Source organism: Micropterus dolomieu, linkage group LG15, assembly GCF_021292245.1.
Source record: "Micropterus dolomieu isolate WLL.071019.BEF.003 ecotype Adirondacks linkage group LG15, ASM2129224v1, whole genome shotgun sequence".
Taxonomy (NCBI): Eukaryota; Metazoa; Chordata; class Actinopteri; order Centrarchiformes; family Centrarchidae; genus Micropterus; species Micropterus dolomieu.
Window position 1 is genome coordinate 9,696,852 of NC_060164.1, and position 72,089 is coordinate 9,768,940.

The following is a 72,089-nucleotide window of genomic DNA, read 5'->3' on the forward strand; positions in this document are numbered from 1 at the left end:
ATGGAATACAAGATGGGGGGCTGCATCGGAATCCCACACCGCCAGGTAAACAGAGGAGAGGGAGTATGCTGAACAGAGGCTGTCTGCAGCGTTGCATCAATGCCTGTGTGACTGAGAAGAGAGAGCGGACAAGAGGAGCTGGAATAGATTTTACTGGTCAAGAGTCTTTTACTCCAGGACAAAGGCAGAGAGAGAGAAGGTGCACTCTTAGTGTTGAAGGAGGGGCGACGTCAGCAAAGAAAAGGAGCTGTGGAGATGGAGATCACGGGGTGAGGGAAGTGAGGAGTGTAAAAGTGAGAGGGTGATTGTAGTGCAGGAAGATGAAGGCGGGTTGGCAAATCCTAAAGGGAGTGGATAGTGTGCATGTATTAGATTAATTTAGATGAAAGACAATGGCAGTTGAGATGGGAGATAACTGGCAAGGCAACATGGGAGGGAACAATAATGTTTACGAATTGTGATGCTGTGTCGTCTGTCAGCTGATCAAATCAGTGTTATTTATAGAGATGATAATAAGCCTGCTGTGCCCAGCTCAGCTGAAGATGGCCTGTGATGATTAGATTAAAAATGTCCCAAAGTACATTTCATACTCTTTGTAGTCCAAATCTGTAAATTTGGCTCATGTTTGCATGTCATTGGTGGCTTTGTGTACAGCAGGTTTGTGGTTGTGCAAGTGTCTTTAACTCAAGGGAAGGCATTGAAAGAGCGTCACCACACTGAAGTTAAGAGGATGATGTAAAGGAAAGCTACAGGTGGGATGAATGTTATAACAGCATCTGCAGCCTTTCATGAGTCAGGGAGCGAGGAGCTCTGACACCTCGTCCTCCTGTTTATTTACAATGTTGCCATAGAAGTAAGGTCCCCTCCAGCTGACTGCCAGGCCCCCTGAGCCTGTCAGAGCAGGTGCCCCCCCCCACCCCCCACCCCCCCGCTCCCCGCCCCCCGCTCCCACTATCATCACCCTAAGCAAACATGGCTTCCACAGCTCCAGTTCGGCCTCCTCCCCTCTGCCCCCTCCCCTTGGTCATGTCCCCACTTCTGTCCCTGTCCTGTGTCCACCCTCCGTCCTCTCCTCCCACTCGGCAAAAATAGCAACAGAGGGACCGGGGCTCCGCAGAAGAGAGGACAGAAACAAAAATTGGCCTAGAGTCCGACAGTAAACACAGGCTGAAGGGATTTGTCAAAAGCTTGAGGCAGTCACTGTGTGTGGAAAAGTCTCTTGTTTGCAGGGGTGAGTAGTTTATGAGTTGCAGCACTGGTACAGATTTTGAATGATTTGTTTGGTATATAGTAGTGCTTCAGATGGAGGAGGGTCAACATCTGAAAATGGAGGGACAAAGGGTAATGGGGGCATTGTTAACGAATTGTTGAAAGGAAATTTGTGTGACTGTATTTTACTTTTATTAACATCTTGTTTGATGTAGTATGATGTTTTCAATATATTTACTAGAGTTGCCTTGGTCAGGTAGATGAACATGGATTAAACCACAACCTCTACTGTGCTGTGTTCACCCGCTCTCCTTGATCTTTTACCTTGTTGAATTATATAATGTATATTACCTGAGAAATACAATATTCTGTTAAGTTTGGAGGTTGTGTTCCTGCTGGGTTTTTGTGCCAGGGGTCAGATGCAGGACAGGAAACAGTAACCTCATACTGTTGGTATCTAAGCAAAGACATACGGTGCTCGTCCAAACTCACAAGATTAAAAGATGGATCATGTTGAGTGATTGACGGGCCAAGATGAGGTGAGAGGAAAACTGGCAACAGTCTAATCATAAGATTCGCCCCAGTGCTTTCTGTGCTGCCAAAAACCCCTGAAACACTGCCCCCAGTTAAAGTGCACACGCGTCCACAGTGTGGGGGCTGAAATTACACCCCATTCACACAAATAGCAAGCAGGCAGACGTGGGAGAAGAGTTGCCACATCACAAAATAAGTGCGAATTAAGATTTAAGGGCAACTACAGATGTTAATTTTCATGTGGGATAATCGAAGGAACAGAAAATAAGCACAGATGGAATTAATGATTGCACATAACTAGAGTATAGGACCTCTGCATTTGTTTGGAAATTAAGTGTGGGTGACAAATTGTGCACAAAACTGGAATAAAGTCTAACAGCAGTGGACAGGACAGATCTCTATTTATAAAGCCTTACATATTCAGGTCAGTGCTTTCTTACTACACACAGAGCTACCGTACAGTCCCTGCAGTCATATGAGGAATGCACAAACAACATTTCTGTGTGTTTACCACTCAGCAGCAACTCATACAACATAGACATGTTCTTATGAGAAAAAGAAGGATGATCAGAGAATGTTTGATCAAGTTATGAAAGGGATATAACCTGTGTTTCTGTATGTCTTTCTAAAATATTCTGTTTATATGGTGGTGACAAACTGGATTAGAGATGCTCCTGGATCATTTTAATAGCCTCGTGTTTGTTAACAGCCTGAACACTGCAGCCAGCCAAGAGACACCACAATCTGTGATTTACCACATTTACTTTACGAGATTACCCATCCTCAGTCATTGTGTCAGTAAGCACGTAGTGACAGACAGCATGTGAAGATGTTTTTATTCTAGGAGGCTATGCCATTTGTTTGAGGTCATTTTGACCAGAGGGGGGGTCTGGTGGTATAGTAATTTGCTGCAGCAGGAATTGAATTTGTACCCTTAAAGCAATCCCTACAATCAACTTTTATAATTACAAGATGGCTATTCTAGAGGATGATGTTCCTACTTTTAAGCCCACATCAGCAGAGGTTAAACCTGCACTTTGGTCTGGGAGGGAGGTCTTGCATCACAGGTTCCTAATCTCTAAAACAACGCGCACACACACTTACCATTCTCCCTCCCTGCTTGTTCAATCTCATACCAGAGACCTCTAATCCTGTGGAGCATGAGTCTGTGACCACTGAGGGACCACAGGTCCCCTGTCTGCTCGATATCTCTCTGGGAATAGCTGATGGTCCTTCTGTGCTGGTGTCTTTCAGTCAGCTGATGTGAGAGGCTGTTGGTTTGGGCAGTTGTGGGCCCACAGCTGGCTGAACCATGGGGAACGAGAGCAGCACAACTGTACAACCGGCGTTGGTAAGGGCAAGCTTGCTGGTATCGGATGGCTGGGACTGCTACTTGCTCCCCCCGTGCTGCTGCACATAGCTTAAACTCTTTCGTGCACGGAGGACTAACAAAACTAACACTTACTCACATGATTACTAACTGGTGGCTTCAGTAAAACACATGGGATGTGCATGGAGCTGGAGAGTTTGTGGACACCCCCATGCTTAATTTAGGCTTGACTAATAGGTGTTCAGATGACACGCTGTATTTTATTTTTTGGTTAACCGGTGTAAAGCAAAGATAAAGATAAATATTAGATGTGTATGCCATGAATCTTAAAATGGGCCACGATCTGTGTTTACCGCTACACACCCAGCTTGCTTTCTTGCATCTTATTTCCATCATTCCCGTGATGGTTGGAGGGCCATTACTGTATGTATGCCTCCAATGTGCATGTAGAGCAGTTCATTTTTTTTAGGAATCCATTTTTTGTTGTAATTGTGTACTTTGTAACAGAAATTTACACAAAGCAAAAAAAAAAAAAGACAGCTATAGAAAAACAGTTATTTCCACATGTGACTGGAAGACTTCAGCAGTGGAATTCTGGATTATCCTAATAGGATTAAGGTAAACGTTTGTCTCATGAGTTATAGACTCTACAAACCATGTACACTGGACCACAGAAAACAAGGGTGATTTGTTTTCTTTGTGCGCATACCACTACTGCGAGGTTTGCCCCTTAAAAATGTCTTGTTGAACTGTTCATTCCCTATTACAGCCAGAAGAGGGCACTCCAGAAAATGTTGTTCTGTTTCCACCTCAGGAAAATATAAAGGACACCACACAGGTACAAAATTTGGGTGTGTGTGTGTGTGAGAGAGCGAGAGTGTGTATGAAAATCTTAGAGAATATAAACTGGTGGGTGAGATTATCTATGCATTTTTTTTAAAGTAAACACTAAAAATAGTCTCCCAGATTTTTTTGAATACTGCTCAATAGTGTCCCTAAAAGACCCTCCTTGCTTGTTGCTGATATTTTGAAACTCGAAATCAAAAAGTATCTTTAATCTTAACTTAAAAAGGGGCAACCTATAGTGCTGGTGGGGAGTTTATTTATTGTTAATACAACTCAAGTAATCAGCTGTGCCTGTCTATTAGAAATTCATCATGAAACGCAAAGCAATCTTACTTAAGTTCTTACTTTTAAAGTGACACATAGATTTTAAGCCTCTTACCTTCCACATTTATGTCACATCAGGAGACACATTTGTTTGGCTATAGGCTAAAGGTGTGCTGCGATGAGCCAGTTAGATGTGGTTCATTTGTATTCCTTTTAAAATCATTGTGAAATGCACATGACATTGGAAAATACTTCTTGTTATTCCTTGTGACTGTAACTTGTGTATTTGTACCATGTCTGAGACTGTATAAATAAGGAAGATCTCACTTACATTGCGATTGGCTCAATATCCAGTAAAAATCTGCCACAGGAGAAAATACTAACCAGCTGAAGACATTCAGTGTATGGACAGATGTTATGTTTTTGTGTTTCTTAGACCAAGAGAGACAGTCAAAAGGAACACAGGGTGTTGGGAGGAGGTGGTTAATTAAGTGTCAAGGAAAAGGTGCTGTCATGTCCATGTGCACTGATGATGACAGTGATGATGGCACACCTCAGCAACACTGAGAGGTCAAAGCTGCATAAAGCAGGCGCTTTTATAATGTGCCCATGTGTTATGTAACCAAAGCTCCTTGGGGTGTAACCTGAGCCTCCCTCAGGTGGTCACTGTAGGCCCGACCCTTTTTCTAATTCCCAGCATTCACCTGCAGAGGCACTATCAGTCTGTCAGCGCAATCAGCCAGAACACACAGCAGCAAGACAAGCAGGGAGGAGGAGGCCCGGGCAGAGTAGGACAGGGAAGGACGGGAGAAAGAAAAGAGGGAAGGGAGACAGAGGAGGAGGAGGGAATAGAAAGAGTTTACAGTAGAGGGGGAGGAGAAATTGCTGCACTTCCCTTTGGCCAGCCCAGTCAAGTCTCAGCAGCAAGCACTGTGTTTGTCAGTGCGTGGTAGTGTAGTGTTTCCAGACAACACACACACACACACACACACACACACACACACACACACACACTGCAAGAGCAGGGGGAGACTCATGGAAATTTAACACGGGCGACAGCAGCAACAGAAAAGAGGACAGGACTGTGGATAAGAGAGGAGGAGGAGGAGGAGGAGGAGGAAGTTAGCTGAGTCAGTGCAAAAGAGGAGAGGGAGCGTCAGCAGCATGTGTTGCAGCATGTTTGTGTCGTCCTCTGCCCGCTCCAAAACACAGAGCCCTGCAGAGGCTGTCTGTACAGTGAGCAAGGTAGAGGGGCAGCAGAGGAGCTGCACTGCACTATAGAGTCACCTTCAGCCCAGTGGAGGAGCATCGGTAAGTGCAACACAATAGAGATCGTGGGGTGAAACTTTTAGGCTGTGTATAATGACAGGAGAGAGGTGTACTATTTTACAAAGGATAGTAGCCAAGATAGAAAGAGCGGACATGTTACACATGACTGTTGTAAACAATAAAGTTGTGTTAGCACATGGGCACTGTCCCATTTAATTTAACAGAAAGACAAGTTGCAGTCTCCAGGCAACCTCAGCTTGTTTTCTGTTTTGTTCTCGTGGGTTAATTAATAACAGACAGTGCTTTCTGTGTGGGGCTCAAACTAGCTGAAGCATGGGCTGTACTTTTTCCACCTCACTGAGCTTCCACATCTTCGCACAATGACACCAATGGCCAATAATATGGTGAATGAGTCGTGGCTGTAAAATTGTAAAATTGGACATGCTGTGCCACCTGGGGCTATTCCCTGTTATTCTGTTTTAGCTTTTCTGAGTTGATATCAATGGATTGGGGGGGGGTAGTCCGTGTCCACTTAGCTAGTCTTGACACTTGACATGACAAGGTGTAAGAGTTCATGCAGGAAACAGGAAACTCCATGACACGTAAACATACAGCCATCTCATGATGAAACTGTGTTCATGTCTGCATGCCTGCCTGTTAAGGTGTGGAAGAATCGTTTTTTTTTTTTTTTTTATCTTATGAGCTAACATTAATACAGGAAATAACAACAGTAGGGGGATCACAGGCACTCAGAGTGACAGCCTTTAATGTTTTATGTTTTGCAGGACTAGCCTAAATTAGTACATTTAAAAATAACTTAATATGGCTTGATCTTTGAATACACTGATGTGAAGAGAGAAGCTACATTACTGGCCAACATTCTTGACAGTTTTAAAGACCCAGTTCAGTCAAGACTTTTTTTTTTAATTCTTGTCTATATGTGAGCAACAAAGCAGAGAGATCCTCCATCTGTGCTGAATGTGTCACACAAAGGAGGGTCTTTGTAGTGGTGACACAGGTGAGGCTAATGCCTCACAGCCTCCCCACTACACACACATAGCTTTCTTTACTTGTTAATCTGTCTCCAGTATCAGCATCCGGTAAGTACACCACAGAGGTGAAACTAGAGCTAGAGGTGGCATTTTGTAGTCCATTTTTAAGGAGGACATTTGTTTTGTAATGCAATGTAATGCAAATCTGACTTGACAATCTCTCGCTTGATTAATGTTATTATAACTGAAATGAGTAAAATATATAAAAACAGTAATGCAAGTGTATAACAGTCTCCAAAAACAGAATGAAATTAATTGTCATTTCCTCTTGTTTCCTCTTGTTCCTCATGTTAGTCAGTGCATCTACTACTGCTTCATAAAGAATGAATGATTCAAGTCAATTCTGAATCTCAGCAATGAGTTTCCACAGTCGCTTCTGTGCTCACACCATTATATCAAATCACCTCCTAATTCGCTAAAAATAGGAACTCTCTCTCTCTCTCTCATGCACATGCTGCACATATTCCACACATACTGAACATTAAAAGGCCGCGTTATATCATCACATGTTTACATGTGTCTTTGCATGTTTGTTTGCCTGCACCTGCACATCTCAGTTCACATCTGGGTGGGTGAAATAAGGGAAACTTTCCCTTCTGTAAACTGAGGCAGTCTATGTGGGAGAAATTCCATCACGCACTAGCTCACATTTGAGCGTTGTGTGTTGTGATGGCAGTGTTGCTGCAACATGATGCCGCAGCCGGCAAGTGTTGTGGTGTGTGGCTGTGGTTGGACAGACAGAAAGGAAAAACAGCCAAGGCCAAGTGCTCCATGTATTGTAAGCCAGATAAAGTCACATTTTAAATTAAATCTTTTCCTGTTGTTTCAGAAAATGACTGAGATCAAGTGACTTCCTAATTATTAAGTCAAGATAAAGGAAAGAATTTAAGACTTAAAGTGTCATCTAAATGATCTACTGTAGTCAATGATCAAACTACATGTTTGAATATGCATGTCACAGTCCAGCATGACTGGTTTGTCTGTAATGATAAGTCTTGCACGCTGGGTAAACAATTTTTTTTATATGAAAATAACTATTGCAGACTTCCTTGTGAGAGGTTTGTAAGTGGGAAAACACCAGACTGTAATGACCATACACTAAATTGAAGTTTCTTTCTTTCAGGACAGTAGGTATGTGATGCTCAAAAGCACAGTGTAAATAGAGCTGCAGAGGCCTGCGCACTGAACCTGACTTAAATTTGAGGCTATAACGCTTGAAATAATCCTTTGATCTCAGTAATAGTAAAATAAAATAAAGATAAGGTGTTTGAGAGAAAGACAATACTCTTGTCATTGTGACCTATGCATTATATAAACAACACTTTTAGGTTTAACACATGTAACACATGTAACACATGGGTGGACGGTTTTTTTTGGGTGAATTTGTTTGTGATGCTTGGCTTTGAGCGTTGAATCTGTAGGTGATCCCATGTTCGCTTGCAACGTGCTCACACTTGTTTAAGTACACACTCTGTACAGTGCAGCAGAGGCTCCAGCATGCTCATTACGCTTTTATTTCATGGTCCCACAGGCGGAAGCTCATGCTGAGAGTTTGACCCAGAGGGACGACAGAACACTGCTGACTGAAGCCTCCTCCAGCCAGCAGAACCTGCTGTCTCAACCAGGGCTCCCAGACGTCGCAGTCATCACTGGAGTGGAAGAGAGCAGAGGTGCAGTTGGAGACCAGGACGACAAGGAGGAGCTTGAGTTTCCTCATGACCTGCTGCCCAGTTTAGACTTCAGCAGTGAGCTCAACATCTGGGAGTCCTCACTGGGGTAAGTTGAGGGGTTACATGCAAACATGTATGCATATATACACAATTACACAGGTAATTACCAACAAAGCAGTTTTTGTAATGTTAAGATAAAACTTGATTGTAAGTGGATATCACAAAAAGAAGAAAGACAAGTTCTTGTTTGGCTTTTACAGTTCTGAGGAAATGTGAATCATGTTAATAACAGCAGTCACAATACAGTTAACAGTTGCATTCCTTGTCTACATGAAAACATAAACAAGGGGAGGAGTAAAAGCAATAGGTATTCGCCATACATTCTCTATGTTAGATATGCATAACTTGGCTGTACAAAATACCAAATACACTGTGTAGTTATAACTATTATTGTGAGCATTGAACACGTTTCTTCTTTAGTTAGAACTGTTTGGTGATGTCACATGAGAAATCCCTATTTTTGTCCTTGCTTTTCTCACTGGTTTAAAGTGGCAACATCGGATACATTTGAGCAACATTTGAATCAAAATGTGATGACAGTTGTGAGGTTGTTTGCTTATGTTGCCAGCGTCATCAATCAAACCACACCCAGACAGTTCTGATGGAGCAGATAAGCAGATTTTTTTTTTAAATGCTAAACTCCAAAGAAATGATAATGGAGGTGTTTTCCCACAGAACCTTTTTTTGTCTTTTCAGTAAAACATTTAATGCTATAGAGAAATACTTTTATGACTTGAAACCAAGTAGGGGTTTTGAGTTGCAAAATGTCCCAATCATACAGACCCATTCCCTTAAGTCCCATATGTCTGCAGTTTTTTCAATCTGAAAACCATTCATCCATCTGTATTCTACACATGTTCATGGAGATGTCACCAATACATTGCAACAAGCATTCAAATGTCTTAACTTTGCTTTGATCAAAATGTTTATATTTCCAAGGTAATTTTCTAAGGTGAAACATTATAGTATAGTTTACACAGGTAAAGATGCCGGTTCATGATAAATGAAGTATGATATTATTATTGCATTATTGTATAATAATATATTGGATATTCACATTACTTGATTTATGTGAGAAAAGGAACAGATTTGTACCAGTTGTTCAGTCAAGGTCAAAGTTAATCTGGAACTTACTTGTTACATGTGGGCATGTCTGTGTACCTGTGTCTGTGTATGTGTGTGGTGTGGGTTTGTGTTAGCAGAACTCAGAATAGCTCAGGTGAGAGGAAATGTGAGCAGGTGAACCCCCTGCTGGCGGGCCTGCGGCATCACATGGAAGTCAGTCGACCACTGGTGGTTCTAGATACAAGGTAACACATAGAGTCAGCATGATGGGGGATAGCAGGGCATCTGCCGTGGGAGTGTGGTCAGCAGAGGATGATAAAAAGCATGGAGTGTAACAAAAAGATGACAGGATGATCGACTGCTTCTAACTGAGTGTGATGGGCATCACTGTTGGCATGTTGTCTGACTTGACTTGAGGTGTGGTTGTTTGATTTGTGTGCTAAATTATCTGCAGACTGACATTATGTTCTTTCAAGTGTTGCCTGGCATTCAGCTTTTTGGCTAACTGCTCAGGTTAATTGCACTAATTAATGTATTCTGACTACCGGACTCATTGCAGCAGTATAATTATTATAGCTTTGTGTGAATGTGTAAAACTATGCATTTAAAAAGAGAACACAGGAACTAATTGCTTCTAAAAGTATCTACTTGTTAGTTTTGTGTGATGATGCTTTACTTTACTTTGGAGGGCACAAACAGAGTACCTAATGGTCAGATAATCATGCAGAAATGAGTGACTACTTAACTACTCAGTAGGATGTGTCACTTTACTTTGGGGAACACAAAAATAGTAAGTAATAATTAAGTAATTACTAATGAATGAGTTATTGTGCCACACTTCTGGTTCAGCGTTAATCATTTAATCATTACCTAATGATTCATTAATATAGTATCTCCCACATAGATTAAAAATCTCAAACTGGTGAAAGGGCAGGTAAAAATAGATAAAGTTCCTGGTTTTTAAGCCAAACACTGCAGAGTAACATGACGTATACTTGTAAAAATGCGATGTGAGAAGCACCTTATTGCCTAGCTGTAAAAAGTTTAGTCTATATTGCTGTCCCGCCTTTTAGTAGGGAATGCCAAGTGAGATAGATACAGGCTTGAGCAGCAGGTTAGTGAGGTGAGTGAGTAACATGTTGTCAGGGCAGAGGTTGTGTTTACAAGGTGATTATGGAGCCTTTATGCAGCAATCATGTGAGACTGTATTAACCAATCATATCCAGTGACACATAGTGACGTGATTTCTCACTTTATTTATTTCTATATGGACATGAAATAATGACTTCTGTCGTAGTTGTTGCTGCATGTATTAGAGTATGACTCTAACTAAATAATGATGGTGGACTTATACACTCAGTGGGGCTTAAAGATTAAGATGCTCCCACAGCATTTTCCTGTACTACCGGCTAAAGGCTTAGCAGTGAGTCAGCATTTACAACTGAATGGCACAAAGCCTAAATATTAAAATGCATTAATTCCAAGCACTCTAACATTGTGATGCTAGCTGTGTACTTCAGGGAGTGTTTTGCAGGGCAACGCCACTGCTTTGATTCCATTTTATTATATTATGAGGCAGCATTTGTTTTGGTGCGTATGAGTATGAGCATGTTGGTTATCTTGTGTCATGATTTATTACCATCCCTTTTTTCCTAAGGGAGTAATAATAAGGCAGTAATTATTGACATGTCATGGGTTGTGTAACATTTACACTTATGTTTAATAATCACTATCCTTTAAATAAAAATAATATTTTAGAATGAACCAATAGAGTATTCATTAGTCAGGATAATGGAATAAAAAGTATTGCTCTAGATACATAAACACAGTACACAACATCCTGGCTGGAATAAAGGCCTTTCATGGTGATTACTATTGAACAGTATATGGATGCCTCTACAATTCTTAGTAGCTGCTACAACTATTATTGTTACATTCATGCTGCAAGTACTAGGTTCATACTTAGTGAAATATAAGGCCAATACATCATTAACCAATCAAATTATGTGAAACTACTTGTTATTGTTTGGTGGTTTTTAGTACAATTTGACAGACATTCACATCAAAATAGGAAATAGGAAAATTAGATTTGACGCTTGTTGCTGGGCACAGAGAAAGTATATAGGTGTAGCTTAGCGTAATGTGGTGTGTATGACCTGACAGACCTGCATGTTAATTAAAAACCATATGTTTATAAACAGCTGAGAGTACATTTCAGCCTAGGCATTCTGAGTACAGTTTTGTGTTGTGTGTGCATATCGCAGAGTGCAGTGTCTGAGCATGGGCTTCTGCCAATAGCAGTGCTCTGTGGCATCGTGGAATGACCAGCTGTCTGCCTGCCAGTCCAGACTCTTAACTCTGTCACCCTACCCTCGTCTCAGGCCTCATGAAAGCGACCCAGTTCTCACAGATGCCCAGCCTTCACCTCATCCCGCTGCCACACCTTACCCGGATGTCCCACCCCTAACCCCTCCCCCATCCTTGCTCCTAGACCAGGAATTCCAAGAGGCCTTGCAGGAATGTGAAGAACAAATGGCCTCCCTGGGCATGCTTACTTCCACAGAGATCCCCAGCACCACGCCTAAGACGGTTAATGATGTAGGGAAGAAAACTGGACAAGTGATGGTTAAAAAGTCAGATGAGTCATCCTCTCTGCCTCCAATCGTAGTCCACCCAGGACATAGCAACGTGGGCCATGGCAACAAGAGTACACACGGAAATAGTGAGGCAGCACACAGTCATAAGGATACAGATGTGTTTAGTTTCAGGAATTACATACTGGGCACTGAGAATAGTGCTGGGGCAGCAGAGAGTGAAATAAAAGCAACACAGAGCCTGGATAAATGTCCAGACATTAAGCCAGAAAAAGAAACAGAGATACATGAACAGATGGAAACACTCCCACATGCACAATTAGAAACAGCAACAGATTTATTTAAAGAAACCACAAAAGATGTTGCATTCACTGAGCAGAGAGATGATTTAAGAGACGAACGTGTTGATTCTACTGCAGCCACTGAAGAAAATGGCACTCTGGATTGTAATACAGTGATTAGAAAGGAAGGCAAAGAGGCAATAACAAAGATTGTAGACATAAATGAAGAAAATTATAGGGATGAGTCCAGTATTAATGTTTGTATAGTTGGAAAGAAAGATGATTCAGTTAATGAAACATTGGAGGGCAGTTCTCTTCATTTAAAGAATAAAGATGCATTATCAGAGATGCAGTCAGAGACACACCCAGGAGCAAACAATCACACTGAGGGGGATCAGGAGTCAAAAACAGACAAATGGATGAATTCACCAAGCAACAAACAGGCAGAGAAAGACAAAAATGCAAAGAAGAAAGAAAAAAAGAAACAAAGGAAAAAGAAAAAGATGGAGAAGAACGAACAGAAAGCAAAGACAATAGTACAACCTGAAAATGATTTACAGGCTGTGTCACTTCACACAGAAAATCACACAAACTCAACGGCAAATGTACAATCAGTGTCACAGGCAGACACTCAGACTGTGATTTATGGGGAACAGCCTGATAATGGGTTTGACTACCGGCAACAGCTGAGTCCTGGGGGAAAGCCCAGCCCCAGCCCTGGACTATCATCCTCTCATAGCATGCAGGATCATCTTACTGACTCAGCCTCTTCACCTGTGTCCAGCCAGGCTCTTTCACAGTGGCCTCATCAGTCAGATTACCACAACCTTTCAGATGCCCCATGTGGCATGAATCACAGCTCAGATGAAAGCCCACAGCGGGCGCAACATGCAACCGGAGGTGCCATCAACAACCAAAATACAACCGTGACATATGTCCAAACTACAGTTATCAATCCAGCTGCTTCTGCTGATAAGAGGTCAGATGCACAAACACAGGAGGCTATAGTTACCACAGAAGAAGCAGCGATAGTCACACAGGAGAATCGGAGCCCACTCTCCAACAGCCGAACTTGTGGGGGAGAGAGTGGCGAGGAGAGTGCCCTTGAAGAGGCTTTAGTGGTGGTTGCTGCGTTGCCACTGACAACACCCACATTGCCAGAAGTGATAGAAAGCAAGGGAGATGGAGAAAGCGTGAGGCGTGATTCACTGGAGAGAGTGGCTGCTTTAGCAATCGCAGAGAGTGAGAAAGCAGTAGGAGAGAAAGATTTGGGAGGAATAGTAAAGTGCATCAGCTCCGCAGACGGAGAGAAAGAAGGACTCCTGGGCAGCCTTCCTCAGCTCGCATTAATTTGTTCACAGGGAAAATGCTCACTTGCATTCTCAGCCAAAGAGGGACAGGCTGCATCTGAGGAAAGCTACACCAGCAAAATGCCACACAACTTGGCTGAGACTGAAATGAAGGGACCGAGAGAGACAACCATTCGCAGTGCAGACACAGAGATCTCATCATTCGCTGAAGAGGGAGACAGAGAAAAGGAGCCACGCCGGTTAGAAGCCTATGTCAATACTTCTCCCCTTGGGCTACTAACCGGTCCTGATTGTCAGGATCACAGTGCTGCGGGATTGGTGGGAGCAGAAAAGGGAGGAGGAGGAGGAGGAGGAGAGGATGTGGGAGAGAAAGGAGGGCTAGCTAGAGAGCACAGTTCATTCAGCCAGCCAGAAGGCTCTGCTAGTGGGGTGTCATCAGCTGGGACTGAGACGTGTCCGCCCACCGATGTTGCCGAGTCACAGCTGAAGTCACAGTGCTGGAGGGAGCCGATTGCTACCATCATTGAGAGCATCAGCTCTGGAAAGGACCATCTCTCTCAACTCTGCCAGGAGCAGCTTGGTGCAGCAATTTCCCTTCTCCCCACTCACCCTGAACAGAGCTCCAGCAATACAAACGGAGGGGTAAGCGCTGATCTCAAACAGAATTTGATTTCAGAGGAAGCACTGTCTTTGGGACACATTTGTGAGGAGCCGTCCGTCACGGAGACAGAGAGAAACTACAGCCAAGTCTTCCTGTCTTTAATCTCACCTCAGCCCTTGACCACTGCTGCACAACAAATCCCAGTCGAGCAACAAGAGAGCAACAATCAACAGGTCCAACCTGAAAGTAGCACAAGAGAAGCCAGAGCAGGCGACGGTGCAGCTGAGTTCCAAGCACAGACCAAGAGAAATAGTGGTAGTCCTGCTATTTCTGGAGTGGGTGTTTACATGTGTGACAGCATTGGACGCAACAGAGTTCACTTTGCGGACACAGTGAAACAAGAGGACAATTCCTCTGTGGCTCTCAGGAACATGTCGGCTATGGACTGCGCCTCTTTGCCCCCGCTGACTGTACACGAGAGTCTGCACCATCCTGTTGTGGAGGCCAGCTACACCTTCCCAGAGTCCCTCAGCTCGAAGACACCAAAAATCCCTACGAATGCAGCTCCTACCAAGGATGAACAAGCAATAGGGAGCTCAGCTGTCTTAACAAAGCCACCGAAGGTTGTCCAGTTAGATAAAGGAGATATGGGGATAAAAGATACCAAGGAGATCATTAACATAGATCAATTAGATAATAACAACTTGGACACAAACACTGTGGACTTACAGTCTGTGACTGAGGCCTGCTTAAATCAGCTTCCATGTCCTACCAAGAAGAATCAGGCCAACGATCTAATAGTCGAGCAGGTGTCAGAAAAGGAGACAAAGCAATTACAGACAGAAACAGAGAAGGGTGCTGCAACTCTATGTTTGTCGAAGGAGAAAGATATATCTAAGTTACATGCTGAGTCTCAGGGCTCACTCAAGGCTGGTCATCACCAGGCGTCACCTTTAATAAGTGATGCTACTGTAATTCTTGAAGAAACAAAAGGCAACCAATATCCTCTGTCCTCATGTTCTGTACCTCTAGCTGATGATGTTACTTGCACGCCTTTAAGTGAGGTGTCCACTGAGTTACCTGTTGGGCAGCTCTCTTCTGACCTTGACCCAAGCTTAAAACCTGAAACTGTGAACTTGACCTTCAAAGAATATCTTCAGAAAAAGCCCAGTGACAGCAATTCTCATTCTTCTATCCAATTAGATCAAACACCTTCCATGAAGGATAGTGAGGGGCCTAAGTCCACATTTCATTCTGCTGATCTGACAAAGGATGAATCAGTGACTTCAGATGTGACAGCCTCTGACCAGTCAGTTCCTGTTATCGAGCGATGTGCCAGTAATCCTACTTTTTTACTGCGGCCTCCTGGACCAATGTTGAGTCACTTGGAGTTCATTACCGACTGTGAAATCTCTCTCCCTGAGCAGACGGATAACTGCCGTGCTGATGGTGACAGCACCTACGTCTTTGGAGAAGTGGATGGCAACAAGAGCAGAGAAATGACACAGATGTCTTTAGCACAGAGTCTGACGCATGGTGATGTCAGTGTTAAAGCAGATGAGACTTGTCTGAAACTGGAGGATAGAAATGATGCTATGGAGTCTTTCGTTGAACTTGGGAATTTTGCGATGAATCATGTCAGTATTCCATTTTCACAAGAGCTAAATATTTCTCCTCCAACTCAGCCTCCTGTTGCAGTGGGTGTACTGGCAAATGGTGGTTTCGGTAATGTAATTTCTTTATCTCACACTGAGCCAGACTCTAGCGGCATTAAACCTGTTATTTGTGAAGCGTCCATTAAGGAAGACCTCATTAATGTCAGCTGCCCACTCAGCTCTGACCTGCCTACCAAGGACACTTATGATGAAATTAAACAAGACAATATGAAAGAGAAACACAAAATGGGAGAACAACAGACATCCATGTTGTTTGAAGAGGAAAAGAAACAAGGTGAAGAGGCAACAATGGATAATCAAAAGGAAACAGCAGATAGCAGGAAGCTGCATACAGGAAAGAAAGGCACAACACCACAACAGAGTGAGCCAGATAAAGAGGCTGTGAAGGAAATTGGAGACCTGCAGCCACCACATACACATAAAAAACAAAAGACTGAATCACCAATTAGGGATATAAAGGAAGGAGAAAGGAAGAGTGGCATTGCATCTAAAAGCCAGACAGAGACTTCTTGTTCATTTCCCGACAAACCTGCAGTGTCATCTGAGGACAAGCTAAGTGCTGAGGTAGAGTCTTGTAGTGAACCTCAGACTGTTTATGACCAGAGCTTGTGCCAAACTCCTGCAGCAACACTGAAACACAGCTCTGACATGAACACGGCACCAGATTTGATTGGCCAATCACTGTCTGCACCAGATCCAAACTGTTTTGCACAGCAACAGGAGCAACAGCAGCAGAGTCTGCGACCCAGACATCCGACACAGGACCTGTCAGGTGGCTGTGTAGAGGGGGGAGAAAAGACTAACAGTCAGGTCAGGCAGACCCAAGCACTGGTTCCAGGGGTAGCAGAGGAAGGAGACAGCCCTGTTGGGAGTTTGTGTCATTCAGGGAGCAGGGATGAGTTGACAGGTGATGGCAGCAGTGGCAATGAACAAGTGACAGGTCTAGAGAGGGGCGAGGGAGAGGGAGTGCAAGCTGGACCAGGGGTTGACACGGTTTATGTGCCATCTCACCTTGCCAGTGATTTAAATGAGAGTGGAAGGGCTGCTGAGAGAAATGCCTCAGCTGACATAGCGATAGTAACAGCTTGCTCACATGTAGGTGAGACAGGACAGGGGATGGATGAGAATAAAAGCCTCAGGTTAGGGGTAGCTGGGTCAGATACAGATTTAATGCCGGATGCTGAGTTTGTGAGCGATCTGGGTGGCAAAGGTCAGCAAAAAAGCAATCTATCAGCTGCCTGTCAGGACCAACATGGGAACTCAAAGAACACTGCTGTGTCTGTTGAGTCTCCATCACGAGAACATGGGACTTCACCTCTCCGAATCTCTGTTTCATCAAAGGTCAGCACAGATAGTCACGACATTCATACAGAAGTTATTCCAAGTGCGGGCCAGGCTGAAGCAATTCATACAGAAATATTCAGTTCTCTGCCAGATCCTGTTGGGCAACCAGAAACTGTGGGAAAGGATTTCAGTGCTGCCACTGCTGTGAAAAGCGACAGTAGTGAAATTGAGGAGGGTGAAATTCAGGATACAGTGTGCAGGCCTCTTGAGCTACAAAGCTCCAATATAACCTCAGCCGCACAAAGCAGCCCAGTAGCACAAACAGCCATAAAAGGCCCTGATGTAGACGAGATCACAAAAGAAGATAAAGCAGCTTTGGATAAAGAGAAAGCTAGCAACCAGGGGAAGGGACAATGTGGGGTGTCTCACAGCAGCACCGAGACTACTGCTTGTCACTCTGAGGGGAGCATTGTTCTTTCTAAGGAAACAGAAAATTACAATGATATAACAGATAAAATAACTCCTGATGTTATCACAGTCCCATCTGCTGTTTCATCAAAGTGCTCGGAAGGTTTTGCACTGACCCCACTTGCAGTCCCTGCCCAGTCAGAGGAGCCACACGACCACTTGTCAAAGCCCCAAGATGATACCCAGGTAAACCCCTTTATTGCCGCTTCCCAGTGTGAAGGAAGACCACATGAAAAAGCCCCTTCCTGCATCTCTCCTGTTGAACAAGTGTCTGTGAATACAGAGGCCACTGATGTGTCAGAGAGTCCTGCTCCTGGTCTAGCAGCCCCAGAACCAGACACAAACTGGATCAAAGCTCTAAAAGAAGCTGCATCCCATTCTCAGAGTAAACAAGAGACCACAGGGGAGACCTCAAGGTAAACACAAGAGCATGTGTTTGTTTGAAATTGTAAACTTTGTGTTTACATGTGTCTACAAGGTTAGCCGAGGTCATCGTGGGCTCCCACTTAATGTGTTACACAAAATAGCATGTTCTCACATAGCCATAGAGACACAGAGAGAAAGACACATGTGTAGTCTGCTTTGGGTTTGCGTGTCACCAGCCACACCAATCAGAACCACTACTAAAGAATTATATATTGACTAGAATATTATCATTTATATTAATATCTCCATGGGTTGTAAATCAGTGTTCTCAATAGTTTAGTATTCATAGATTTCTGCTTTTTTCCAACTTATCGTTCCAGTAACACCCTGTTTAGTGTTTGGAGTGATATTGCAGAGAGCAGTGTGACAATGAATATGAATGAGGAGGTAAACACAGAACAGCACTTTGTATTGACTCGAGCTCGGGTCAGATGACTGTGCCTGTTGAAGTCTAATGGAAGTAATGCAGCTCTTTATAGTCAAAGGATGACATCAGCTGTGACATCGTCCCTGCTCTCCAGGGCAAGAATGAGCCTTTTCTCACACAAAACACACTGCTCAACATAATGCAACAACAACACATATACCTACTGTCAAACGCACACACTCTTGTAGGGACACATGCCCTCATACCCACACAAACACACCCATTTGTCATTTGTCAGTCATTCTTTGGGCATGTGCTGTAAACTAAACAACAAATATCCCAACCCCCTCTTCTCTTGCATTGTTTTTCCAGACCCCTCCCATCTCTGGAGTCTCCTCAACTAGAGTTTCTTACTCCAACTGAGGAGATAACTGCTCTTCTGAGACAAGAGGAGATCCCACAACTGGAGCAAGCAGCAGAGGAGACAACTGAAATCCCACCTCTAGATCTTTTGACTAAGCCTGAACCTTTAAAGAAGACATCAGAGCTCCCAGAACCAACACATCAGACAGAAGAGCTTCCAGAGCCAACACATCAGACAGCAGAGCTTTCCAGATCAACACAGAGCACAAATGTAGAGCTCCCAGAAGAAACAAAGAAATTAGAGCTCTCAGAACCAACCAAGAAAGAAGAAGGGCCTCCAGAAGAGTTTCCAGAACCAATAAGGGGGCCATTAACCTCTCCAGAAATAGTAGAGGAGCCAGCTGCGCTCCTAGAACCAATAAAAAGCACAGTAGAGGTCCAGGAACCAACAAAGAATGAATTAGAGTTCCCAGTACTAACGAAAAATGAAGAACCAGAACAACCAAAGACGACAACAGAGCCCCCAGAACCAGAGAAGGAGCTGATCAGTGAGCAGCCAGAGGAGCTAGTGGAGAAACCTGTGGCTATCCCACCGTGTGAGCCATTTAAAGTGCCTGCTGAGGAACCTGCAGTGACAGAAACAGTCCAGGATCCTGCTGAGGAGCTACAGGACAGTGGGTGAGTGTCTTTGTAAAATCACAAGGTTAATGTATAATCAATCACAGTGAGAGTTTTGACAGTGAGATTTGTTACATCTTAAAATCTGTTTTTTTTAAATGTTGTTTTCACGACTGTGACTGTGTGTTGAAACAATGACAACAGCGAAGAATCACATTTCCCACTGCTCTTGCTGTTTAATGCACATGCCAGATCCTGTGTCTGTGTTGTATGGTCTAGGATATGAACTGATGGCTACAGTTTCCAGTGAAATTCTACTTTACCAGTTCAAGTAAACTGTGAAGTAGTGTTTCCATATAAGGCTGCTGCCATGGTACTGTTCTCTCTCTCAGAGCTCAGTCAGAGTCTGGACTTTAAAAAAAATATGTCCTTGTAATCCTCAATCCACTAAAATCTAAGGATTATAGCGTTTTACCATTAAGAACAGCAGGTTTTTGGGAACACTGGTAATTTTGTGGTTGACTGTTTTTTCAACAGGAAACCAGACATCAGAATGATTTGTATATGACCTTTTTAGTCCTGATAGTTTTCCTAAAACCTATCATAACATTTCCATTATAGTGATGTGTCAGAGACATTTTATTGCAGCTATCTTGTTTGTAAAAGGGGGAATCTCAGGGGGACATGTGCTTTACAGCTCAGCAGCTCTGCCTGTCACACATTCAAAATGGATTTCCATGCACTTTCAGAGTCCCCTTGGTGGCTTTGTTTGGCCTTCAGACACCTCGAGGGCTGGTAGGTTGTTGCTGTCTGCAGCGGTTTAACAGTGATTGGACGAATAAGAAGGAGTCTCACAGATTTGACCTAGTTGATGTAATAGCAGTGAACCCTTTATGTTTTTAAGACTCCTGACCAAGTTAGATACACATAGTAAACCAGCGTCTCGCTCAGTTCGACCTATATGTGGACAGTCAGTATTTACTGAAGTATTTTAATAGCTGTAGCTAGCCTAACTTTCCATTTATGTCATTCTTTTACTGCAGAACCTTATATGTCACTAGAGTGTGCATTGAACAATCTAAGTATGTGTTGTAAAAGTAATGCTTTTCCAGTATTTACTATGTGATTAATGTCTTGGGATATTTTAATTTTAAAATAAAATCATTGCTGATGATTTCTTTTCTTTTCTCTGAACATTAGCTTTTCTCAGCTTCCTCAGTTATCTCTCAATTTTGTCACTCTCTTTTGACTCTTCTCCTTCCATTTGCTGCATGCCCAGAAGCTATCCCACATGCCAGAGTAGCACTTGCTGCCTGTCAGTCACAACACTTGTCCCATCACTGCTGTTGGGAGACATAAAGGTTTGTTCTGAGTAGGAGAGTGGAGTGACACTGCTATTTCCACTATAGGTTTTCATCAGTAGATACAATTACACTTGCATGTGTGCCAGAAACAGAAATGTTACTGCATGGTCAATGATGTGTGTGTGTGTGTGTACATGTGGTTGTTTCCCCGCCCCAGAGGCTGTCCTAGCTGTCAGTCCTGCTCAGTCTGTGCGGCTTTGTGAACTGAAGCCTGTAGTGGGAGGAATTTGGGCAGGCACTCAGCCCCACTGAAGTCATTTGCACAGACCAGACAGAGTGGAACAAAAGCCAGAGTTCAGAGAAACACTTGAGCATGTGCTTCGACGTGAGTGTGTATGACAGAGTCAGTCAGAGTCCCAGACACAGGAGAGGAGGACTGGGATGTGCAGTTATTGGCTGTGGTGTTTTGGAGTGCAGCGAGCGCTAGGTAGAAGTCATTTCCATCCCTTACTGTCGTTAGCTCTGAAGTTGTGGGATGGATTCCTCCGTGGCTGAAATCTGGGTGAGTTGACAAGAAGTAGCTGCCCTATTTTTCTGTGTGTGCGTCGACAGTAGGTGTTTGTGTTTAAGTCCCTCCAGGTGGATGCAGCAGATGGTCAGTAGGTAACTAGTGCTAATTACACTCTGCCTCTGCTGAGCTCACCAGATGGGCAGAGGGGAGGGACAAATAGAAAGACGAGGGGACAGAAGGCGGAAAAAAAGGAACAAAGTTGTGAAATGTACTTCAAAAAATATTGTTGTTACGGTATATTGTGCTCCCGTCCCCTACTTGATGTGGAGACTGCCTCATTAACGGTTTGCGAGAAATGTCAGTAGTAGTGAAACTAACTATTGCTACTAACTAACTGTGAGGTTTCTAAAAATCTTGTTGGCATTGTTAGCCTTTTAAAATGACCACAAATGATTAAAATTGGCCACGGACTGACTTGCTGTATGACATACGGCATAAAAAGATCTTTTTTTGAAAAGGTTATACAATTATTATGAATAAAAACATCTTTTGTAAATCGTTTTTCTCTCATGAAACTCCATGGGAATGACTGTTTAGCTTTGTTACGTAGGATGTTTCAAAGCCATGGATGTGCAAGAGCCCACATTGTACTGTAAATGGACTAGTTACCATGGTGATTGTGGTGTTCATATGACTTTGCTGGAACAAGTGAAGTGGATAATATCATGTCTGTCATTTATTCTACCACACTAAACTGCCTTTAAATGATAACTTAATCTCAGTAGTGGCAGAAGAGAATTAGTGGGTTATTTATGAAGTATGAGTTTACAAAATATACGTTTTGTTCTTTGATTTAAAATACGCGTGTGTGCGTGTGTGTGTATCTCAGTACAGTGCTTGCTGCAGGAATTGACCTCCTATCATTAGAGTATTAAAAAGACCCACTTTTTTAGTACCTTCAGCTGGTTTTGTATATGACTCTGTTTATCATTACACCCTGCCTGGACTGCCTGTCTTATGCATCCAGCTGTTTCCCCGTAGATTACACTAAATGTGTATGGCTTGAACAGTACAGGCAAAGTCCCTTTTGTTTTTTTAATACTCAGTCATGAAAGTGAAGGTTAGAGAATCAGGTTTGTTTTCTGGACTGTGATAGAAAATGACTACTACGTACCCCTGGGCTGGTCTTGTAAAATCTGGACTGGCGTTTTCAAAAAAGGTGTCCTTGAGTAACACCCTGCACACTGCTGAATTACCAACAATAATAACACAAAAAAACTTACTGGAAAGCCTCCGGGTGTTAATGCCAACAGTAAAACTACAATGGCATGAAGTGTTGCTGCTTTAACGTGTTGCATCTGGATATGGTAATGCAGCCTCTGCTAGCTCACACACATCATATCTTGAAAAAGGGTCCAAGTTGGAAAAGCTCCAGCTGTTAACCTGAGTGGGACAGCTGACATTATCTCCACACACACTGAACCAGTAAATAGTTCACACTTCCCCAGTGTCCAGGGTAATCTTATTTTCTCCATATTGTCTCTTCTCTATTAGCCTGATTTATCTGCTCCACAGCAGTTTGTGTCCATCTTTGGAGGCAGCAGTGAGTCTTGACAATTTGCTCGGACCATGTTGTGACTTGGTTGTTTCTATTTCCAGGCTGTATGTGCCAAGTTGGCCACAGATGCTGACATATGTATAGGTTTGGCCTGCTGGTGTAAGTCTACGACTGAGGATTTGTAATGAGAGGAATGGGACCAAATAAAAATTCATATCTGGAATTGTCTGTTTCTGCTTCATGCAACCACCCTGAATTAATTAGAAAACCATGTACTTTTATTATGGAATGATAGGAACCAGACCTGCATTAGATGTAAACTGTAACTTGCTTCACCCTTAAGAAAAGCACACGCCCTCATTAAATGTTATTAAGTTCTGACTTTACTGGAGAGGGAGATGGAGAATAACAGAGCTCAGTTTCAGTCTGAAATTAACTGGAAGAAACGTTTGGAAAGTGCAGCTCAGCTGACAGATGCTTGAGTACTGTAAATATGTTTTAGTTGATGGAGGCACTGTGAAGCTCTATTCTGCAGAAGAAGCTTCTGGGGTATTTTTAGAGCCCAACAGGAGGCATGCCCCTGGTGGGGAACAGCTGCATGACCGCCCTTTGCATAGCCTCAGATTAGAGAGCCTACCACCGCTGATAAGACGGGCCTGGATCAGGGCCAAATCCACTCCACCAGGTGGCCGATGATGACAGAGCCAGACACCCTCCAACAGGCTACTTCACTGCAGAGGGCATGTAGAGCAAGCAAGAGAAACATGGACTATCATGTAAGGGGACTGATGAGACGAGTAACATTTTCAGTTCCATGTAATTTAAATGACAAAGCACTCTTAGGATGGTTGGAGTGAGTTTTTTCTTTTTCAAGTCACTGTTAGGTTTAGGTGACAGTACAGAGCACAGTGCTCCATCTTTCTCTTCTTTGAGGTAAGTTCCCATCATGGTTCACTTGTATAGAGGAAGGTGGAGTGTGTCCTCTTTCTGAACTGCCGTATTTGGGCCTTCTTGTTTCGGCCTGTCTGTTGATGTTTTGCCTTCCTCCCCTGCAGGCCCTCCGGTGCTGAGCAGGCAGAAAGAGGTGCCCCTGCCTCTCCCCCACCTCCTACCTCCAACTACCACTTCCTGCCTCCCCTCCCTCCTCACCTCCACGACACCACAGAGTTCCCCACTCCTCCTCCCACACCCCCGGAGAGGCACACACCTGTAGCTCTACCAACCCCACCTGCATCACCCCATCTTCCTCCTCCTCCAGCCCCTGCCTCCCCTTCTGTGCCTTCTATTTACCAGTGGGAGGATCACTGTCCTGCTTCTGCACCCTGCCACCCCCCTTTAAGGTATGAACTCTGCTTGTCACTGTTCCTGAACCTGTTCATTAGGTCATATCACTGTGAAATTCATTATGAAGTGCTCATTTGTTGTTTTAAAAGAATGTGATGTGAATGTGTGTCAGTTGTGCCTCCGCTGTGCTTCGTTTTTAAGACCTTACAGTAGATTTGTCCAGTGCTGACACTAGTCCCTTTAGTCATGCACTTATCCTTTCAGCCAATTCAGTTCAGTTGAGGTCAAATCGCAGCATTAAATTGACATCTGGTACACTGAATTACCTTGTAGATGTCGATTCTCAGAGCTCCTGAACTGAGAGAGAAACTCATGATAATGTAGTCATCTGTGCTGTTTCCTTGTTCTATTTTAAAGGAATAGGTTGACGTTTTGGGAAACATACTTATTCTCTTTCTTGAGGAGTGTAAGCTGGTAAGATAGATACCATTCTCACGTTTACACAGTAAATATGTAGCCAGGCAGGGACTATTTCTTGGCAGGTTGCACTTCCTGGAGTCTTCATTTGTTGCCTGACAACTGTTCCTGGCCAAGAAATAACATGACACATTAATCCCCTGTAAAATGGCAAACATGTTAATGAGTGAGTTTTAAAGCTGTTGGTAGCTAGCTGTTTCCCCCATTTCCAGTCTTTGTGCTAAGCTCAGCTAACCACCTGCTGGCTCTTGCTACATATTTACCATGCAGACATGAGAGTGGTGTCGTAGAAATGATATTCCTGGTGAGGGGTTGAGCAAAGAATTGAGTTACAACCAACTGTTTACTTTGAATAATTTATTTAACAAAAGAGAAAAAACAGAGAAGTACTTAAACACAGTCTAGGTCTCTATGTTTTGGGGAACAGAGATCCTCTCTTGGCCTTGAATGAACTCCAGGAGAGGAGAGGAACAACAAGAGAGGAAAACACCAAAACTATCTCACAGCTCTAAACCTTAGTAAATGTGGATGGACTAACATAAGGAGTATAGGAGAGGAAAGGTTAAGGATAAAAAACACAACACATAATCTATAAGCCAAAACGAGAATAGTAATAATAATAATATAATATTAGATCATACATAAAAGATTAAATGTAAGAGGACACAATTTTCTGCCATAACAAGTTGTATCGATGATTTCAACTCTTGCCAAGAAGGTAAATAAGCATATTTCCTTAAATGTTTAATTATTATTATAAGGAACTGTGAAATATAATTCTGACAGCCCTCGCCATATATACATACATCACATACACCACATTTTCATTATTGCCAAGGGAAATCCAGAATAACTGTCTCATCTGCGATTTCAGCTTCCCCCGTTTTGCCACCTCATAAAATTACACATTAGCATTGCTATGTACGTCTACCACATGAACTCATAGGAAACAGGATTTGCAAATGAATGAACTCAGTGGTCATGGAAACTCAAATGTATACTGTATAATTGTGGCTTGTTAATGTAATGGTGGCTATAGGAAAAGCATCGTCATTATATGTGGATCTTTTCAACAGTACAGGATAAAGTAGAGCAGTTACACACCAGGATTTTTTACATAGCACAACCTGCCACATCATAACCACTTGATGTATTGTGGCTGATTTCTTGCTATTTGAGCTGCTTGTGTAGCACCCTACTCACGGCATTAAGCTGCTAGAACACAATGGTTTTCATTCATAACACTGATGCTGATTACATTTAAGTGCTCCTCATTATTTATCTATTATTACAGTTTCTTCACTGATAATGCTTGAAATTCCTCTGCAGTCCTTCTTGGCTTTGCAATATATATCATAGACTTTACTTTATGGCAGGGAATGACTCAGCCACTTTCAGAGTGGTGCACTTTTATTTACAACCAGCAGAGGGTGTTTCCCTTTACAGAGCCCTCTGTTCATGGTGTCTTGCCAGCCGGTGTCTGCACTCTGTTGTCAGAAAGCTGCAGGTATATGAAACTAACACAGGGACGACACTCCAGCTCTCATGTATCCCACTATGTATTGGTTGTTGAATTTAAAAAAATATTATTCTCTTTTCTGTGTAGATTTATACATGTTTAATTATGATACTATTTGGCTTTCTAAACACCTCCCTTGCTCAGAGAAGACCAGAATTTTGACAAGGCTAGGCTGGTGTTGTTATATTATTTATGATATCTGACAGTACTATTAGGTAGCAGTGGAGAGGAGTGGAGAACCAGCAGCTGAATATTTTGATTGGATGCCACAAATTGTTCTGTTTGCTTGCAGACACATAGAGGTGACCATGTCAACATATGTAATAAACTATACCTTTAATCTAGTACATTTGAGTATGAAGGTCATATGCAATGCAAAAGACACCAAAACATACAATCTTCACTGGTAAAAAAGTGATGATGTATCAATCCCTACGGGGATAAAGCAAACCCTTGGAGCGGCTACGTTTATTATCTTGCTCAAAGGGACTTCAGCTGGGCAAATGCTTGCCAGGCCAAGGCCTTGAACCTGCTTCCGCCAACTAAAAATTAGCCGTCACCATTTGATTAATGTTAGTCATCCAAAAACAAACATAATGTGATATGCATCTTCCTGAATGATTCATTGAGAGTTGCATGAGTAATAATTAAATCCTCAGTGAAAAGAAAGTATTCAAAATAACAAATCTATCAGTGGCTCTCACACATTTTATACATATGCGTTCTGCCGTGAAGGCAGTCCCTGACAGCTAAAATGTGAGGAGTGCCTTGTTTTATTTTATTTTTTTTCTGGATTGCCCTGAAAACCACCAAACCAATAAAGTCCTCACCTGTCTACTTAATTTGATTATTTTAATGCTCTTTCTACTATTTGAGACTGTAGAGAAAGCCTGATATAAAGCACTGCATTTTACCAGCCAACAAACCTCATTTACCTTTTGTATCTTTGTTTGTATTCTCCTCTATTATCTTATGCGACCACAACATATGTCTGCAATTCAGATAATGAGTCGAAGGGTATCTAAGCTTCTGTTTCACTGGGTCTTTCTTTTTGATGTTTCCCATTAAAGTGCCCTGATCCCTCCACTGATTGCTTTTGTCATTTATTTTAATGATACACAGAGGGGGAATGCCTCTAAATCTCAAAATATTCTGTAAGAAGATATTCTGTAAATGCACACATATAAAGCTTGAGAGTGCATGTTTTGTAGACACAACCTTAGGAAATTAATCCCACGAGTGATTGTTTATGGGAGCAATGCAGCCTTTTCTTGGCACATGAGAGAGAAAGCTCCTGGCTCTTACCCTGCCTGATCAGCTCCTGTTTAGCAGAAGGATCAGAGTAGCAGATCAGCGTCCTGTCACAAAACCAGGATTCCCCAGAACACATCTGCATGTCACTTATAGAGCTGCTTTTGGAGTTAATGACTCACTTGAAAACTGTGTTGTCAGTGATGTTTGACTTAACGTATGGCAGCAGCTATTTCATGTTTTACTGCAAAGTCTATCTTCTATTTATAACAATTTTTTACTTACAGAAATAGAACCACATTTACAGTTTAGCTTCAGGACTGTTATTGTATGTTATTTGCTGTTGCTCATCAGAAACTCTATATATGCTGTATTTTTTATGAATCATTCAGTTTTTATTCTGATCAACTATACAGTGGAGTTTTTCTGTGCCAAAGGGGAATATTGTTTGTTTTTCTTGTTTAATTTGAGCCTGTGGCAATTGTTATTGTTAATTGTTTACCTGTGAGTAAGGTACACACTTTTACTGGCTTGACAATCACAACACAAATGCTTCTAAAGATTCTTATTATGCTTTTGGTGACAAGTTGCCAACATCTCCCATTTGAAAGCTAACATCTTAAGTCACACTTATCATATTTAATTCTAGTGGTTCTAACACAACCAAAACCTATTTCACAGGTACGTAGGTTTCTACTGCTATGCTCTGAAGTAAAAAGATCTCCCTTTAAGCTTTAACCCACGTCTATGAAACCACAAACTGCTCTGTAAGTAAGTTGTAATAGTGACCCTGATTCCTCTTATTCGCCATTATGAATCTTTCAGTAAAAACTGCCACAGCTATATCTTCCAGTGCCTGAGTTTGTTGAATTTTTTATTTGTTCATTTTCTTCAGTCTACAGTTGCAACTGCAGGCCAGACTCTTAAAGTAGCAACACAGAGAGGATGTTTATGTCAGTCATTCAATAGAATAGGAACTTGTACATCACACATAAATGCTTTGCTGCCCTAGATACATTTGGTATGAGGGTCTGGATGGCTGTAGCAATCAATATTTTTGCTTTAGTAGGGGTCTATGTTGGGAGTTGTGAGTGGGCAGTATTTTTACTTGTCCCCTCGGGCTGTGAAACATCGACCGACAGGCCCATCCGAGACTAGATTTGCATCAATATTCTTTGTGAACATCAGTTAATGGACTTCATGTTTACATACAAACACTCCCCTTTTCAAATGTGCCGTTAGGTTGAACATGAACACCGGGTTTTGTGTTCTACATTGTGCAGGGAAACTGAAGATTGCCCATTTCATTCTGGCCTTTTAGTCCACAAAGACAGAGGTACGACACCTGAAACCTGCATATAACAAGTTTTGTGAGACTACAAGTGCTGCAGGGATGGAGTTGGTATTGTAGTGAAACCTCTTTTCCTCACTTTCCCATGAGTGTACAATAGATTTATTCTTCTCATATTTCCAACGCCTCTCCTTCCCGTTGCTCCTTGACAATCAATGTGAGATTTGCAGAACCTGTTCCTGCTCTTATTTCCATCCCACAGGACACATTCTCTGTGTCTGTCACACACTGAGGTCTAAAAGAAAAGACACGACTAGACAGAATATCATTATTGCTCTTCCGGTCTTTGATGCAGTTTAAGGTTTGATGAGAGTGCCAGTAAATTAGATCACCAACCCAGCCTGCTGCCCGGGGATTCAACACAGACACCATATTCATCAAGAAGTATAGATGCTCATATGTCAGGAAGCATATGTTCTTATCCCTTTAGCGAAGAGTGACACCTCTGGATTAAGCTTGTATAACTGAAATATATATAACATTTTGAGTATGATAATGGGTTGTCGGTATTCCTTGTCGGTATTAATATAATATTTTAAAGTTAGATTGTTGTCCTTTCTGTGTCTCACGGTGCCTGTTTTGTTAATGTGTGGTGGTACAGAGTTACTGGTGGAGTGGCTTGAATGAAGGAGAAAATAAGTTGAAAAATACACACACACACTAGTTTCTCAGAGTCTATTGTTTACCTCAGGCATCACTCTGGTTGGCCACGCTGAGTGCTGGAAGCTTCCATTGTGTGAAAAGGAGGCATAAAAATGACGATTCACGATGCAACACCCTGGGTGAGAGAGGGGGATTCTGGCAGGAGAAAGCCAAAGTGGAGCTGTACGGCAACTATAGGGGGGAGGACGAAGGGGACTAACAGGGTGAAAGAGAAAGCGCTTGTTAGTCAATGTGGCTTTGGGGGTCTGCTATTGTTTGGCTCCGCTGCATAGTCGCGGTAGCGGATGAGAAAAAGCTGCTTGTCTTTTTTAAAGGCACAGGAGGCTGGAGTCAGGGGAGAGAGTGGAGGAGCGAAGGGGGAGGAGGCAGCGAGAACAGCAACACAGCTCAGCAATATCGGCAACCAAACAGAGAGGAGACACTCATGCAAGACGACAGGAAAGCAGGATTATTATTCCACCTTATTTGTTTTGGATTATTCTCTTCTTGACATTTTGCTCTTGGAGATATTATTCCTCCTGGTGTTGCATCATTTTACCACCAGATGAGAAGCAGGAATATTCACAGCCTGTAGAGGAGCAGGGGCTCAGGGATGCTGTGCATAAAGTAAGGAGCCCTGAATCATCCGCTGCTTTGCTCCTGATGCAAGCAGGACTCGCTCATCCTCTGCACTGCAGCACGGTAAAGCTCAGCCGGTGCTCACCTCCTGCCAGCCTCCACTGCAAGGATCAGAGCAAAAGGAGAAGACATTTTCGAGGGGGAAGCAGGTGGATGTGGATGGTGGCTGGAGAGCAGGAGCAGGCAGGGGGGGCAGGGGGGGCAGAGCTAGCTGAGGATGGGAGCCAACGAGTCCATGGAGCAAGGACATACCCCCTGTCCCTCTCAAGAACACATGTGAGTTTGAGTTAACCTGCATCCCTGCTCAGTGTTTGGAAATGTTGAGCTGTGTGATCAAGCCACTAAAAAAGCAGAAGAAAAGCATTTATTTATTCATGGCTTTAAATTGGCCTCTCATGCAACATAAATGTTCATTGAGGGTCAATTTATTATGCAGAATCACCTGTGAGTGATGTTATGTGTATGCTCGCCATTTTAATTGTTATTCATTGCCTGATGAAGCCCGGCAAACATCTCTGTGACATTATGTTCTGTTACCTCCCTCAGTTTTTGATGCATTTTTGCTTTTCCTTATTCTCTTTCCATGCAAACTGCCATTAATCCATGTCAGACTGTAAACTCCAATGCGACCAACTGAGCACGTCGTCTTTGTTGTTGTTTGCTTTTGTGGTGGGATGATGATGAGGATGAGAGAATCGACGCATGTGTGCGTCAGTGTGCCAGTACAGTACAGTATGTATGGGTGAAACATAATAGTGCTTCAGGGGAGCCTGTGGGAACCAGAATTAGGCAATGAGTGCAGTAGGTGCCGCTGGGAGGCTGGTGGGGTGATGTTTTGTTCTGCGTGAAGGAGGACGCGACTACCGCGCTGGGAGTAGGAGCTGGTGACGGTGGTGAATTAGAACACACTGTGTGGATAAGAGAAAGAGAGGTTTCGAGATGGAGAGGGATGGCGCAAGAGTGCTCCACTTTGCTGTGTTTTATTTATATCTCAGACACACTACTGCACAGGGGATCAAGGATCCGGGGAGAAACAGAGGAAATGGATAAGTGAAATGGAGTGAATGCATGTGTGTATGTGCTGTCTGTAATGTAGAAAGAACTGATTTATAGCATAATACAGTCATTTTTCATCTCAAAGCTCTACTAAATTCAGACCTCGGGGGACAGAATACTTTTAGAAAAATAACAGCAGCAAAGTTCTTGCTGTTGCTGGACAGTTGACTGTTTTCTTAGAGGTGTGCAGAATGCCATTCCAACCGTAACTAATAAGGCTTTTACTGAGTTCACTCTATGAGATGTGTAACACTGTCAAAAGCACTCACAGTGTATACAGCATTCACACATCAAAGCACTTGAGGGTGCTGCTCTGGAAGCGTTTAATTATTTTTATGCTCAAGGAAATCTTTCTTTTCATTCTCATTTTATTATGAAATCCAAATTTGAGAGGAGTCCAGGTTGTGTTGTTGTCTGTGTTCATGGGGGGTGGGGGTGGGGTACTCTGTCCTTCTTTCCTGTGTCTTTCCTGCAGTAATCTGAATGAACCCAGCATTTGATCTCATCATCAAAATGGAGAGATGTTTTAACCCCCTCCTCGACGGTGCTCTGACTCAAAGACCTGGTCTATTGTTGTTGAATGTGCCATCTGCTTACAGTCAAAGTCTCAGATTAGGCTAGATGAGGTATTACACATAGAGATTATCTTAGTCTGACACTCTTTTTTTCTCAGTGGCTTCTTTGTTTTGAGACTGAGTGGATTTCTTGGAGGGGAGGTTTGTGCTAATTGAAGCTGACATCAGTCTGGATGCAGATGAGAGACTGAAACTGCAAGACATCTGCTCATTTAGAAAAACACTTTTCAGGTTTTGTTTATAGCCTAAGACCTGCAGAAGGTGCAGAGTGATTCTCCATAAGATTAATTTCCTGAAGTTGAAGAATCATTTGCAGAAGACAGAGCCACTGTGTGCTGTTTTCCCATTACAAAACCGCTATAAGTTACTCCCAGCTCACCACATCTCATCTGTGTGGAAACTGGAGATCCTCTTGTAAAATGAAAATAGGTTGTTGTGGTGTTTCACTAGTTGTAGAGTGCCTATGATGTAATGCTTCATATCTCATTCATCAGGGGGATAAAAGCAGTGGAGCTCCCTCTATTGGTCTTATTTCTACCTTATAGGAGAGATCATAGACTGTAATGACAGACAAATAGTATAACTCCATATTTTCTTTTCTTTATCAAATTAATTCTATTCGGTGGGGCTTTATTAGCATGGGAAACAAACATTTTTATTGCCAAAGCAAGTGTGAAATAAAAATACAAGTACACAAACAGACATCTTTCTTCTTTTGACAATACAATACAGAACAAAACATACATTTACCATTATTGTCATAAAGTATTACTTACACTATTTACTTCTCAATGCCATGTCCTAAATGCTTATGTCTGTTCAGGCACATTTTTAAATAAAATTTAACTGATCCACTTTATTAATTATTTTGTCTCTGACATTTGGTAATGCAAAGCATGTGACAGATTTACAGTTCATTAAACTGCCGCCTAGCCCACATTATGTTGACAATTCCAAACTGAAGATGCTGCTCTTTCCCTTTTTGTCCAACAGACAGGTTTTAGATCCTTTAATTTTAAAAACGTTAACAGCAGATCACAAATCAACATGATACTGAAAGCTCCAAAACAGGGAAGGGTTTGCTAAATGAGCAAAAGAAAACAAACGGAAGTGCGAGGTGATGGAAAGTGAGAGAATTAATGATAAATGAGGCGTGAAATAGTAAGAGCTAGACGACAGACTTGTAGAGACAGAGAGAGTTTAGAGGTATTTGACAGCCGAGAGACAATATATGGAGTATGCAGCAGCAAATCCATTGAGGCTAGTCACACAGCTGCTTGGAGACCACCAGCATGCCTTCATCCCCCCTTTCATCTTCTTTTCCCGTCAGTTTTCCTCTAGTTGCCTCTTTATTACTCTTTAATGGTGACATCAAATTTAGCATTTTGCAAAGACCAGATTAGTGCTTGTCTTAATTAGCAATGGCAGCATCTAAACATTTCTTGATTTTTGGAAGAATGTGTATATCCAGACAGGTGGTGTTGGATTTACGTGCCGGTTTCCTCCTCTTCCCCAGGGCTGGCGATGGCTCTCCCTCCAGCATTGTGAAAAGCTGTTTAGAGCAGACTGAGTTGGACTTGGCTGGAAGCAGAGACACGTCTGGCTGTGTGAAATGCAGCGTCTCCCTGCCTCACGCTGCAGAGTTTCTGTCTCCAGGCAGTCATCTCAGTCTGTGAGAGGCTGCTATTAACTGCTGCTCTCTTTGTTTCTATTCGCCCCCATACATTGACTGCTCACCCACACGCTGCTTTTCCTCTACAGTATGTTTTGTCTGCAACTAGGTAATAAAAGAGCTGCTGAAGATACAATTGCATGAACACAGAAGAAATGACCAGATTTCTTTTTATTCACCATATTATTTTTTTAATTGCAACACACTTTCATCAGATTATTTGAAATGATGATCAATAATCATTCTGGGAGGAATAGAAGTGTAGGCTAAGCAAAAAATGATGCTATTTTTCTTTTTTTTCATTTAAACCAATTCATGTGAAGAGAATGGTGCTGATGCAGCAGCTGCTTGCCTCATAAATTTGCAATGTGCCTTTTTTTGTCTTCTATTTCATATAAAACACTTCACTGAACCTTGTTGGTTAGGCAGGTCTCAGTTGTGTATGTATGTGTGTGTGTGTGTGTGTGTGTGTGTAGGACTGTGTGCATCCACACTGTTTTTTTTTCTTTCACCGTAGTGGAACATATGATGGGAACAACCTCCAGTTGCCATAGCAACACAGTGTTTGTAGTGGCATGAAAGATTTTCTCTGCAAGGACATAAATGGAGCACTGAAATGAGCCCTAATTACCTTATTGTCTCACTGTTTTCAGTTTTATTTCCGTCCATTCTCAAAAAAGGAGCTTTTATGTAGCCTACTCATTTTAATGCTACAAATCAAAACCAAATTAATTAGTTTAATTGTTTGAGTAGTTTTATTTTCCATATATTTAACTTGGTGTGCTATGTGCTTATTTGATCTTTGCACATTACACTCTGTAAGTGGGCCCTGTCCTTGGAGCTCACTGCCACCCAACCATCTGACACTGTGATCCCAGTGACTGATCCAGATGGATCTCCAGGCAGACAAGTCTTATCCTGCTGGGACACACTGGGTCCTCATAGAGAATACAGCCCTGGCTCCCTTCTTGTGCCATGTGCAGTCTTGTTTTGCATCACACAACCCTGACAGTAATGGAGGTGTTTTTAAGGCTTTTATACTAAACTTAATAAATAAAAATGTAATAAACAGGTAACACTTACCATTTTATACCCTGTTGGAGCTTTCACATGCTATGTAATGTGTTTGTGTAGCCAGAGAAATTGCTTGGATTTGTCAGTGGAGCACATTGCTGTGTAAGTAGAATATGTTTCTCCTGCCATAACGCTGGCTTAGAAGAACCTACATCCATGCTGTGATGTGACCCCAGGGAGAGTGGACATATTGACTGTGACAGCAAAATACATTTATTATCAGCCTCCTAAACACTAATGTCTCAGCTCTGAATTTTTGTTGCATTCGCCATATTGTCCGTATTGATGCCTAGATGGTGTTTCAGGCCCCCCATGTCTTTCAGACTACAGGCTTTTATTTGATCCATGTTTGCGTGCATCTGTGACAAGGTCCACCAGAGGATGCTGAATGGCTTCAGCGATGCCTTGGGGTGAATCCCTATAGATTAGCCAAATCAATATAGTGTATAGACTTGGAGGTGTCACATAATTGTGGGGCCCCTCTTGTCCCATCTTTTCTTTGTATTGGTGTGTGAGCGTGTGTGTGTGTGTGTGTGTGTGTGTGTGTGATGTATGGGGTTCCACAATAGTGGCACAGTATCTCTAGGCATAACATTTTCCATTATCGTTTTATATTGTTCATTATACTGTGCTGGAGAAACCATCTTTTGTACCCGCACACAATAATATCTTTTCAGGTATCAGTAGTTATATTTCTTTAGTTTCAGTGTATCTGTGAAAAGGGCGTTTTTAGGGTAAAATCTGGGTATGTCTTTAGCATTGATCAGTTCAGACAGAAAGGGACACTAACCCTAACCCTAAATGGACAGGACATATATATATATGATGCAGTGGTGGTATAAGTAATGAGCATGCTATATCACAACAGGTTCAGCTGGTGGCCAATAGACTGCCTTTTCTTCTGTGTGGTTACAGCGAAGTGGTTCTGGAGCAAGATAGAGAGTGATGGAGGGAGGGTGGAAAGTAGAGAGAGGAGGGCTTGGAGAGAGGGAGAGAGAGTGCCAGAATATACAGAATGCAGTCGGTGGGCTTCTGCAGCCAGTCTCATTTAGATTGGGAGGCATCACTTCCTACTGGGGAGGAGTGGAGACAGACTGATATGGCTACAGATGACAAAGAGGGGCAATGTGAAAGGACCGAGCTTGTAGATTGGAAACAAAGAGCTAGATTTTAGACTTAAAAGAAAAATAGAGAAGGCAGAGGAAAGGTTGGATCTGACGTTCATCATCTGAGGAAGAGGCGTTGGGCGTCTACGTGTGTGTCAGGCAGTAGCATTGTGGTGGGGAGAGGTGTAGCCTGCCGGCAGCCATGGCAGTGAGTGCGTGGCAGGCTCTGTCACCACTGCAGTGGGCTCGCTGGGGATGGGACACACTGCTGGGAGGGGCAGGAGACGGGGACAGCTCGGGCTCGGATCCGGCTCTGGGGCTCCTCCGGCGTATCTCCTGGGGCTCACATCATGACAACATGATCAGTGCGGCCAGGGAGCCGGTCAGACAGAGGTGAGACAGGACGAGATGCTGAGGCCATATACCGCCAAGTAGTACGTTGATCAGCATCAGTATGGAGCTTGGTAGTCAGGTTGTCTGGTGTGTACGTGTGTGTATGGTGCTGAGGAAAACCAATCAATATAGCTTTTGCTTAGGATGATAACATTGTGAATTGTATTTACAGCCTATTGTCATGTAGAAACTGGTATTTTCTCTGTTTTTCACTCAGTAAATCCCTCAGTCCCTCCCTTTCTATTTCATAATGGTGATATATTTGGTATCTTAAGGTGGTCTTGTGTGTATGGGTGTTGCATGTGTGCAGGGAGGTGGGGTAATTCTGTCTCAGATGTGTCATTATCTGTCACCTCACGGCAGATTCAGTGTTTTCATTTGTAGCCGTAAAAGTCTACAAGAAATGAAAACAGAAACAAATATTAGCCCGGGGCTACAGAAAATAGCACCTGCTGGTCATACTACCTGAAACACAGAGTAAAATACTGCCCTTAGTGAATCTGTGTGAAAACATATTTGCATTATTGCCTTTGAGAATGATTTTTGAACTGTTTACTGCTATAAGAACGAGTCCTTTCTGATGTGATGCGTCTGATGGAGAGAAGTTTAGGCTCACCCTCACATGACATCAATGTCAATGATCCCAATACAGTTGCCAGAGTCATTACAGTTCAAGTGATATCAGTCTGATTCACAGCAGCCTTGACTTAATGTGTTCTTATGTTTTTGTTATAGGAGCTCAGACTCTGATGGAGCATTTGAGACCCCTGAATCCACAACTCCAGTGAAGGCAGTTTCCCCTACAGAGTCCCAAACCCAGCAACTAGCATCCGATGACACAGGTACAGAAAGCAAATTATGCCATGATGTGGGCTTACACAGTGCAATAATCTGTTACACTAGTATGGTAAAAGAAAGTTGCATTGCACCATCTAGTGGAAAAGAGCAGTATTACTTATCTGGCTTTCTTTGCTGAGACAAGCGTCTCTGCCCAAAACTTAGGCTTTTGGGATATCTAGGAAAGGCTGACCAATCAGTTTAGTCTGTCTCACTCATGCGGTTATTTTTTATAGGTTTCTGTCCAATTGAAATACTCATAGAATTATTTATAGCAAATTCATCTCTATAATTGAATGAGTCAGAAGCCAGCTGCAGCTTTAATTTTCACGCAGGCTTCCTTCACTACCTGCATTTCATCCACAAACCAGTTAAAATGTAAAATAATCCCATATTCATTTGATTTCAATTTAGCCTTTTTAGTAGCTGAATAAACATCTTTATGTTATATCTCTGAATCTTTTGCAGTAGCAGACACCTCAGTCAGTGATCCTGATTTGACAGCTGGTGCACTCTGCCATTCCCCGTCCATTGTTTTTGATGAGAACAGGCCCATTGCAGCCAGTGGCACCTACAACATTGAGGTTTTAGCAACAGATTCAAGTCACACTCTGACCCGTTCGCTGAGCCTCCAGGGTGGAGAGCTAAACAGTGCAGGTACATTGGAAGGATCAACAGTGGGAGATTTCCGTCCACATTCTGAATCCTTCAGCGTTGGCACTGAGAGTGCTCCAGGGACACTCCACAGGCCCAAGAAAGTCCGTCCTGGGTCCGTGAAGAAGAAGCCTCTACTCAGACAGAACTCCAACCCAGAGAGTCCAAGGCCAGCCTCATCCAGCAGCACCCCAGAGATCAAGAAGCGGGCAAAGCCTCAAGCTGCCAGCCCTCTCCAGGCTCAGGAGGAAGCAGGAGGAGGATCTGCAACTCCGAGCCCTGGAGGAACCCTTCGAAGGACCAGGAAGACCCGTGTGGAGACTCCTCCTCCTCTACCAGAGGAGACCAACCATACCAGCCAAGAGGAAAGCCTTGTCATCTCGGCCTTACCCTTGTGCCAAGAGGAGATCCCTCTCCCTGGTAGTCCAACAGGCAAAGACGAATCCCCCATCCCCCCAAGTACCTCCTACAAATGGGATCCGGATAATTTTGAGAACATTGACCCTTTCAAGACTGGAGGTAGTAAAATTGCCAATTCCCCTGATCTGGGCCGTAAAGGTCCTGTGTGTGCCCCCATTGCCACCCCTCCAGAGAGTCCCTCTGTCTGTGCTGTGGCGCCATGTCCTCCACCTCCTCTTGAAGAGCCAATCACCAACCCTGAAGAGCAACCCATCATACCCAAACGTCAGTCAGTAAGGCTGGAGTTTGACTACTCTGAGGAGAACAGTGAGGCGTCACATCAGGCCTCTCCCCCACCTAAGAAAGTGGGCAAGAAGCCCGGTGGCAAGATGCCTCTTAGGAAACCAAAGCTGGGGCTCAAGAAGGCCCCTCCAGTACAGACGGAGCAGCTGGACAACAATCCTCCAGCAATCCACAATGGTAACGAGGAGGAAATCCCTGTTCAGAAAGCATCTTACAACTTTGAACCTGACAAGTGGGAGGATCCAAATTTCAATCCATTTACTTCTAAGAAAGGTATTGCCAACTCCCCCAAACTATCCAGGCCATCTTATAGCTTTGACTCCAGTAACTTCGATGACTCAGTAGACCCTTTCAAACCCTCCAATAAGATGGCCAACTCCCCTCCTAAGGCCTCTGCCTCCTTTGAAGTGTCATCCAGTGACTTTGACAATGAAAATGACAATGATAACATTGGGGAACTGGAGGACCAAAACCAGAACAAACCTGCCAAGAAGAAGAAAACTCCTATCAAATCGTAAGTCACTTAAAGAACTATTCATGTGTAGGAATTTCTGCGTCTTTATTGTTGAGGTTTTCTCGGTTCGTCTGTGTTTGTACGTGGTCCTCTTGTCTATTATGCCTGTGTCCTCTGTCTGTCTCTCTGTCACCTGTGTCTGTGTATTCCCATATGTCACAGGAAGTCCAGGGGTGTGTCTTCTCTATGTTGTCTGTTGTAAGTACGGGGTCAACACAACCATCCACTCCTTTTGACCCTTAATTCCATGTGGGCCCTTTTAAAGCAGCATGCTGCCCCTCTTCCTATTAACAGACATATCACAATCCCTTGAACTCACTAGCAAACAATTCCATTTAAACTTTTATAATACTGCCCATTTTAACTGGAGGACACCTGTTTTCAGTTTTGTTTTAAATTCTTTATTATGTAGTTACAAATTCCTCTATGAAATTACCAACTGAACAACATAGTAGAAATGGCTTTCCTGGTATTATCTCGATAATTGCTGTAATGTTTGTCAAATGTACAAAGAACAGCAGAGTAAACAGCTTGAAACCTTCCTCCAATACAGGTCAGTACAATAGGTGCTGTTGAATGACTAAGACAAACGTAACGCATGGTGATGTGTTACTGAGTTTGTTGTATTGCTACCTTTTAAACAGATTCTAATAGTTTTTTGTCAGCACTTTTTCCTAAACAAAAGTGTAAATATTGGAAAATTGTGTTAGATGGTAAAATATTCCATTACCATATGTGTGCTTACTGACATGCCAATGTGTAACAAAGGAGGTGCTTGTGCTCCCTCTTGTGTTCATTGTTGGTAATTGTTGCTAAAACTACAGTATATAATAAAGATTATAATTTTAGAAATGTATATAGGTTTCTGTGGTTGTTGTTAAGAATTGCAATCATGAAGCACTGTGCGTAAAATATTTATTTGTGACAGGGGGCAGACATGTTACAGGCTCAGATCTATCAGATATGTCTTTAATATTAAATTTAGAGGATACAATAGGATGATGCATCCTGATTGTTTTTGTAAGTTGCTATCCAAAGACTTCCAGTCCTTAACAAACCCTGTGGGAGTCCATGTTTAAATGATCTGTAAATAGAAAACTGAGGTAAGAACATTCCACCAACAGTAAATCTAGAGTAATAAAAAATGTTTGCATCAATGTCATAACTAACCTGCTAAATTACCAAATAAATTCCTGTTTAGGATCTGTGTTATATGTCCATCTTGGTGAAAAGTAAACTATTCATAACGTAACATTAATTTACCGCTACTCTTCACTGCTCAGTTACTAACTACACATTCAACCGTCTTCACATACATTTTACTGTTCAGTTCATTTCAGCCACACACAGACTACAGTAAGTAGTTCTGTTGCACATATGGCAATGTTGATGCAAATGATCATTTTATGCAAAAGCAGATGTACTCAATCTGTTTGACATTTTAACACTTGTGATATACAGATATTTAAGATATGTAGCAAGTACTCTTGTTGTTAGACGGAGAATGTTGGATTTAGTGACTGAGTGATTGAGTGACTCTGGATCTTGATGGTTGATGATAATGATTTTTCTTTTTCTCAGTAACACTTTCAGAGTGAAGAGGTCGCCAAAAAAATCCCCATTGTCTGAATCATCCCAGGTGCGTACCTAATGCTCCAAATCTCTTTCACTTTTGATTGCCAGTATTTCCCTCTTCCCTCTGACTCTGTCACTGCCACCTCCTTTGTTGCAGGATCCTATGTCAGCAGATGAACCTCCTTCCCTCCACCCACAGGACGACCACGCCACAGATGAGGAGAAGCTAGCCTCCTCCACCAGTCATAAATGGGCAGCCCTGCACGACATGGATGCAGATTTAAAGTCTGACCAACAAGACTTCCCAGAGCCATGCGACCTTACGTCATTTGTTAATGAGAACAGTCTTCCTCATCAGGCTCCAGGTGAGGCATGTCTGATTCCCTTGGATCCGCCTTTGTATCTCCAGCCACATGTGTCCAAATAAATGCTAACAGAGATCAAAGCATACCACAGACAGACGGTGCTCAAAGGACATAACAGAGCGTATGTTTGGATCATGTACAACCACTTTACTCTTCATTCATTCAGCAACATTATTGATTTTTGTTGTGGCAGTGAAATAAGCCTGCTGGCCCAGTTCTCTTCTGCTCTCTGACCTCCAGAAGAGCCACCTCTTCCCAGAGGCTGTGTGGCTCAAACCATCTGGGTCAGACATGAAATAACGAACAGACAGCTCTGCCTCGGCTTCTCATCCCATCAGTCCAGGGCTTATCGCTGGCTGAAATGTCTCCTCATTTCTTGTTCTGTATTTAAAACTAATCTTTGTTTTGTCTTTCTGTGTCAGTGCAAGACTATGAAATTGAGTACATGGAGAAGATTGGCTCCTCTTCGCCAGTGAGTAATTCACATAATTCAACAAATGTTTGCTGTCTTTATAGTGGTATGCTTTATATGTGACAAGTTATATCGGCCATCCAAGACAAAGTAAATCAAATATCTTGTGTTTGTTGCAGCCACTGTCTGTGAAGAAGCCATCTTTGTACCTGAAGTTGGACTCAGTATCTGACAACTTAACCAGGAACACGTGTGCACATGGATTTGAGCCCAGCTCCCCCTGCACAGGGTACAACACACTCTACTATGCTTTTTTTTGTTATATGTGTAGTTACTTTGCAGTATTTCATATATGGTGTGTTTACTGTATAGATGTTTTACAGTTGCTGTTTTCAGTGCTTTACTGGTATTTCTAGTTTTCTTATTGAAAACCATAATGATTTGGATTGCAAAATGCATGCAGATCAGCTGCTCCAGCAATGTTTTTTATTAGCACTCTTTCATTCATCAAATACAGTACATTACATGCCATGTCCCTCTATCTCTCCTCACGTTCTCTCATTCTGTGTAGGAGTTTTGAGGAGATGGAGGCCCAGATATCATCGGGTATGAAGACACCAGTGCTGAGCTCCCGGCCCGGTCCTGAGGGCTCTGCTGGGGAAAAGGGAAGGAAGAGAGAAAGCGAGGCACTCAGCCGAACACAGAGCACAGAGAGGGATGAGCAGGTGAGCCAGATTCCAACTCAGGTTACAGTTACCAAATATGTTATAAAAAAATGGTAATTTCTGTGTCTTGTCACCGTCATGTTAGGATAATATGTCTGTTTAGATTTTGGAACATTTTGCACCATTTCATTGTATAGTCACAAGGGGGACAGTGCCACACTGCACATGCTTTATTGTAGGCCCTCCAACATGTGCACCATCAGTCATTGTTTCTCATTAAATCCTTGTCACTGATCTCATATAGCCAGTCAGCCACACTAGGTTCCCACCTTGAACTCAGTGACTCAGCTCCCAATGCTGCCACTCAAACACTCAGCGCTTGCTTTGCAATGCTGACCCCTGCCCTCCTCCCTGCCCTCTTCCTACTCCTCCCGGTGCCCCTGTAGCCCCCTAGCCAGGGCCCAGTGGAGGTCCCTGCTCCAGCTCTGGCCATGCCCCTGTTAGACAGGCTGTCTGAGTGCGACGACTCCCTGCAGTATCTGGAGCCTGACCTTGCTGAGACCAACCCCACTGCATTCGCCCAAAAACTACAGGTGTGTTGACAGACCACACATGACCCCTCTTGATAAACCTTATAGGCCTTGCCTCTGGTGGCCCATTTGTACCCCTGATATGTGATTGTGTGTGTTTTTGTATGAATGTTAATTCCCATTGTGTCACCATACCACACCATTTTTCCTCCTCTTACCTACATTTTAGCTTGTTGTGTGAAATAGATTGATCGTGTGTGAAATGTTGACAGCCGCAAGTGTGTGCGCTCAACTTAAGTTTCTAAATGTTTTCCCTTTGCTCTCTCATCCTTGGGCCGCAATCCCCCCTCCCTTACTCCTGAAATCAACCCCCTACTTCCCCTATAATGTGTGCGGCCCAGGAGGAGCTGGTGCTTGCTGCCCTGAGGATAGAGGCTCTGCAGGTAGCCAAAAACATCTCTCAGTGCCTCCCCCTCTCCACTGTAACCCCCCAGGTACTGCGTTGAGTCCTGCACCTGCTGTACGCAAGTTTGTGTGTAGGAGGAAAGATGCATCTTGAATGAGTGATTATGGAAAAGCAGGTGCGCATGACTGTAGTGTGCGTGCATGAGTGTGTCTCAGCCTGCCTATCCCTTCCCTTAAACACACCATTCTGAGTGTGACTGTGAACTCATGGCCTTATCAACATGGTGGCTGCACCACTACATCCGCAGTCCTGCCTCCTCTTCAGTCCCCACATATGAAATCTCTAACATGGCTTAATGCGTCCAGCTCCCACCCCGACTAGCAATGAGCTTCCAGGTTGACTCCTCAGGAGTGCTGTGCCTTCTTAGTCCCTTGCCTTTATTATGCATGTTGGGCAACATGCATGTTGCCTGTTCATAGGAGGCTTACATGAGCATAAATGTGACTGGGATTGTCTCACACTTACTCTAGACGTAATATCAGCAGCTGAGGAGTCATATGGATATAACTCCTCCAGATGCTTTGCTATCATCACACCAAATCCCAGTCACATTCTTGTTTTATAATTTGGTCCTTTTCCCAGACTAACAGCACTAACAATCAGATACATTAGGTAGGTGTCTGTATTCAGTTTAGTTGGAAGTTTATGTAGAACTTGGGATTTTTGCTAGTTGGAGGGCTTGTGCTGAAACAGCACATGCCCAGATATAACAAAAGTTCAATATTTTGCTTTGCTTGACAATCAGTGGTGAATCTTACATATTTTATGGTCAGTGGAAAAACTATCATTGGAGTTGGAGCAGGGCAGGCGCTTCCCCGTTCTCCTTCCTTCCATGTCTCATGCTGTTGTCCCACACATTTTACAGTCTCGACTCAAGAAACCCAGCACGCGGAGGTGGAATATCAACGGTTCACCCTTACTCAAAGTAAGAGTAAAATTGTACCCCTGTGCCCCCGTCTGAATCCAACTACAGTCCAGTACAAGCATTTTATTATAAACACGTGTTTCATTGTTTTTGGCTCATTGCACCAGCACACTGGAACTATGAGGTTAAAGTGCTTTCAGCGTTAAAGGTAATTGAAGGCGTTCACATCTACATTGGTCTAGAGTGTAGGAATCACAGCCCTTTAAAGCATAGTACTCCCAATTTTTGAACAGTGCAAATGATAGAGCTACAGTTCCTGCACTTTTTATCCTATTTAAATGTAAATGCCTTCAAATCAAAGCTAAATTTCTTGCACTTTATCCTCGTAGTGGTGGAGCACAGAGCCAGAATAATTGTCCAAATACCTACAGACTGCACTGTATACTCAAACTCCTGTAGCCACAGAAGTCCAGAAGTCTAAGACCTTTTTGTAAGGTCTCCCTACATTTGCTGCCTACCATAGCTGTGCTTTGTCCCTGTGAGCAAATGTGTCTGAGATATGTTTTCTGCAGTTATATTTAGTATCTCTCTTGTAGTCTTTATACCTCTACTACTGGGTTAGTTTTGTGTTTGATGTAGTGCTTGTCTTGTGGCTTCAACTTGTTTATTCAATTTGCCTCTTTTTTTTTTCATTAAGAAGATTTTCTTCAAGTCTATGTGATGTTTACCCGCAAGTAATGCTAAAATGTTTGCAGTTTACTTGACATGTGATCCAGGGTGCTCTGGTGAGGCTGCTTTTTGTACAAGGGCGAATTACAAACCAGACAGAGCAGGCAACTGCCCCAGGGCCCAATATCCTCAGGGGCTACAAAGGCCCCAGGTTCTTTGTGTGGCAATTACATTCATGATAATTTAATTTATACACATTTGTTTATCACACACACACACACACACTCACTTCCCACCCCTACACACATATACATATACACACACAGCATCTTTGTACAACAATGTTTTTTATATTAAGTAAGTATAAAGCATATATAAGTATAAAGCAGCAGGAAGTGTATACCCATTAAGGACTTGTTGAAACCTTACTGAATTGGGAGGGTAAGCCCAATCAGTACCTGACTAACATCAGAGGAGATTCCTGGTTACCTAAACTTGACCAGTCTTTACCCTCAGTGGAATAATGGAATTACTGCTCCAGCCAGAGAGAACACTTCACTCTCTTTTACACATATTGGTGGATCTCAGTCTCCTTGTACCCTGTGAGCCCCCACCATTTAATCAAATCCTGTAATCCGGCACTTCCAAGGATGACTAAATCCCTTTCAGAGCAGAGTTATAGAAATGGTACAAAAATGAGGATTGCCATTGCATTTTGCTGAGGTTTTGTGTGAGGAGTTGATGTTGGTAGAGTATTTTCGTAGGTTGCAATGGTCACTGGAACACATGCTTACTTTGGTTTACTTTGGCTTGTAGTATCTTTCATAACCTCAACACTTCAAACACAAACTCCTTCTTATGATAAATCCCGTGAATTCTCTGGTTCACCTTACATCATACCGTAACAGGTTACAAACACTATGATTCTAGCCACAACAGATAAGACCCGTTTTTTATGTTGTAATATGCTTTAACATAAGACTAACATCTATTTCCAATGCTGCCCAATACCCTATCCTCCCTCTCCTGTATACGATGCAGTCCTTGCTGTATCAACTGCTGCCCTCCTTCCCCTCTGCCTTGCCTGGACCCAATCACATTCAAGCTACTGCGATGAGCAGGTGATCATGACCGCTCAGCTGGGGGCAGCATCAGCCAAATGGCTTGGCTAATACTGTGGCAATGAAGACTGTTTCATCCAATCATATGGCGGCTGACCAAGTCTTCAGGAACATCACTAGCCTTCCTCATTTACATATTGATTTTTCTGTTTGGTACAGTTTGATATAGTTTGATGCTGCCTTGCGGTTTGGTTCAGGAATCCTGTTTAGAATGTGTGTGTGGGCTCAAGGGTGAGGGTGTCCTATCTGTTCGTCAGCTGAGTCTGGTTTGTAACTGGTTATGTTTCCTTTCCTATCCTTCTCCTTGGGTGCCTGGAAGCAGCACAGAGACGTGTCATCTCCAGTAGAGAGTGCCGTGTCCAAGAACTCTCTGTACACCAGGACCACAAGCTACATCGAAGGGGAGAGTCCCCACCTGCCCAGAGATCTGGACCACTCGCTGGGAATTGCAAGAGAGGAGGTGCCCCAAAAATGTTTCTTTTTATTCTACAAGTCACAAATACTATATATCCTTCAATTCAACATCTCACACTTTACTTTTTGTCACCATCCTCAGATTGTGACAAAGGAGAAAGAAGTGCTGGAGTGGCAGAGGAAGTATGAAAACAGCCGACAGGAAGTGGTGGAGATGAGGTAAGAAGTTGCACCTTGGGTTGTCCCCCACCCATGCATTATAGCATAGATTTAACATGTCCTTGTGTTTCTGTTAAATGGTACTACTGTGTCTCAGTGCTTAGTGTCTGGTTTTCTCATTTTTACCATTTAACCTGTTAATTGGTTTATCTTGCTTAAACTGTCAACCAAAGCTCGCAGAGTGTAGAGCCCGTTAAAGAAGTCCATATAAATCGTCAGCACAAGTGTTAGTGGTGGATAATAGAAGAATAGATGTGGTTTTAGAGTTAAAAAGTCAGATATCTGTGGGAAAATGTGTTAGGGGCTTTAGGTTTTCTGACAACAGCTCAAATTAAATACACTCAGGTTTATGTCTACAGAAAATCAATCTATGGCTGCTAACTGGGGTTCAGATAGTGATTTGCGGTACTAAAACCTTGTCCTCTGTCAGCAGGTGGTGGTTGTGGGTCCAGCTGGCCACAGCTCAGTTAGCATGGATAAGATAGAGCTTACTTCATTTGACTGATTGTATTCAGGATAAGGTGGGGCTAAAAGGCCAAGGATAAGGCATGGCTAATCAATCCTCTTACCTCTGGCAACCTGATTTTTCCCAAACCAAGGGCTTCCTAATGGGCCAGCTGGCCTTTGGCTTGGAGTGTGGGGGAACTTCTAGCAGCAAAACCAGATGGAAACTGGAAGCACAGTGCAGATAAATAAAAAGTGTAATTGTAAAGTTAGCAGAAGTGCCAGATCCCAGCTATTTGACTAATATCCCACCAATTCCACCTACATGTTTTTATTAAAATTTCTTGTGAACAAACAGACAATCGCATTAACAAAACCTCTATATTCATAGGTGGAGACAAATGTGTGAATTGAATAAAATAACATTGTTTCAGGGGCATGTATACTTTTAAATCATTTGTCATACTCACGTAACCTCATCCATATACTGATGATATACCATTTCTCCTCCATAGGAGAATTGTTGCTGAATATGAGAAGACGATTGCACAGATGATAGGTGAGTTCAATTTTAAATACAGGTTTTCAGTTGCTTACAAAACCTAAGCATTGGTCACAGGTTACTGGACACGTGAATGTTATTTTAAACCAATTACTTTTGTTCCCCAACCTCTCCCACTACTTTTTGCTGCACTTGAGTTAAGTATTTTGCTATCCTCTGACACAAGCTAGCTTTGCTATGTGCTTGCTTTCATGTTTGATTGATATGAACTGTATTCTGATTTCACTAGAGGGGGTGTGCTCACCTTTTGCCCAATCATGTCCAGCTTCTCTGGTATTAAATTCCACTGCAGGTTCACTCTCTGCATTATTCCTGCTCTCACCTACATCTTCTTCGCCACATGAAGATTTGATTTTCGCTGCTGTGTAATTTCATTCCTTACTCTCATTAAAGCACTGTCACAAGAAAAGGATCAATCTGTATCTAACACACGGCTCTCTCACATGCCTTGGCCTCCCAGCTTGACTTAACACAGTCCCTTCTTTTCTGTTCTGCTCTCATCGTTGCCCCTTACTATTTGATAACCCTGACAGGCATGCCAGGTGAGTAACGCAGAATTGTCCTTCACTTGTTTATGTCAGCTCACATCTCATCATCCGTCTGTCAGAGAGGGGAGCAGATGTGCTCACCTTCCTCATCGCATCTAGTGAAATCTGTTTGTCCATTTTGTTGCATTTCATCTTGTATGTTGAGACACTGAATGTTTTTGTAAATGGGTAACAAGGACCTTTAGATACACAGTGGAAACTTTTACATGTACATCTGCACTTTGCTTCTGTAGATGGTTGCAAGTCACCCATGCAGAATTAGTGAGATGAGCAAGATGGTCATCTAAACTTGTGACAGGAATGGAAAGGAGATCATGGAGGGGGCTGAAATATTGTGGGAGCTTTGTCATTTAATATGGAAGGGTCTAGAAGCCACTCAAAGCAAAGCAGCTACCAGCTCTGTCTCTATGGTTAACAGGTCTCTCTGATTTCCCCATTATTCAGTGTTTTGTTTGCATGCTACACTGGTATATCAGATATTCATGTAGTTTAGTATACAATTCTGTTAAATCATACTAATCCACAAATCCATTTTGATATATTGTAAAAGTGATTGTTTGTATGTATGTACTGTATGTGTTTTGGTCTTTAAACAGTATATGTGTGCACTACAGCAGACTTACGATCTGATCTACAGTATATTTGTGTGTGTCCATCAGAAGATGACCAGAAAGAGAAGTCTCTCTCCCACCACACCATCCAGCAGCTGATCATGGAGAAGGACCAGGCCTTGGCCGACCTCAACTCTGTGGAAAAGTCTCTGGCCGACCTCTTCCGACGTTATGAGAAGATGAAAGATGTACTTGAGGGCTTCCGCAAGGTGACTAACAAACAAACTATTCACGTCTAATGAGTGTTTTCAGCGAGACTGGCCTTGTAAGTCATGTAAAATGTCACTTGACAGCCCTTATGGCGAGTAATTAAAAATGTTTCTCACTCCGTTCAGAATGAGGAGGTTCTGAAGAAATGTGCTCAGGAGTATCTGTCCAGGGTCCGTAAGGAGGAACAGCGCTATCAAGCCCTGAAGATTCATGCTGAGGAGAAACTAGACAGGTGAGTCTATACATACTCATTATCTCATGTTTATTCCACCATGACTGCGTTATTTTCCCCGACGGGAAAACACCACAATGAACCAACTGAAATATGTTCGGATACAGGCCAATGTAATAAACTGTTCCTGTAGCTCATTTATGCTCCATCTATTTGAGATTTCGAAAGATTAATTCTGTGTTGGCTGTGCAACAGTAGGTTGTGCTTTAATCAGTCTTTCCATGCTTATGGGGTCCATGGAGAGGTGAATTGATTCTCATTGTATGACTTGGATGTTTCCAGGGCAAATTCAGACATAGCTCAGGTGCGGGCCAAGGCCAAGCAGGAGCAGGCCGCCTACCAGGCCAGTCTGCGGAAGGAGCAGATGAAGGTTGACTCTCTTGAGCGCACTTTGGAACAAAAGGTCAGTCAGAATTCCTCACTTCTAGAGTCCCGGGGGTAAAAGCATGTGAAATCATTAAAAAAATATATCCATGTGAACAAGTGTATAAATTAACTAATTTAAACAATTGCTTTACAGAACAAAGAGATCGAGGAGTTGACAAAGATCTGTGATGAGCTGATTGCCAAGATGGGGAAGAGTTAGCGACCACACCACGCCCAGGCCAAATCCCACAGAGTAGACAAGTGGTTCTAGAAAAACGACTTGGAAAATGAAGCCGATCAGTAATATTTACCACTCTTCCAAGGACTGAAGGCCAAAGTGGTCTTGGGGTTAAATTTATTTACTTTGTGTATACATGATCCACAGGAATGGCTTCCTCTTAATCACTCTGTACATTTTTTGATGTGTCAGTGTATCGTACTGTATCATGGGTCTGGTTTAAAGTTTTAGACTATGTATCATATCACTAACAAGTGTGCCTGCGTGTGCGAGTGTGTGTATGATAATGAGAAAAGTGAGAGCATTGTTTGGGGGTTAAATTATCTATTATTATGTTGCCATGACAGCCACTGAGGGAGAAGACTGTTTTACCCACTCCTATTGATAGACTTTGAAAAAGTGTAACAGACTTTGATTCATTCATAAAATGTTGATACAGTACTAAGAGAACACAAACTGTCACAATAGCTTACTGCATGTGAGAGAAAGAAGAGCCTGTAATGTTAATGTTTGTATATACTGTAGGAAATGATGAAAACACTCATCTGCATTTTTGATAGTTATTCTGTCATCCGCTTCCCTCATGTAACCTTGTAGATATTTGTCATACTTGTCATAGCTTTCTCGATGAAATCGCAGGACTATATTTTGGATTTTATTTTGATATAAAGCAAACTAATTGTGACTGTATTCAGTTGTGACCAGGAGTAATTTCATTTTGGATGGATATGTCCTCGTCCTGCTATGGTTGTTGTGTCACACTGAGGAATAACTTCTCTGCACAGCTACTGTATAGCATCTGCTTACAAAGTGCAATAAAAGATGGCAATACAGCATAATGAGTTTACTCTGGTTATTTCCCCACATTACATATTTTTTCATACTGAAAGTCAGAAGGACTGCCATGTGAGATCGCAGTGAAATGCCTCAAGGCATTTGTTTGGAATTTTTTAGTGGAGTTTTGTTGACCTGGCATCACTGATGATATATCAGAATTGAGATGTGATTATTATTATTTGACATTGTGCTGTTTTCAATCGGTATCTGAGGAAACAAGATACACAAGCACAGCCGAAAAAAATAAATTGGGATTTGGTAAAGTATACATATTTATCCATATATCCGTTAATTGATGTGAGGCTAGGCCTAAACATGAACAATTTCAGGATCTAAAGTGGGTTTCCCCTTTATATAATAAATGTATGTATGGATTGATAATAAATAGTGACATCCAGTTTGAAATTCATTTGAAAGAACATATTTAAAGCACATGACAAGTGGTGTCACAGGAAGGTTGTTGGGGTATATCAGACAGCTCAGAAACTTTAGATGATTGCAGTGTTAACTAACCTTTAGTTAGTACAGCATTATTTGGATTTTGGCAGCAACTACAATATATTTAGAATGGCGGTGTCAAAGAGACAGATGCCAGCCAGCTTAATATACACTCACACAATCCCAGGACAACAAGCAGTTCAGAGATCAGTTTCATAGTGATTATCCTGGTGCAGCAGGGTGATGTAAGGGCTGGACCAGGTGTGGACGGACAGCAGATAGGGAAGAGCCACACTCAGGATGGGTGTGGCTAGAGCACAGCGATATGGCAAGAGGTACAGGATAAATCCTAATACGTGTCTTGACCCTCAACACAGAGCTGTGGGCCCTAGTAGAGGGGCTGGCAATCTCCTGGTCAGTGCAGGAGAGCATATTAGTGCATCTGATAGTTCAGATTAAGATCAGGGGGCTTTAGGAGCAAACAACCTGCTTTTCATTGTGTGATCAGGACGACCGAGGACCACCAGCGCCATGAGAGCTGTCCAGAACTGTCCGCTGCTACTGCTTTCTCTGGTCCTGCTAGCAACCAACAGTAAGGACCAGGTTTTTAGTTTTTATAACCTTCCTTTTTCCATCTTCACCTTATCCTTCCCCCTTTAGATCTCTGCTCTACCCTCTGTCCACCTGCCATTTGGAATTGATTGGTGTCTTCATTTGGGTACTCTTCTCCCTTGCCTCTCTTTAATTTACAAGAATCTTTTGCATTTGTTATTTTAGTCCAGAGAGGCAGGAACAGGAGCTTTGCTGTCAGACATTAGGACGGGAAATGCTGGACATAACAACAGTACAGTTATCTTTATTTTTTCAGAAATTGACTGGCATGTTTTATGTCTCTAATAAAAACTATTTTACAGTAACAACTTATAACACTTTATTTAATGTCAGGTTTGCTAATTGCTGTTCATTTCTCTGGTAATTATGCAGAGTTTTGCCTCCCTTCAGTCTGTCACCCTCTTCTATGACTAGCATGCAATCCCAGCAGCTAATCTCTTAATAGGCCTGGAGGCTAATACCTGTGGCTAGCATGTGTGTAGAGTGGCTGGGCTGTGGGGATAGATTGGGGTCAACCACAAACAGCAGGGTGCATTTGACAACATACAGCAGGGCACACAGGAAGCAAAGAAACGACACCAACTACTCAAATGTATACGAGAGTGCTGGTTTGCTTTTGTTGTTTTTGTTAAAGTAAAGTTTTAGCAGTAAAAGGGCTGACATTTTAGTAATTTTTACTTTGTTTCATTAAATTGATTTGCTGGTTTGATTAGAAAATTCCTCCTCTGTGGTGTATACCTGTATGGAAACAACACTTTGATGGCCAAGACAAGAGATGTGCTGCTACAAAGAATGTTTGAAGCTTTTGGTGATTCCTGTAAGTCCAGCTCTGTTTGATCCTCTTATGAAGCAGCATTAAAGGCTGTTTCTGAAGGGCCATTTTAGAATTTATGAGACAGGATGGAGGTTTTCAAAAGGAAGCGTTAAAGTGATATTTCAAAGGTCAGCTAGTTCTGAAATAACCGCTCCTTCCTCTGGAGAGCTTTAGAAAGACATTTAAGGGTTTTATGTGCTGAAGTGGACTCCTGAAGCTTCGGCTGAAGGTTAGAAAGATGTGTTTTTAAAGCTGAATGCACTTTTTCTTAATTCTTTACTTGATTTTGGGAAGATGTGTGTGAATGAAGTGAGTAATTAGTGCTCTGTCCTCTCTTTACTGTCACTGTGCCTGTGGAACAACTTCACATATCAGAGTCACCCAGATGTGAATTTACCACGCCTGTGTGTACCAGAGTCGAGCCCTGTAGGCACTGCTTGAGCTTAACTAACAATGGACCAGATTTTTTGATGAATGGGACTGCAGTCTTTGCCATGCCAGAGCAGCTGCAGCTGGCTGTCTTAAGAATCACTTGTACCAATGTCTAAATATGGGTTTTCAAACATGACAGAAACATTACCAGCATTAAATGGCCTATTCGTGCCTTGAAAGAACTCGGTACATCTGTCATGGGAGCTGTGTCTCAATTAGGATACTTCCGATGGTATGCTGCCATGTAGTTCACTGTGTACACTATGTACTTACTTGCAAAGTGCATGAATTTCCACAGGGTAGTGTTGTTTCAAATCAAACATGGACATTGTACACCTACTGGAAATGACAATCATTTGTGGCAACTGCCAGTTGCCAAATATCTGCCAGCTTGTTTGCTCACTTGACTGCATTTCAGTTTTTATTGAAAATGAATAAAAATGAATGTACTTTTAATTTTACAACAAGGGTCCCTTTCCTTCTGCTACGTAGCCAAGATGGCGACTGCAGAATGTAAGAAGCGATGTGTCCACCTTTTGCACACTCAACTTTTTTACTGTTATGAGTACATCAGCTGGGATAGTGCAGTGTATTTGCCATGCTTTTCAGTGTGAACGCACTTATGCACTCAAAATAGCAAGTGTAAGTATGAAAGGGCGCAAATTGAGACACTGCAAGGGTGTTTTTTACCATCTCTGAGATTTTTGGCCTGGTTTGACAATGTTTCTATATAACCTCTGTGCTATTAACTTCCTGTTATATAAAAAATTGTATGAGCACATTTTCTAATCTGGGAATTATATGGTTTTATGTGACTTTTATTCATTCCTAATTAAGTTAGTCATATATTCCTGATATTTGAACTAACTGACTTATTATAATTATGCTATTTTTTACTAAAATGTTTACAAAACATGTATGCTAACACCTACACGATGCTAACACCTACACTCGACCAAGATAAAACTTTATTTCCTAGATTACTAATCTCTTTGACTTGTTTTGACTGTAACACTTTAGTCAGTATGTTAGCCTGTGCTGTAGCAGTATTTCTTTTCTGTGTCCTTCAGGTGAGGCTCTGCGATGTTATACCTGTATGGGCTCCAACAATGATGACTGCAACCGGCAAGGCTCCAAATCTTGTCCCAGCTACTCAGATGCGTGCGCTGTGGTGGTGGGCCATGACAGTGAGTCCAACAGTGACAGTGTAGTAGCCTTTCTTATACTAGTTCACTTTCTACCTTTTTTTTCTACCAAAAACACAGACACATACAACTCTATTTGTATCTGTATGTGAGGATATGTGTGTGTTTGTGTGTGTTTAATGGAGGACGGGCTGCTGTCTGGAGACACATCCCAGTCAGCAGGGGGTCTGAGGCTTTTAAGAGAATGAAGAGCTTTGCTACTCCCACTCCATCAATATCCTTAATTAGGACACCATGTGTTCATGGCACAGAGAACTCCTCTTCGCAAGATTAAGTTAACTCACTTTACTAATTTAAACCTGCACGTAGCAAGAGTTTTAAATAAAATATACCTTATTAATTATCAAAAAGTGGGGCAACAGCAGATAATTAAAGTGTATAGTGTATTCTGGACATCCACAGACAAAGTGATAAATCAAAAATTAAGAATGAAAAACTGCTAAAGCTTTATGGCCTGGTCAGTTTTATTATTGGAACAAGTTTAATCAAATTTATTTTGGTCCGTGTAAGACAGCTGCTGAACCAGTGTGACTGATTTCTATTTTTGTCTGTTTATCAGGTGGGGTGATGAAGTCATGCTCCTACAAGTCTTTCTGCAGTCAGGCTAACAGCCAGGGCTACAGAGCACCAGGTGTCAGAGTTCACTGCTGCTACGGGGACGACTGCAATGTGACAAGCTTCTCCTCCAGGCTGCCGGGACTCAGCTATCTGCTGCTTTTTCTGCCTTTGTTGTTCCACTGCTTTTTCAAGTAGCCATATGGCTCAACTTCATTATGCCAACAAGTATCCATCTGCAACACAAATGCCACCTATGGTTGTTTTATTTACTCCAGAATTGCCAAATAACCCTGACTCATTTCACATTACATGCTGTCCTACTTATTGCCCATCCACTGTGCTTTGATTGACCTTATTTATCCAAACGGAAGCTTAGACATCGAGGACTTACTGTATGTAAAAGATCTTGAGGTTCTAGGTGTGACTGCGTAGATTATAAGCAATACATTGGATTAAATCTATTAAGAAGTACTCAATTATGCATCTTTCAATGGATTTCACTAAGCCAAATAACTAGAGGATTCTATGGGAAGTGCTGAAATAACAGTAAGAGATCATTTATTATTTGTTTACTACATCAAAGGGGAAGAGATGCTGTTTGAGCTCAACGGTTTCCTCACCCTGGTTTGATGATCAGCACACAATTTGAGAAACCACTCGATAATAGGAACATCTATTGTTGGAAAGGTGATAGGTTTTAACTAATCACCTTTCAAGATACATTTTAACTACATCTATCTTCTTTTTTACCCACATACCTACTGTATATGCCCTAGCATTTCAGCTTAGCTCATGTTGCAGCAGATTCCTGTTGCTAAATATGGCACCAAGAGTTCAATCAGCTGCTGTGTCTTAGCCTTCAACCTGTCAATCACACATCCAACGAGCTGTGTGAGATATTTTGGAAGGTGGTGAGAAACCACTGGAAATGCACATGAGCCTTTGCGTTGATGAGGTTAATCCACTGTATTTGAAGTCTTAGCATGCCTCACTGGAGGACAGCCTATAAGTAGAAGCCACTGTATATATTGTATCAAAACAATTTAATTAAGAGGCAAAAAATGTTTATTGTGTACTTTTCTTTCGCACAGATTTTCTTGGAACTCATTTTAGGAAATTTTACAGAAAAATGTGTAACTGAGGAGTTACGGTATGTTATTTTAGGTCCTGGCAAACTGCACACTCAAATCCTTTGTGGATACACCATCACTATTTTCTGTTCATTTCTCATAGTGTATGAAAATAAATGTTTTATATAATTTAATTTAAAGAAACTAGGGATGGCCATCCTTGCTCCACTGTATATACTATGTTGGAAGGATATATATTCCACTATTAAATGGCAGAACAGAGCTAATACTGGATGTACAGACCAAATGTCTTTTTGTATGTATTTACCGCCTCTGTATGTATGTAATTATTTCTGCCCTTAAAAGAAAATGTCCTTAAAACAAGCTGAAAACTGTCAATGGTGTGAGATTATTTCACTTGGTCTTTCCAAGGCTCTTGGGATGTTGTTTCCATCGGTCTGTCCACCACATTTGTCCAGACTCTTTACAACTACTGGATGGATAACTGTGAAATTTGGTGCGCACTTTTTTGTCCCCCTCAAGATGAATTGTAGTTACTTCATAGGTTATCCTTTGACTTTTTCGTGTAGTGCCATCACAAACTTTCTATTTGTCTATTTGTTTCTCTTTGGTTTATGACCAAATAAATACCTGCAAAACTAATGACATTCCCATCAGCCGCAGCTGTAATTTATGTTTTGTGCTAATTAGCAAATGATAAATGGTGAAAATGATAAATATTATACCTGCTCAACACCAGCGTGTTATCATCTTTGTGAGCATGTTTGCATGCCAGTTGCTGTACCTAGTAGACTGACATGTGTTGGACTGATGACATTCACTAAGCTTACTGAACAGCTTACTTAGACACATTAGTGAACTGGTTATGGAGATACATGAACTGCCAATGTAATAAACATGAATATGAGACTCACAACATATTAAACCTTTTAAATAACATAGAATATGTTTAAATACAGTTAGTTGTTTATGAATTATGAACAGAAAGTGTGGTCTTAGCAATATGACAGCTTATATGAATAAGATAATGGATATGAATTCACCTCCCAATGCATTCATGTGTGAGTGTGCTGTACACACCTGCAGTAGCATCTCCTTCCTAGCATGTCTGCTCTTGTAGTTCACACAGCCTCCACTATGAGGCAGTCTAGCCACACTTCTGACATCAACAGAAAATCAACATGACTTTTGCAATTCATATTGACCAACCACGCCTCCAGGGTACTGCTGAGATTGGCTTGAGTCAATAGTGATGATAATTGTACTGTTTTATTGCTGTCTGCTGGGATTTGCACTTTATTTAAAAATGTGAAAACTCTCCCCCTCTGCTTCTTGCTTTGACTGTCTCTCTCTCTTTCTGTTCTCTGTATGGTGATGTCCTGCTGCTCTCTCCTTTGACAGGCAGGTGTGAGAGTGTGAACAGACTGCCCTGGAGGGGGATAGACACTGACCCCAAACCGTGAGTCTCCAGGCCTGGTCACCCGGAGCCGGAGCTGCTCTGGGTGCTCACATCCACGGACAGCCCAGAGAGTGGCCCCATGTCAGCCCTCATCAGCTTTACTTGAAAGGCTTCTTTCACCTTAATTAGGGTGGGAGGGGAAGGCTTGCATAAACTTGAAGGGCTGATGGAGGGTCGATGGGTCAAGGTGCTGCTGAGTTGTAGGTGGGGGTGTCTGAAGTTTGTCTTTTGGGGCACATAGTTCAATTTGAACTGTTCAACAGTGTTACAGTCATGTGGGACTGTTTGTGCACTATGCAATTACTCTGCGCATGACTGTTGTCACATGCACTTTTCACCAACAGACATATACTAGGACAGAGTGTATAATTTGATGAAGGATTTGAAAGTGCAATCATGGCCAAAGCCCCCGCTGAATTGGAGCATCTCTGGACAATAACACCAGTCACTGTATTCCCTATGTGTGCGCCATTTGAGCTAAAACCGAAGGTCATCACCATGGCAACTTTGCTGTTTAAATTGGAGTATATTTAATCCCAATCCTCTGCCACCTGAAGACATTATCACTGCAAATCCCACCGTCAGTCATCAAAGATTTGAGCCGGCTGCCCTTTAAGGGAGACTGTGCGAAAGCAACAAGGCTGTAGAAAACTCGTGTCTACAGTGGTTTCTAAACTAAAACAGACAGGTTTCACTTCTTATGAATGCTGCTGAATGTCCCACACACTGACATATCCATGATTATTTTGTGTGTGGTGGATCAATTGTTGAGTGTGTTTTCATTTGGTGTCGTCTGCTATCACATACAGTTAACGCTTCCATGTTTTTGCTGTGAGATTGTCTGTTAATGATGTTGTTGCATTTGTCTTATGTTTATTTGTCTGGTGTATTGATTACATTATCTTTTTGTAATGAGAGCAGGCTGCAGCACAACTGATTAGATTGGTCAATACAAGAGGTAAAACAAAATCTGTTGGACAGATGTATTTTTCTGTAATGATCAAATCACCTTTGCCTAAATTGGGGTGGTGACATCAGACAGATGGCTCAAGTTGAAAGCTCCTCCCATACAGTGATATGAACTTATGAACCATCAGTGGAATCCAGGTCCGGCCCACATAAGCAAACCTGTTCATCTAGGACAGTCCCCCACTTGAGAAAGAGCAGTTTCCAGTTGTCCCATGAAGGGTCAGAATGTCTTGGCAGCAATGAGCTTTGGCTACAGTCCCTAAAAATAAGCAACAGTGAAAAGACAAACTTAATGAGTTGTGTGTTCAAGACAGCAATCTACCTTTAAATCACTGATCAGCTGCTTTCAGACAAGCGACAGTCAGTATCACCGACTCAGGTGGACATGATGACCAGTGGTTGTAAAAACAAACACATACGAGCTTGAAGAGCACAAACTGTTTAACATCAAATGCTTGTGCCATTGTGGGAGGGAACAAAAGCGCTCAGGGGGAATGAGAGCGTGTGAGACATTGGCTGTGTTTACAAGTGGCCGGGCTGGTCCTGGCTGGTCAGCCTGGGTTCACCCAACGGTCACCGGTTCTGAGGTCTCCGGGTCTCGGGTCTTTTTGAAAAAGATCTGTGAAGCAGAATTAAAGTGATCTACCTCCGGACTCTGGACAGAAGACCACAAGGCCTTGTGAAACGGGGAAGAGGAGAGATACAGAGAGTAAGAGGGGGAAAGTGGGGGGGCTACAGAGGGAGCCAGGGGGAAAAGAGGAGAAGAAGAATTATGTGTAATGAGTGTGTTCCCCTGCCTGAGCTACTTTGAAATGTGACTAAATGGCCCACCTTCTGTGAGGCCGGTCCCTGCCTTGAGGGCTGACAGGAAACACTGTGCATAGGCTCCAAAAAGTGTACAGCATGTTTAGACATGTGGATAACATCTCCTCTAATAAATCTTTTCAAGAAAGAGCGATTAGCATGAAAGTAATCTGCTTTAGATGGGATTAATTAACCCTCCTATTGTGATTTGGTCGAATTGGATCAATTTTTCAAGTTTTCTCTCCAAAACATGTGGTTAATTTAATCCGATTTTAATAAAGTTCCATTACCTTGTCCACACAGGGCACCTGAACACATAAAATCAATTTTCATTACATTTTGGGTGTTTTATTTTACTTTTCTACACCTTACATTAGAAATAAATGGATGAGACTGCAATTAGTGTACCACACAATTCTCAATAATATTTAGGACACAAACACACACACACACACACACACACACACACACACACACACACACACACACACACACTCACTCCCTTCTTGGCTTCTATGGCATTTATTTTTTTGCTAATAAAATCAGACCGGGAACCAACACGTGTTATTTTTTGCTAAAATTTGAAAAATTTTCAAAATTACATTCTTGTTCAATTTTGATTAAATTAAGTAATTAAGTAGTCTGTGATGAATAACACAATATGTTTGATCTGAATATTTGTTATAGTCAAAATAACCCATACATTGTGTATAAGCTCAGGTCAATGAGGCAAGATGAGGTAAGATGTATATGATAATGATTTGCACTTTCAATGCCTCCTTTAAAATACTTTTTAAAATTAAAATAGATTCAGTAACACAAAACAGATTTAATAAGCAATATGAACAAACAACATATTTCACATGTCATATCAATTCATAGTGGATCAATTCCAAGTAAACATGCTTTGTGCCAATATACAGCATAGCGTCTCCACCATATGTTCTCTGCAGTTTTCACCTCCTTCCCAGTGTCCTCTCTTGAGAAGACAGTGTTTGCACCATTTCTGTTTCAGCTATAGCTGTGGTACAGGCTGTCTATTTTTGTTATCCCCCACAGGATGAACAAAGGCGCAGGATTATATAGAGAGAGGGCTCCTATGATTAGCTTTTTGTAGAATAACCACAGTCCTGGTAATTCTATGTGTCGTACAGGAGGAACAAGATCTGCATCCATATGTACAAGCTGAGGATAATATGAGAATAACAAGTCTTCATGAACAGCTTGAAAATAAAATACACAAAGGACAGAGGGTCAGCAAATAAGATGCAGAACTGTGTAAGAGGAAGAGGCTATTCTGGGGTGAGTGTGCTGAATGAGTGCAGAGGGAAAGGAGGATAACAAAAGAGAAGAGAGGAAAGCAAACCTTGGAGCCAAAACCAAATCACATCAGTAACTACTGCGCCCCGGGGTGAGGGCAGGCTCAGTCAGCCGTACCATTCAACTGGGATAATTAGTTTTGGAAAGGAATATCAACTGATATAATTGAGCATTCTCTGCTAATGAAGATCCTCTGTGTTGTCACTGGTGAGGCGCTAATTGATGGGAGAGGCATGGATGGGGTGAGTGCAGGTAGGGAGTGAAAGGCTGTGCAGGATATGATGGTGGAAGTTCTGCCAGCTCTGGCAACCAAAAGTTTTTCAGGTTCGTTGATCTCCATTAAACAGGTTTATTTAGCAGTCGGTGACTCACTGTCTGCTTTCATTCACACAAAGCCCTTTTGGTGTGTATGACAGACTTATTCACCTCCGTTTGTTGTGTTCCCTCTAAATGTTTGCCAGGAGATGAAAGAAAAGTCACTGCAGCGTTTAGACAGATAAGAGTGGTACAGCTGAGGGCGGGGTCTAAAAAAAAATCACAGCAGTCCACAGGATGGGGGTGGAGGGAGTTTAGGGGTTGCACAGGTCGCGTTGGGAGTTTCGATTGAGGGAAGCAGAGGGTCGAGGATTTGTGGAGGGAGGGCTGTGAGGAGGGGTCATGGTGAAATCATTTGAGGGAATAATAGGAAAGCAAATTGGTTTTGACAAGTTTGGGGAGCTGGAAGTAATGCAGTCTTTTTAAAGGGGAGATGAGGGAATATCCAGCAAAACTATGAGATAATCAGGGGTACCATTCAGGAGCGTGGTGAGGGGAAGGACCCGAGCCAAACCACAGGCCTGCTGGTGACCCTGAAGGGCCCGTGGAACAGGGTCAGCCACTCGGGCACGGCCTACAGGGGGCGACAACATTTATGGAAAAGGGAAAGTTTGGTTGAAGCTTTCACAGTTTGTTTAATCTTTGCCATATGACACTCTTGCATATAACCTTCTAATAACCTTCAGTCTTCAAAGCCTTTCAGGAGATGAAGTCTGTATTGATTAAGTATATTTTCATGTCATGAATGAAACAAATAAAGAAAAGCTTGCCAAATTAATAATGTTTTTTATGAAGATGTTTGAGGCATCCTTGATAACTCAGACAGTGACAGGCAGGCAGACAGATGGAGACATAGAAAAGCAGACATGCACAGTAACAGACAGACAGCTTTCAGAAAGACAGACAGAAAGGCAGGCAGCAGGGTAGACAGACAATAAAGATCAACTATCCGCTGTCACACATCTCTGGAATCAGGCATCGTACCCAACAGCAGGCTGCCTGCCAGATCAGCTCCACTGGCAGCCAGCTAGACAGACTGCTCACAGCAGCCAACATGGAGACAGACTGACGCAGAGCAACCAGCTAAGGTGTTTGAACACAAACAGAGGATTAACAGGAGTTCTGGGCATGGAGGTGACGGTAAATAAAACACCAAACAGGCCCACTCCACAGGACAGCAGGTCCAAACAGAAAAAATGATTTCACACTCATTTCAAATTAATGTTGGTGGGTAATGGAGTCATGGTTCAGCTTTATGCTATCCAATTTGCTGGAGCAGATTTAATATGGAGAGCAGGAAGGAATGCATCCAGTTAGGATTGTGCATTTAAAGAGGAGATATCGCACTTTCTCCAGTGAATGGACGGACAGTGATCTTTTGTTGGGTGGAAAATTGAAAATTCCTGATGGTGTCAACATAGAATCAAACGGTAGCGATAAAGTCAAATATCCTCCCTGCGCCTGCTGACACCTGCATGGCTTGATCTCACTTTTCAGATAACATCACATATACAAGGTGAGAGAAAAAGACACACGGGTCTGATGCAAGAATGCTGCCTCAACCCTTCAACCCCTACTGTTTGACTGATGACTGTCTAAGTGTCTGATTCAGAATGCAATGTCTGCTGCTGTCAACCTTGACAATTTCTGAATGCTAATAAAATGCACACATGCACCATCTTGACATCCTGCTTCATCTTCTTCCAGATCTCAGTCGAATATTGTGTGTTTGTCTTAACCAGAGCATCGTATTTGTGAGGTCTACAGGTCAGATAAGTTGACAGTCAGAAAACATTTCCCAAATACTACTCAATTCCTGCCATTCATTGGGGTAAGTCCCCTCCATTTGGTACATCAAGTAGGTAAAAAACACAAGCAGGGAGTTAGATGAAATTCTATGACCAGACAATACTGAGAAACAACATTTCTTTAAAAGGTATTTCCATATCTATATAGTTAGGCCAGAATATAGTAGGGAGCAGTGAAAGCTTGACTCAACAGTCAGGAGATATTTCCCCCCACTTTCAGCGCACCAGCTTCCATCTCCGTGTTTTCCATGTGACTCCAATTCCCTTCACATTAGTGCAGTCCGCCGCAAAGTAGCTGCAAGAATCAGCACGCGGTCAACTGTGGCAGGGAAAAAAGAAGGGAAGAAAGAGAAAATATTTAAGGCCTTGCTCCCTCTGTCAGCTTTCACCTCCTTTCCCTCCTTGTTCTTGTTTTCACAGCCCTTAATCCTGGCGGCTCCAACGCGGAGCGGTCACAGGTTTTGACAGCAGACTGTAATGACCTAAGCTGTTCTCTGTGGGGGGTGAGGAGAAAAGTTGGGGTGGGTAGTTGGGTATGGGGAGTGAGGAAGGGCAGAGGAATGTTTAATGAGAAGTTACTTGCATTTACTTCTGGTGGAATGCAATTGCATGTCTTGACCACCAGGGGCTGTGCAGATAAGAAATTAAAGATATAATATTACATGAGTATAGACCTATAACCATGACCTTTCTGCATGGTTCATATTATCGGGGGGAATTGGGGGTGGGTGACCCCCCCAATTAAGGCTTGGATCCCCCCAAAAGAGGCAAAAACAACAATTCAGGGGGGATCTTTCTTATTTCTCATTGTAAATATTACAATATATTGCCCATACTCATGCCTTATATTCAAGGATCTTGAAATACGATTTCTGACACCCCTACAATGGACCATATTGACGTTATTGAATGTCTTGTCTGCCCACATCACCTGCAGCACAGCTGCTCTGGTCCGGCGCATCACACTAATGGAGACGTTGAAGGCTAATGTCAGTAGCTATGTAGCTTCTTTGATACACTTAACTTTCCTACCTTCAGAGTTTTGTAATTAGCATTTCTTTTACTTTAAATGAGCTATGTTAGCTAGCTTAGCCCACCCTGCCATTTCATTACCACTACATAATTTAATATTTTATGTAATTGTTAGCCAACACTGGTGCTTAGGCATGAGCAGTGAAATTGAGGATTAGTTATTGTAGATACACATTTTGACATCAATATAAAGTTTATTATTTCAATTAAAGTATTTTGTGAGTCTTTTTACAATAAGCATGATATTTGTTTTCACTCTGGAATTCAGGAGTTTTACCAGGCTAGGTAAATGTTAAAATCCAATCTGATGGTTTGTTTTTTCAAATGTATTCAGATTTATCTATATAGCACCAATTCATAACAAAAGGCATCTCATTGCACGTTTTATATAGAGCAGGTCTAGATAGTACTCTGTTTAATATTATTTACAGAGACCCAAAAATTCCCAATTCCCTACTGCTTTTTTGACCCCAGATTATGTTTCATTCACAGTCAACATGAGCAAGAGGAAAGGAGATATTTGTTAAAAAAAAGTTGAAACACTTAAACTTGAAATGATAAGAATTAGATATGATAATGCAGTCTTTTAAGATAGTGTCTTTGGTTCTGGTTGAACATCTGTTTTGAGCAGTCATGATGATCTGCTGTTGTGTGTCTGACTTTCTGGCAGTTTTGCTGTAGAATTGTGACCTCTGACTGCAAAAGTTGTCATATGGGGTACCCATAAACTGGTGTGATGAATTTGATTCATCATCATTTACATACTGCACACGTTAGTTAAATAAGCAAGGAAATTGTAAGCATTGTAAGATTTTAGTTTACTGAAGCCAGTGCCTGTACTGGAAAAAAGGTTGACCTGCCGGTTGTCACTGTATAGTTTGCAGCCTGACTTTCTGTGTCACCTCCCTACATCTGTGAAGAAAAGTTTAATATTTTAATTGCCATATTAAATGTGTTAATGTACTCGTGTGACTGCACCACCCCCCATCACTGTGGGATGTTCCATTCTCAATCTACAGGCCTCTAAAGCATGGGTGTGGTTTTGGTGACAGGAACGTTGATGAATACTCACTGTTTTTAATCAATATTTCAATGTTTTGTTTGGTTGTGTGGACAGAAAAAGTGTTTTAAAGATATCTACCAATAAAGAAATATGGACATTTGCCTGGTATATTTTAAATATGTTATAAAAAATGTATGATAACTGTTGTATTTTAGTTTATTTTCATCAGATTTACAGTTACAATTGCATTCTAGGTGTATTAGAAGATTTATTATTATTCTATTGCATTATAAGCTTCCTTATGATGGTTTATTGCATTAAAATATAGCTTTTTTTACCAGTTGAGGATGAAAATATCAGATTGTTTCTTTATTGCATCTCCATGTTGTTACGTCCCAGCTCACTAGGGGAAAGGGGACATACGCATAAACCAGATGTACTTGGTATGGTGGAAAAATTATTTATTTAGACGAGAGTTGACAAGGTTTTAACAAACTAAAGTTGGGCAAGTGGGTGCCGCGAAAACAAACTCAAGATAACAAAAAGAGATCCCTCCATACCAGGGATTACCAACTCAAAAACCAAAGTGAAAACAAAACATCTCTATTTCGGGTGTCTCAAAACAAAACACAGGGAGCGCAGCACGCCTAAACCTAATGTACTGAACAAGGGAAAACCCTACGTGTAGAGTGGGTATCAGTACTTACTCTAAAACCTAGTCCAACTCTGCAGACAAACAGTTAAACACAAACTAACTCAAGTGTATCTCTTAACAAAAATAAACACTTACTGACTCTCAGTAATGAAACTGCTGCAACAGAGTCTTTAGCTAAACAGCTAACACAAAGACTACTCTCAACAAAATAAATACTGACTCTCAGTAATACCAGTAACTAACACAAGCAGGCCACAGAAGTGACGCTGCTGCAACCTGCAAACAATATACATACGTTGGGCTCAATACAAACAGCACAAAAACAAAACCGTCAATGACAGAGAGCGCCCATTGCACGGCAGTATGGTAGCTTTTATAGCAGCAGGCCTCAACCACAGCTCACAGATTGGTGGACGGTCTTAGGACTGCTCCAATCAGAATAGATGTAGGCGGGAGCAGACAGAGCCTCACCGACATCAGCCAATCCTCAGCCGGGGATTGCACAGCCTGCTTAGCATACTACGAAATTACATGGACAGTAACCAAAACACACGCTGCATAACAATGTAGTCTGTAATAGTAAAATAAATATAGTAATATACAATGGATTTATATTACTTAGCTTCTGACTTTTCAAAGGAAACCAGAATAATGCATCTAGGCCAAATGGTTGAGGAGTTATTCCTGATTCATTTAGGGTATGTTATTTTATGTTATGGGTTTTTTTTCTGGAAAAAGGTGCCTGTGCCCAACATGCAATAGGCTGTAATATCCATAACTATCTTTTCAGTGGTGGACAAAGAACTTACATAATCAACCGTTATGTATTTTTTATCCTAAGAATGAGACATTTCTGTCAACATACACCACAGGTCCCCTTACATGGAAGTCGCCATGTTTCTACGCCAAGAAGAAGAAGAAGTACCTTGTAATACTGGTACTTGTCTGGTTTATTAGAAGTAAGAAGAGACTTGAAATTTGGACTAATGGAGGACCACACTATTATTTAGCATGAGAGCCGACAGAGTGTGTCAGCCACCGTAGCTTCTCCTGCGCGCATGCATTCATGTGGTGTCGGAATAATTTTATTTCCCTCCTTAAATCTTTATTTCCGAAAGAGGAATAAAGTGTACATGGGACATAAAGACGTATACTCACAGTATACAAATACATAAGAAGATACAAATAATAAAAACTTTGCCAGGGTTAGTCTATATTATATAAGATATTAAAAGAGGACCATATGTTGACAGTTTTCACAGCCTTTTTGTTGTTGGATTTAGAAATAAAGCTGATATAATGTACAAATTTATGGATAAAAGGTACACAGATTTTACCGCTGAATTTACATTTATGAATGTATGGGAAATAGGACCATCCAAGGAGCACGTGAGTGCACAGTGAGTAATTACACTTACATACTGAACCTTTAAAGCTTCATTAGGCTATTTAAGACCAATAGGGGGCAGAAAGACTCATTGGCTGAAGTGACTAATGAGTCAGCAAACAAATGCCAATGTACACATTCAGCAGACCTTCGGCATGCATTGGAGACATGTTTTTGACCACCTGATGAGTGTAAGTCCAATATTCATCCGCCTTTTAGCTCTGGTTTTATTCACCTCAGGGGGAAAAATATGCGGTAGCATCTTCTTTACAAGAAGATGACAAGGACACTAAAACTGGTCGAAAGCAGAGTTGAACATTTAGGAACAATTTAAACATACACTGAAACTTTCAGTTTGTGTATTTACCATATGAAACACTCGATAACTGTCAGTCTTCTAAGACTTCTAAACCTTTCAGGAGATGAATTTTATACTCATTCAGTCATGAATAAATCAAATAATGACAATCTGCCAAATAAGCAGAAGTTTTTATAAATATGTTGAACACATACTTGTTAACTCTGAGACTGGCAGGCAGACAGATGGAGAGACAAAAGAAGAAATACACATTAACAGACAGACAGATTTTCAGGGATGGAGACACAAAGGCAGGATTTAATTCAGTGTGAATAAAAAAAAGTGTGTTTGAGATTGAGTTTTGTGATTGTGTTAAATGTTTTCAGTCATTTGTGTAAACACAGTAGTAAAACATTCCTGTGTTCTGAAAAACAATCTGAAACATGCACAAGATGCTTATTTTTAAATGCAAATATACCTGAAACTGTTAACACAGTGATTCTATACATGAACCTTGTCTGCACCTGAGAGTTGCAAGTATATGTATGCATATGTATAAAGTTCCTAAACCTTTACACAAAAAGTAAAACATTTAAACAGCATCAAAATTACTCTACATGCCCCAGCACATTTATGAGTAACAATGGTAAAAGTCACTTATAATGTATTTTTAGCCCAGTATTTTCAACAACATAAATGTAATTTTCCCACCACAACATAACATAATGTCTTCAATCAAGTTGATTTTTATACATGTGAATGATTAAATTACATGAACATAGCAAGAATTGCACATAATACCACAATACTTAATTAAATAATTAAAAATTATAGCTGTAGCAAGCAATACTATTTCATTATAATTTTGGCTGAAATAACTAATTTTGACCATCGCATGTCACTAACAATATTTAACAAATTTATCTAATTTATTTCTTTTTTTAAAAATGTGTCTGTGAGCGCCCATGCCTTTGTATTTAGTTGAATCAAACAGGGGGATCAGGGATAGCTAGCATGTAACTAGCCAATCACAGTGACTCTATACAAACGAGGTTCATCTTCGTTTCCAATGCTGTACCTCATTTGACTACAATGGGTGTAGTATAACGGTAATAATATAAAACAAAAGAAAGACGTCCTTAGAGGAGAAGAGAGAGAAAAAGAAGAGATCAGCTGTGCCAGTGTAAGGGCCTGAAGAGGGTTGCGGAGGTTGCCCTATTCTTTCTTGACAGGTAAGTGCTAACAGTAGCTCTACAACAAGTTTTGACATTCTGCTTCAAGCCCAGCGCGCATGCAGTGTACTGTAAGAAGAGAAGCACCCAATTCACAAACCAACATATAGTATATTTTATAGGTTAACATGCAGGATAAAAGGTTGCTGCTGTGGTTATACCTCTGGCAATCAGTGATGTGAAAGCAGGTGTTTTCCTGCCAGTTGTTATGGCAAAAAACCTGGGGTGTGGCTAGCAGAAGAGCATTTTTAAAAGCTTCAGCCTACAAAGCATCAGTTTTTTACCCTGTGGGATTTAATATTGGTTTAACCTTTGAATTTTAACCTTTAAATTGCTCACCAAGAAAATTATTCTCTCCCACTATGTGCAGTTTTTGTCTTCATGTGACACTAAAGGTGTGTTAGTGTGTGTTCAAACTGGAGGTTGAAGTAAAGTTGAAAGTGCCAAGCACCTGGTCAAGCATGTCGTGACCAAACTGACCAAAAAAGCATTTAATATAGTCGTGACATAACTCAACAATATACTTTACTTTCAGTTTTGTGGCTTGAGTACATTTTCAAGCTAACTCAGTCAATATTCTTTTGTCATAGTAACAATGATGAAAATATGTATTGCAAAAGGATTCACTTGTAATTATGAACCTAGAATTATGACCTGCCTCTGCGGGTCTGCTCAGCTCTACAGAGCTTTTTAGGGCCTCTCAGCTCATTGTTTTGGTTTATCGATTTGCAACTTTACCCTTTTGGTTCACTAACACCGCTCTTACAGAGCCATTTTATCATATGGTGATAATATGTCAATGTATTTGTATGTAATGTTGTAAATGCATTTTAGACCTTGTTGTGCTTCCCCCAAAAAAGTCAATGAATGCAGGTTTGAGGTAAATATTTATATTTCTTTCAGTAGTTTGAATACAGGACTTTCAATATAGTCTGGACTGGAGAATTTCTTCCACCACAGACAAGCTTATTTGCTTATTTGCTAATTCCCAAATCTCTCTGCTGCTTTTGTTTTTTGTTTATACATTCGGTTCGGCCAGCTTCTGTAGAGTTACATTCTCCTGTAAGGTTTGAGACTAGCTGTGACCCACCACTGATGGTCCAGCAAGATTGTCAAGCTAAAATAAATTGAGGTCAAATTTGGCAAGCTGGGGAGCAGCAATGTGTGCTGTTGAGGGACGGTCTGCATAATTTTGTGAACAACAAATCTTAAGGAACCGAGCCAGTAAGTGGTGACGTTGGATGCATATTTCATAGCAGTGCTAAAAGTTTTAAATGAAAAAAATGCATCACACCCCAACTCCCGAGTGCTGAACAAATATTCCAATATTGAAATTCAGTGTTGTTCACCTTCAAAAGATTTGTTCTTCACTGCTGTTAATGTAATTGCTTTCTGCCCCCCAAGTCACTGAAATAAAATGTCCAAGGTAATAAGGCTTTTCTTCCATAGTGTGGTAGTGGTGAAGGTACCAGACAGATGCATTTTTGCATTATTTCATCCACTAGGTAAAAATATGAGAATCTTTATGAGGTCTGAATTGCTCTGTTTTGTTTATCATTTCCATTCCACTTTCTGTTCCTCAGCTCTATCTTTACTGTCTTCTCTGTTTCACAAACCCCATCTCATTAGTTTCCATCCCTCCACAGGATGACTCGCATCAACTCCTTATTATTAAGCCCCTAGCTTATGCAAACTATAGCACTCAGTGGGCCTGATGCTCAGATTATAAAGACCTATCCCCTTGGGGCTGGAACCAGTCAAGTCCCAATATGAGGTAGAGCATGGGAGACTTAACCCTCAAGTAGATAAATAAAGGTTTAATTAAGAAATACTCCTCAATGTAGTCCAGAGCTTGGGGGTTGGTGACTGATGGGGGAGGGGATATGAAAGGCACTTTGGACACGAGAGGCAATACTGCATTACCTACCTAAAGCACAATAAAGGGATATTTATTAAATATCTGAGAGCCCACAGGCTATTGAACATCGCAGGCAACATAGGCCATCCATAATGGAAAAAACTCTATTAAAATGAGAAAACCATTACAGGTTGGTCATTACAAAACTATATTAAATAATCAATTCATTTATTTTGCACATTATCACCTCTTCCAAAGAGCAGAATGCATCTTATAGGTGAGGCATCAAAATTAATTGCTGTGGGAATTAATTTGGAGAGCATTTCTCATCATAAACAAAATTACATTTAGCTTTATCAGGATGAGTCAGAGCTGCAGTGTTTGTTGTCCTTTCTCCGCTGCTACTACTCTGTGAGCAGAAAGAATCCAATCTGTTTTGAGCTTTCTATTAATTTCAGTGTTTTGAAATGCCTGGATGAAATATTCATCTCAGTCAGTCAGTCACGCACATTTAATGAAAAATGCAGAAAAGCTAACAAATTAAAAATATATATATTTTCTCATGTTTATAAGTGATAAAAACAAGAAACAAAAATGTATGAAACAAATCACCAACATGTGATTCCAACTATAGCTGGTTGTTAAAAGTAAACCACTTCGTTAGATAGTTGGCATGGTTCAGGGGTGCAAACTTTTCAGGGAGGACAGTCATTGGGGAGTGATATGAGAACCACGCCTTCTGAGTTGTCAAAAAGAAAAAAGCTGTGCAATGCAGACTGGGCAGTCTCAGGGAAGACAGTTTTTGACTGCCCGCATGCCTTAAGATTCTCTTACAGTAGTGTTATGATAATCTTAATTGGCTTATTTGGTGATATATGTCAAGCAATTTTAATGTGATGTTAGGTATTAACATTATTTAATTACATTTATTTATATGGAGTCTAATGTTAGCTAGCTTTTGCTGTAATGGCTGTGAAATCAGTGTATAAATGTCATATCTATCTGATCAAACAGAAAAACAGCAGTGGCAATAGCTGTATATATTCCGTATATAACATTACTTGGCGAGACCTGAAACTTCTAACTATGTGTCAGGTTTTTTTTCCCACCACCATAAGGGTTAGCATGGCAACCGTCTTATCAAATCTTAATGGTAGACCTCACCAAACCTCTCTGCCATTATACAGTACTTTCGGTAAGTAGAGGCTTTCTGCTCTATTGTGCTCAGTGATTACAGTGCCTGTGTGGTGATGTGCAGCTAGAAAGATGTAGTTCTACTGATTTAACTTTCGACTACAGCTATAAATTGTTTTTTTCCTTTTTAAAAAAAAAGAATACATGATGACATGCATGTCAGAAGCCTGATCTATTATGGATCTACTGTATCTATGTATCCAAGGTGAGAATAACTTTCTCTTGCATCATCACACATCCGAGCGTGCTCGCCTATTTCCAATCTGGTAGCAATTGGAAAATATACCTAGAGCAAACCCAGAGGTGACAATACAAAGCATGTCAAATGGTGTAGCCATGCTTGCAAATGCATTTACACCTTATACACAGTCTGTCTGTCTCATTCTCTCTCCCACACACTTCCACACACCACCATGCATTCAGTCACTCATATAAGTATTGTGTGGTCAGATCCCACTGCTGTGTGTCATGCAGTTTATTGGCCTGCTAGCTTTTAAGTGGCCTTTTAAGATGTTCTGCTGAGCCATTAGTAGCACTTCACCGTAAAACTACATCATTTAGGGAGCTAAATTGCTGAGTTGTTGCCCGTGCCCTCAAAGACTGGGGTTGCTAGTAGGACTTAAAGTAGGTCTGTCCTTTCTGAAGTGAGTTTGTGCCTGTGCATGCACACTTTCACACTTGCATTTCTGTATGTATATGTGCTGTGTGTGTATGCCTGTGAGCTTGTAAGTGTGTAACAGATACAGTGGAATATATTTTATTTATATATTTAAGAGTAGAGGAAGTGAACAAATGGCCTGGCCGGCCCTTGCCTGAGGTAACTATGGACCTCCATATGTAGCGTGCCCATCTCCTAGCCCTCAGTCCCCGCATCATCTCCACCAGGGCCCCCTGGGGTTGAACTGACCCACCTCCGTCCCTCCATCTCCATCCACAGCCATGCTACGCGTAGCACTCTGTCGCCTGAGGCCATGGCTGACTTTCTCTGCAGTTTGCCATGATGTAGCACACGGTGCAGACAAGCCCTTTCCTTCTCTCCTCCGTCCCCTCAGAGAGTGGGTTGTGCTAAGGTTGACCGATTTAACAGCTGCTGGGTAATACACAGAAAGTCATTTGTTAAAATCTAATTGATCGCTCCATTTCCACCTCTACACTCAGTGGATGTTCTATCCGCTGTATGAGCGTGGCTGAACAACAGATGCTGTCTGTCCTATGGAGGCAAGAAGAAAATTGTGCAGACGTGGCAGGGAAGCAGGGTGAGATGAGATGAGACACTGTGTGCACTGTAATCCTGTGTGGTTTCATAACATCCAGAGCCCACAAGTATGAACTTGTTTTTATGAATGCAATAAAATAGCTGATGCTGCAACAAAAAAAGCTTGTAGAACCTAATAAATGTTAAAAACAATAAAAAACCAGTGGATTATAGTGATTGCACTTACATCTGAAGTTTGCTTTTTTTCCACACTCTGCAATTCCCTGTACCACTTCATTTGATCTAATCCATGCATCCTACAGTCCTTTTGCTCTATTCACTGACATTGGAGAGACATTTCCTTGAGGGACAGAAGAAGTGCCCTTGCTAACCCTTCTTAGAGAGACCTTTTCTCCCTGTTTCATTTTCACCTCCCTGCAGGACCAGGCTCTTTTATCTCGAGGCACTAGCTGAAGATGCAACTGGCAGCTGAGTTCTCGCTCCCCTAACACACCTATATACCATCAGTTACATCTGGTCCCAGCCCTCTGGACCCTTGGGGAGCCAGTGGGGTGCAACACATGCTAACCTAAGCCTGACTGACCACGTGACAGCCAGACCAGGGCCATGCCTGTGGTCTGTGCACCTCAGTGCC

At 41.9% G+C, this 72,089-nt stretch overlaps 2 protein-coding genes across 6 annotated transcripts; both read left to right on the forward strand.

Moving 5' to 3' along the window:
* The first annotated feature begins 5,065 nt into the window (after window positions 1-5,065).
* On the forward strand, window positions 5,066-49,754 carry tacc2 (transforming, acidic coiled-coil containing protein 2). Of its 4 annotated transcripts, none has more exons than XM_046070854.1 (20): window positions 5,066-5,494; window positions 8,036-8,280; window positions 9,437-9,544; window positions 18,679-19,347; window positions 23,716-24,000; window positions 36,435-36,541; window positions 37,005-38,406; window positions 39,988-40,045; window positions 40,139-40,346; window positions 40,769-40,818; window positions 40,938-41,047; window positions 41,330-41,483; window positions 41,870-42,016; window positions 45,397-45,534; window positions 45,631-45,707; window positions 46,667-46,710; window positions 47,924-48,081; window positions 48,208-48,314; window positions 48,597-48,717; window positions 48,835-49,754. In XM_046070854.1, exons 3-20 carry the CDS (start codon window positions 9,507-9,509, stop codon window positions 48,898-48,900), a joined length of 3,939 nt encoding a protein of 1,312 aa, XP_045926810.1. In that variant the 5' UTR covers window positions 5,066-5,494; window positions 8,036-8,280; window positions 9,437-9,506; the 3' UTR covers window positions 48,901-49,754. The 4 variants fall into 4 exon arrangements, with proteins under 4 accessions (XP_045926810.1, XP_045926809.1, XP_045926807.1 ...); XM_046070853.1 differs by having other exon boundaries at window positions 5,067-5,494; window positions 37,008-38,406; window positions 47,921-48,081; XM_046070851.1 differs by having other exon boundaries at window positions 5,073-5,494; window positions 47,921-48,081.
* A 794-nt stretch (window positions 49,755-50,548) lies between these two features.
* ly6pge (lymphocyte antigen 6 family member pge) lies at window positions 50,549-55,408 on the forward strand. 2 transcript variants are annotated; one of them, XM_046071118.1, is made up of 3 exons: window positions 50,549-50,785; window positions 53,122-53,256; window positions 53,816-55,408. In XM_046071118.1, exons 1-3 carry the CDS (start codon window positions 50,725-50,727, stop codon window positions 54,007-54,009), a joined length of 390 nt encoding a protein of 129 aa, XP_045927074.1. In that variant the 5' UTR covers window positions 50,549-50,724; the 3' UTR covers window positions 54,010-55,408. The 2 variants fall into 2 exon arrangements, with proteins under 2 accessions (XP_045927074.1, XP_045927075.1); XM_046071119.1 differs by having other exon boundaries at window positions 53,122-53,238.
* Window positions 55,409-72,089: the final 16,681 nt, after the last annotated feature.

Excerpts from the sequence above, each read along its gene's own strand:
- tacc2 (XM_046070851.1), top strand. The coding sequence starts at position 9,507 with ATGGAAGTCAGTCGACCACTGGTGGTTCTAGATACAAG. Across the intron at positions 40,347-40,768 it reads TCTTCCTCATCAGGCTCCAG|TGCAAGACTATGAAATTGAG; the intron begins GTGAGGCATGTC and ends TTTCTGTGTCAG. Across the intron at positions 45,535-45,630 it reads TGGGAATTGCAAGAGAGGAG|ATTGTGACAAAGGAGAAAGA; the intron begins GTGCCCCAAAAA and ends CACCATCCTCAG.
- ly6pge (XM_046071118.1), top strand. The coding sequence starts at position 50,725 with ATGAGAGCTGTCCAGAACTGTCCGCTGCTACTGCTTTCTCTGGTCCTG. Across the intron at positions 50,786-53,121 it reads GGTCCTGCTAGCAACCAACA|GTGAGGCTCTGCGATGTTAT; the intron begins GTAAGGACCAGG and ends TGTGTCCTTCAG. Across the intron at positions 53,257-53,815 it reads CAGTGAGTCCAACAGTGACA|GTGGGGTGATGAAGTCATGC; the intron begins GTGTAGTAGCCT and ends TCTGTTTATCAG.